We start from the raw sequence: 55325 nt of genomic DNA, 5'->3' as shown, positions 1-55325 counted from the left end.
GGTGTGGAATGAACCTACCTCTTCCATCCCTCATGAGGTATGATGTCCAAGAAAGCTCTGGTGTCCTTCCTGTAGCCTTTCTCTGGTGACCTTCACCAGGGTGACAAGAAATCCCGAGGATTTGGAATGTGCTTTTCCTGAAGACAAGGAGCAGCCGTTCCCAGAGGAGGCAAGTCCACCACAGGGAAGAGTTTAGAGATGTGATGAGAGTCTTTGGTTATCACAGTGACCCCAGGTGCTAGAGGCATGATGCTGTCCATCCAGGGCCACCAGGAAAGACTGGCATCCTGGTGAAAAGACACTGGAGGAGCTGGGGTGCCAGCCAGGGCAAATGGGCTCAGAGCTCTTTCATCGGGTCTGTGCTCACATGTGACCTGGCAGGGTCCGGTGCCTTCTGCCACCGACCAGCCTGCTCTGGGGCCAACTCTCCTGACTCTCTGATGCTGGCCAGAAATGCTGGCTGTCCTGGAAGCAAGGAGCAACCTTGGATAATGAAAAACCCTTGCCTGTCCCAAGAGGCTCAGATAGCCAGATGTGCCTCTCCAGCAGGTGAAAACCCCGTTTCTAATCACCTGGGTCCAGAACTCTGCTTTGTATGGAATCATCGAGCAATTTTTAGAAGTTCTACTATCCACTGAACATTATAGGGGAGATTGTGCCAAGAGACATCCACCATCTCAGGAAGCCATGCCCTGGGCACTGTGCCCTGCGTGGGGTTTGTGTCCCCAGATCAACCCACACAGGGCTTCACTCAGATGTGCACGGTTCTGACCACCCCATCACATCTCTACTGCGGTTGGACCCAAGCATGTGAATAGTGAGCAAACTGGCATCTTAATTTACCATCAAGGTATTAACATTTATTTTTTAGTTGTAGGTGGACACAATACCTTTATTTTATTTTTATATGGTGCTGAGGATCGAAGCAGTGCTTCATACATGCTAGGCCAGTGCTCTACCTCTGAGCCCCAGCCCCAGCCCCACCATCAAGGTACTTTAATTTATTATAAGTTACCTTTCATTTTCTTCCCCCCCTTATTAGGGTGGGATAATAGTTGATTGTGTGTGTGTTTTTTTTTTTTTTGTATGAACTAGTAAATTACACTCCATATGAACTTCATTTCAGAGTAGCAGAAGAGCCTTAGGTGATATGTACTGTGTAGAGAGACTACTTCAATACTTTATATGTGAGTTTCCCATCGCTATGGTAATAAATCAGGACAAAGTTAGTGACTTAAAAACATGAAGTTATCATCTTACAGTTCTGGAGGTCAGAAGCCAGACCTGGGGTTCGCCGGCTGAGATCAAGGTGTCACAGTGCTGCGCCGCCCTGGAGGAGCTGGAGGGAGGGCCTGCTCCGCTGCCTTTTCCAGAGTCCGCGGCTTCTCTGCCCGAGACTCCTTCCTCCATCTTTATGGTCAGCAGCACTGAATTTCCAGAGAGCTCTCGGACTCCGACCCTCTGGCGTCCATTGTGACGACTCCTCTGACCCTGACCCTCCTGCCTTGCTCTTATGGGGATCCCTGTGATCACATTGGTCCCACCCAGATAATCTAGGATAATCTTTGTGTCTCAAGATCCTTAATTCAATCACATTTGCAAAGTCCCCCTTGCCATGTGTCTCGATGCTACAACTGGATATCACAGACTGAGTCACTTATAAAGAAAGCGTGTTCCACTGGTGGTTCTGAAGGCTGGGAAATTCAAGACTGGGTGGCCGTATCTGGTGAGGGCCTGCCTGCTGGTGGGGATGCTTCGAAGACCCAAGCACCATAGATTGTCAATAGAGCATCCCCACATCCGTCTCTCCAGTGCCATTGGACCAGGGCCGCCCTCAGTCCTCCTTGGACCTTGATTGCCCTCTGCACTCCCATCTCCAGATGCCGTTGTTGGATCCATTAAGCTTCTGCCCTCTGATACCTCACGTGGGGATCACGTTCACCACTGTTTTCTTGTTGGTTTGTTTTTTTGTGGTACCTGGGATTGAACCCAGGGGCATTCTACCACTGAGCTACATCCCCAGCCCTTTTGAAAAATTTAGTTTTGAGACAGAGTCTTGCTACATTGCTGAGGCTGTCCTTGAACTTGCCATCCTCATGCCTCAGCCTCCAGTGCTGGGTTTACAGCATCACCACCTGCCTGTCTCGGCATGAGTGGTGGTGGAGACAGTCACTCCATGGACATCCTATGTCAGGTAGTGTTCAGACTCTGGGGATTTGAGCCTGGACATCCCTGGGGGCCTGATTCTGCCTTCAACAGTATTCCTGTCTTTGATCTGGTAAGGTTGCACCCAGGGATGTAACTTAAGCTCTGGTCTCGGGTGGGTCCACTTTGTCCTTGATGATGGCTTGTGCTGAACTTGTTCCAGTCCGTTGTCTACAGGAGAGCACAGGGCCCTGCCAGGCTGAGCTGCTGGCCTCTGAGGGAGGACCAGCTGTCACCAGGCAACGTGGGTGAGGGCACTTCTCTGGAAGCCGACTAGTCTCCTCCATAATATATATATTTTTTTCTCTTGGGAGTGTGTGATGTTTACTCTTTGAGGCACCAGCTTTCACCTTCTTAAGTTGTTGTGCTCTTTGGATCCATCTGAAGTCGCCGAGATACTGTCCAGCCCGTCGGGCTGCGGGAGAACTCCACACCAGGATGTGTGGTCTCAGAAGATTTGGGGTGTGCTATCCGGAGCCACAGGAGAGTGGGGAGAGGCAATTTGCCTGAAGGTCTATTAGAATTCCTGCACATCTTGGTAGTCTGGGGAGGACAATGGAACAGAATAAACAGAGTAGAAGAGCCTTCGCTGAATGATGTGACATGAAGTGCCAAGTGCCAGGCTCTGTCCTTCCATGTGACCTCACTTAATTCCCAAACAAGTCAGCGAGGTAGAGACGGTCACCTTGCTCTTAGGTTTTGTGTCAAGGTGACAGTAACAGACCCTTTACTGCTAAGCTACATTCCCAGCCTTTACCTTTTTTTTTTTTTTTTTTTGAGACAAGAGTCCCATTAGGTTGCCTAGGCTGGCCTTGAACTTGTGGTCCTCAAGCCTCAACCTCCTGAGTACCTCAGATTACAGGCGTGCACCCCTATGATGGGCTGAGACTGGATAATTTGTAACAGAAAACTTACTGACTCATGATACTGGAGCTTGTGAAGTCCAGGCTCCAGGGGCCATGTCTGGTGAGGGGCTTCTTGCTGCATTGCCACATGGTGGAAGGCATCAGAGGAAGAGAGAGAGGAAGGGAGAGAGAGGAGGACGGGAGGGAGTGAGGGAGGGAGAGAGAGCAAGAGGTGCGGGGGGTCGGGGGTGTGGACAACAGACAGAGGCCAAACTTTTATCAATCCTTTCATCAGGAACCCAAAATAATTAACCCATTCCCTTGACAATGGCCTTAATGTGCTCACAAGGGTGGAGACCCTGTGAACCACTCACCCCCTAACCCTAACCCTAACCTTAATGTGTTCACAAGGGTGGAGACCCTGGGAACCACCCACCTCCTAAAGGTCCTGCCTGTCAACACTGTTGCATTGCAAACTAGGTGTCCAGCACGAGGACTCTGGGGACACATTCAAACCATGGCAGGAGGTATCCAGAAACCAGATATACTACAGGGAGGATAAGCCACATCTCCAGACCTGGGCTTTTCTTCGGCTTCCGTGAGATGTGCCTGATGGCTAGGGAGAGTGGCATTTAGTTCAGTGAGGATCTCAGAACTGTCCCTCCACGGCCCTGGCACCAGGCGAGGAGGACAGAGCACGCTGGTGTTCTCCTGGCAATAGATGGTGTTTAAGGGGAGGTTGATGGGTGGATGGAGACAGGGGCCGGTGTTTGTGAAGCTGGCCTTCCCTGTGCCCAGCCTGCCTCTGACACAGCTGCATGGCCAGTGATATTAAGGACAAGACACCCTCGGACCTCCATGCCACCTGGGGGGGCATGCCCAGGACCTCCATGACACCTGGGGGGTATGCCCAGGATCTCCATGCCACCTCAGTGGGCACCCTGGTAATCTCCATGCCACCTGGGGGGGCATGCCTGGGACCTCCATGCCACCTGGGGGGGCACACCTGGGAGCCCCAGGTGGTGCTGGAGAGGAGCAATGCCCCTTGGAACCTGTGCAGTTCTGTTAAGCAGCGTTCCACTAGGCAGAGAGACTGGGGTGGGAGGAGCGTCCGGCTTGGGAAATGCGAGCCTGACAGCTGAAGGGTCCCAGAGCAGCAGGCCACCTTTCCTCTTCCCTTGGGCCACTCTGGAGGTCTGCTCTTGATTGATAGAGGCATCTGGCTGCTAAAAATACCCTCCTGCCCGGCTCCCTGTTCCAGCTCCAGCTGAGCCGACACACGCACACGCACACAGCTTCTTTTTGCAAAGAACCTTTCAGAACTGGTCAGGCCCCATCCCAGGGCTGCACTCGCCCACGGCATCTTCTACTTTCTCCGCTGTGCTGGGTGACAAGCGAGACCCTCGCCCTGCTGCTGTCCTCTCGCCTGCCTACTCCTGCCTCCAGGGACGAGGTAGAGGGGGAGGTGAGGGCCCAAGGCCAAGGGGGCAGGGAAGGGGAGGTGGCCTGTCCATTTATAGTCCTGCTCTTTGGGATGCCGAAGGTGCCGAAATAGCAGCAGTGACAAAGGGCTTGGCTCAGCGCTGACATCCCCCGTGTGCCCGCAGACTCTGAGATGACAATAGGGAGCATGGAGAATGTGGAGGTCTTCAACTCCGAGGGCAAAGGCCGGGGACTGAAGGCCACCAAGGAGTTCTGGGCAGCAGATGTCATCTTCGCCGAGCGGGCTTATGCCGCTGTGGTCTTTGACAGGTATGGGGCCCTTGCTTTAGCTTGTGCCAAACTTTAAAATAGGTGGCTCTCATGGTCACCAGGGAGGGGGTGGTGACCACCGGGTCCTCTTAGCGAAGCGGCACTGCTGCCAGGTAACTCCCTTCTGGAGGCCCCAGCATTGCCTGAGATGTGCTGTGGACTCAGGGTGGTGAAGGTGACCAGCAGCCCTGGCACGTCCTCCTGACATATGTGCCCATGGCCCAGCTGTGGGTGGGTGCTGGGGGGCAGAGGTGGGCGTGGTGCTGTGGCAGACACCTTCTGGCAGAAGAACCCTCCTGTAAATTTCCTTTGATATGTTAAATAAGCCAAAGACTTATAGACATATGTTCAAGAATCAAGGAATTGCTGAGACTTGAAGAAATCAACTGCAAATACACAGGTGACACAGGGACTCATGTGCCCTTCAAAAATCTTGTCCAGTCCTGGTTCCTTCTGCCTTTCCTGAGGTAACCTGTGTGATGATTTAAATGTATTTCTTTCCAGAATGTTCTTGTGTTATTACATACAGTCACTGGCACTTACCAAAGTGGCCTTTGGTTTCTTTTTATAGAGATGGCCTCTTCCTTTAGATGCCCTTTTAGAACCTCTCCTTTCCCCACACCACACACTCCTCTAGGCCATTCCTGGGGGACTGGAAAGCTCTAGACACTTCCTTTCAATCCTTGGGGACCTGCCTCCTTTAGGGATGCATAGCACTGTTCACATTGGTCCAGCTGCTCTGCGGACCCCGGGTTTGAGCTGCCCCATGAGTTCTGCCCCTCAGACTCATGACTCCTGGAGTTGGGGTGTGGCTCAGTGTAGGGCATGCGCTCAGCCTGTGAAGGCCCTGCTGATTCTCCAAGCCATCAAGCCTCGGCAGGGAGGCCTGCTGTGGCCATTGCTGGCTGGTGGCTGTTCTCTGGGTGTGTGGCTGGAAGAGCCACCCCCAGGCCATCAGAGTGCTGCCTTCAGTTTTAGTAGTGTCTGCCATGACCCTGTCCCCGCAGAACAGCCACTTTTAAATTAGCTCTTAAAATTGGTTTTCAAAAGCCCTGCCTGGTAATTAAACGAACATGATGCTTTCTGAGCCTGCAGTTGGTGTGACCTGCCTGATGTTTACGTGGCCGGTTGGTCCCTGTGATTGGCTGTGGCTCCGCCCGTCCTGGGCATGCGCGCTGCTTTCCAGAGACACCTTGCTGGGCATTCAGGGTGTCCTCTCTCTGCTGCAGGCCCTCTGGGGAAGTCAGAGAGCAGGCCCTGGGGGATGGAGCGAGGTCTCCCTCACCAGTCCGTGTGTGTGTGTGTGTGTGTGTGTGTGTGTGTATGTGGGTTTATGTGTGTATGTGTGTGTGTGTGTGTATGTGGGTTTATGTGTGTATGTGTGTGTGTGTGTGTGTGTGTGTGTACATACAAGGAGTCAGCTGGATTTGCAGTTAAAACACAAAATTCAGAAACACAGGGTCTGGGACTGCTGGTCCTGTTCTGGGGCCAGGCTGCCCCCTGACCTTAAAAGAGCACCCCCACTTAATGCCTCAGGTTCCCCGGAGCCCATCTGGGGCCCAGTCTTCTCCCAGGAGTGTCTGGAGCTGGGCGGGTTGTACTGTTTAGTTGTAGAGAAGCTTGAGAAGTGCGTTATGGCGGCATGTCTGCTCTCCACATGCTGTTGTCTCCTCTGCTGGTTATGCCCAGGTGTCAGCATCTGTCCACACAGCTGGGATCTGACCACATGGCTGTTGGGATTTTTTATTTAATGACTACCTATCTCTGGGCAACATACCGTCTTCACGGACACAGAGGTTAAGGACTGCGTGTTCTGCCACTTGCTGAGGATCAAAAATGTAGGTGGCTTCTGTATCTCTGTTACTATGAATAATGTGTTATTAAAATGAAGTAATAACTACAAAAACAGACTTAGAGCATGCTGCAGATAAAATGCTGTACAGTATTTCATATTGTCATTACAGTCGTCGTAGGGTGAAGGGGGTGAATGATCTCCAAAATGATTAAAAGGGGGCTTGGGGCATAGCTCAGTGGCAGGCACATGTTTAGCCTACAGGAGGCCCTAGGAAGGATCCCCAGCAACACACACACACACACACACACACACACACACACACACACTGATGGGGAAAATGTAATAGAGAGTGTTTGAAGTGATTCATCCAAATTCCTCACTGCACAGAGGAGGGAGCTGTTTCTATGGGCATCTCATGCCTGAGACAGCCTGGAAACGGTGAGAGGAAGGCTTTGCCCAACGAGGGCTCCTGCTGAAGCTCAGAGACTGTCCAAGAGAAACACAGCTGGGCAGGTAGGACGGGGTCACCCAGGAAGTCCCTTTGCAGACGTGACAGGCTCTAGTCCCCAGATCGGCAGGACAGGCCTTCTGCATGAGGCCTGTTTTTAGTTGAGTAGTGCATTAAATGAAAATCAGTTCCTTCAATTAATGGGTGGTGCCTACCGTATCCTGTAACACCCTAACTGTTGTGATGAAGCACAGTGTGAAATGGGCACTGGAGACCACCAGCTCCCCCTGGGGTGCTCCAGCCTGCTGCCCCTTCTCCTCCCTTCTGAGTCCTGTGTCCTGCCTGCCCGGAGACCAGGGGTACCCTAAGCTTTTTCTCATACACTCTACTGCTTTTCTCATACAATTTACTCACAGGGTGAATATTTCTAAACCATATGCAACTTGGTTTCTATTTCTTTTTTAATCAAAGGTACAACAATGCTTGTGGTTTTGTGCCAATTGCTTCCTTCACTCTCAAGTTCTTTCTCATCCATGTGGCTTTGCCTAATTAATAAATAAATGAGCTGTGTGTTGTGTGTGCCACACGCATCTTCCACCCCCTGATGGATGGTCAGAGGAGCCTTGTTGCCCTGTCTCTTGGAGGGCAGACACTCGAGGTGCGTGCCCTTGCTGGCTTGCAGGTCTCCGCTGCCTGTACGTTTTGCTTTTCCGCCCAGGGCTGGCGGGCAGGGGTGAGCTGGTCTAGCTCATGCTGCTGAGCCTGGCCCTCACAGCCGCCTGCCACGGTCCTCAGTGTGCTCAGGATGTCTTCCCCTTTGCTGGCTGGACACATGAGGCGTCTGCTTAGAGGTCAGGGAGACTCAGAGAGCAGATGTCAGAAAGCACACCAAGAGCTGGGAGGACTCTCTCAGGCCTCAGCAGTGTGCAGTGTGTCCCATGGTCCCTGGCAGGTGTGACCAATCCCTCAGGCACACCTGCCCCCCCCCCCCAACTTCAGCCTGGCCTCAGAATCCTCCCAGCAGGTACACTGGCGGCCACTGACCATCATCCCAGGAATGGGAACTGGCTTTGGGATGAAGTCCACTTGCCTCCCATGGGTGCCTCCATGGGACTGGGTGCCAGAAAGGAGGGAGAATGAGGTGGTGGGGGAGGGAAGCTTGCATGGAGCCTCTGTGAACACAGAGTTTTAAAGTGGAGAGACACTTGTTTGGGGATGAGCTGCCAGAGGCCCTTTAGCTGTCCCCTCTGAGGGTTCCCAGGTCCTGGGAAGACAGGGACAGGGAGCCCACAGGACCTTGGCCTCATGCCCTCGCTGTTCTGCAGTGGGGTGGATCTGGGAACTGATGATGCTGGATTGATTGTTGCTGTTTAGATTTTTTTTCTACTTCATTTTAGAAAATTTGTAAATTGTAGAAAAAACAAGGAGGGAAATTAAAATGATCTGAAATCCTACCATTTGGAGAAAACTACAATTAACATTCTAATGTATCTCTTTCTGTCTGTCTCATGAAAATATAATGCATATAAAATATTCTCTTGCTCTCCATGGGGTGTACGTGGGCTGAGGGTGCTGGGAGAAGTACTCCCTTGACTGTAAGGTAGTAAGTGCACCTGATTGTAAGGTGTTAAATTCCAGGTAGTAAAATATGGGGGAAGAAGTTTGCTTTAGAATGGAAGGAATATGGGGCACATATAGTATTTTTATCAATTCCAGGACATATATTTCATTTTAACATCTCCAAGTTCATCATGTAGGGCCGGGGGGGGGGTGTGTGGTATAGCTCAATGATAGAGCACGTGCTTAGCAGATGTGAGGCCCTGGGTTCAATCACTACAAGAGTGAATAAATGAATAAAAATAGGCAAATAACATCATAATGGATGCTACAATCTATGGTTCATTATAGTTTAATTGGCAGAATTTTTTGTTTCTTAGTGGTAAATACAAATGGTGTGTTTAATAATCATTTAATACTTCTAATAACTAAAGAATATTAAGTGGTGCACTTAGTTACTTTAGGTTCAATGTAGTGGAGTTATATATATATATTTTTTTTCTCAAGAGTTGAAATTATTTTGAAACCTGTTTCTTTCTTTTTAAAAATATCTTTAATTTTTTCTTTTTTAGTTGTAGATAGATAATACCTTTATTTATTTATCTTTATATGGTGCTGAGGCTTGATCCCAGTGCCTCGCACTGTACCACTGAGCCACAACCCCAGCTCCCCCGAAACCTATTTTCTTTACTTCACAGCATGTTGTGACATTCCAAACCATTAACATCCTTCCACACCTTTTACACACCCATGCAGTGCTTCTTTTGTTGACCCGTGTTTATTAATTTAACCAGATATCAAGGGTGGGTCCTACTCTTTCCTAGTAAGCCTTCCCATAGGTGTCTGATTATTTATTGAAGATAAACTCCTGGAAATAGATTTTTTTTTTTTTTACTTCAAAAGACATTTGTCAGGCTTTGGATGTAGATTTTCACATCACCTCCCCAAAGGGGCCACGCTGCCTTCTCTGACAGTGAGGGTCTACCTACCCGCCCCAGCCTTGATGAGCAGTTATTAGTTACTTTTTTATGTTTTCCAACTTAATCTGTAAAATCTTACTTTACTATTGTTATAATTTGAGTTTTCATTATTAGAGAAGTGAACTTTTAAACTGCTTATTAGTCATCAACATGTATTACTTTATGATTTGGTTTTCTTTGAATGTCCTCAGGTTTTAAGAAAAGAGGGTCCCCACTTAGGACAGTTCCCCACAGTCTTCACCTCTAGACCGTGTGAGGGTGACCGCACCCAGTGGGAGCTGCCCTGTGAAGTGGGCCTGTTGGTCTTCTCCTGGGCTGGTGGGTGGGCAGCCCAGTACTGTCAAGAGGCTGGGCAGTGGCAGCTGCTGCAGCCCCCAGTCACTCAGCTGTCACCAGGTGAGTGACGGACACTCCACAGTGTGCTGTGTTGAGCTAGGGTGTTGGTGGCCAGATGACCACAAGCATCTTTGCCTTTTCTTTGGCTGTGCTGGGAATGGAACCCAGCGCCTGGGGCACCCGGGAAGTGCTCTACCACTAAGCGGCACCCACAGCCCTGCATGCATTTTAACTCAGGATATTTCCAACTTAGGATGTGTTCACTGGCACCTGTCACTGTCACAAACTGAGGAGCATTTGCACTTTCGTGCTCAGATGTTTTACCCTCCTTTATGTGCAGGTCTTCACCACTGCCTGCGTTTCTTGAAATCCCTTCTGTTTTGATTTCAGCTCTTCTACAGTCTTCTATTAGTTTTGACTTTATTTTTGCAAGTCTTTCTTTGATCTTATTTGAAGACATTTTTAGAGGTGCATATTTTCCCTATGTGTGCCTTTTAAAGTGATGTCCAGCTTTGCTTCTTTCTTGTTCCTTCATTGCACTCTGATTCCTATTGTCACTGTGGTTTTCATCTTAGCTGACTCAGTTTGTTTTATGTCAAGTAGAAGGAGAGACAAAGGGCTCAGGAGTGACTCAGGCCTTCAGCAAATGGTCAGGTCCTGGCCTTTTCCATGGGTGGCCTGGGAACTCTTCCAGACACTCAAAGGAAAACCTCCATATTTTTAATTCCAAAATCTACTGGATAAGCCAGGTAACTTATTGTAATATGAATGAAATTCACCACCATTGCCACCATCATCACCATCACCATCATCACCATCACTACTACTACCATCACATCACCACCACCACCACGATCACCACCACCACCACCACTACCTACAACACTACCACCACCACCACCACCACCATCATTACTGTCACTACCATCACCACCATCACCATCACCACCACCACCACCACTACCATTACCACCACCACCATCATACCACCACCACCACCATTGCCATCACCACCACCACCAATGCCACCATCACCACAATCACCATCACCACCATTGCCACCATCACCATCACCACCACCACCACCACCATCACCACCACCACCATTGCCATCACCACCACCATTACCACCACCAACACCACATCACCATCACTATCATCACCACCATCACTATTACCATCACTATCACTATCACCATCACCATCACCACCACCACCACCACCATCATTATTATCACTACCATCATCACCATCACCACTATCACCATTACCATCATCATCATCACCATCACCACTATCACCATTATCATTAACATCACCATCACCATCATCATCATAACCATCATCACCATCATCATCATCCCTACCACCACCACCACCACCACCACCACCACCACCATCATCATTGCCATCACCACCACCATCACCATCATTACTTTCAAACAATGTACAGACCTAATAACTATGTGACCAAACTGGAATGAATTCAGAATTGGGCTGGTCAACAGAAGCATAATACACTTCAAATAATTTTCAAATAATTTTGGAGAACCTCTTGAAATAGCCAACTGAAAATAATGAATTGTCCTTTGAAAGAAAGAGTGTTCTGAACATTCTGTTTCTCTCTCTCTCCCTCTCTCTCTCTATACACACACACACACACACACACACACACACACACACACATATACATATTTTAATTGTCAATGGACCTTTATTTTATAAATTTATATGCGGTGCTGAGACTCGAACCCAGTGCTTCATACATAAGACATAGTCAGGCCACAGGCCTTTTTTTCTGGGGCATCTGAAAATTTCCAGTCCCTTGGCACCCAAAGCCTCTCCTGCCCTGGCCGGGGTGGGCCTGGAAGTGCTGTTACTCCTCTTGAGGTCCCCTGAACAGTCCCCCGTCTTGGATTTAGAGTCCATGTGGCCTGGGGGTTCCTAACTTGGATCCAGGGATCCTTCACCAGGGAAATACCTGAACCTGGAAAGTCCAGCTTTCTATGTGTGGGCATATCCGCTTCTGCCTCTGGGAGAAAGTCCACGGCTTCCATCAGGTATGAGTGGTTCCAGGCCCAGATGAATGCTGGGGCCATTGGCTTTTATGCAATCTTCTGTGGCAGATGAGGAAACTGAGGCTTAGAGAGGTAATGGTCCCCCAGGTCACACAGGGTGGGTCCTAGGGAAGGACTGAGTTGTCCAGGCCATTGGTTCTCATCAGCTGCACACCCACCCCCAAGAGGGCTTCATGGATCTGCTACCAAGCTTTCTTGTGCAGTGTTCAATGCAATTAATGGTATTTCGTTTTTGTTTTGTTTTGTGTACCAGAGATTGAACTCAGAGACACTCAACCACTGAGCCACATCCACAGCCCTATTTTATATTTTACTTAGAGACAGGGACTCACTGAGTTGCTTAGCACCTCACTTTTGCTGAGGCTGGCTTTGAGCTCGTGATTCTCCTGCCTCAGCCTCCTGAGCCACTGGGATTACAGGTGTGCACCACCATGCCCAGCCAGTATTTAATTTTAATAAAAGAAAAAGCATCCATCAATTTCAGAAGAATCAAAAGATGATTATAGCCAGGTGCCATTACGCCTGCAATCCCAACTCAGAAGGCTGAGGCAGGAGGATCCCAAGTTCAAGGACATCCTGGGCAATTTAGGGAGACCCTGTCTCAAAAATAAAATGATAAGGGCTGAGACTGAGAGCAGAGCACTTGCCTAGCATGTATGAGGCCCTGAGTTTGATCCCTAGCCCTGAAAAAGAAGGTCACCGGCTCCCAGGTTCCAGGAATTAGGACATGAACACCTTGGAAGGCTATTTTTGAACCTACCACAACCAGTAATATGAATTTTCTAGATCAAAGTTCATTATAAAGTATAGTGAGAAGAAGGAAGGAGCCAGGATAATTTTGGAGACTTTTCTTTTAATTTTTATGACTATTTTCTGTGCTAGAGATTGAACGTAGGGTCACATATATGCTAGATGAGGGCTCTGCCACTGAGCTATATCCCCAGAGCTTTTAAGTCCTTTAAATAAAACATGACCAAGTCCAGATGATTCTGGGTGGGAGTTAGGGTGGCCGAGACATTGTGCAGACACCTGTGTGCAGGGAAAGCACAAGGGGCAGCGAGGAGGAGCTGAGGACTTTTAAAGAAATGGTCCCAGCCAGGCTGCTTTTGAAAACTGAACCAGAGAGAGCTCCTTTAGACCCAGTGGGGACAGCTGGACCTTGGGCCTCTGGAGCACTGCGTGACCCATGGGAAAGCCAGGATTAGCCCTGCAGACGCAGGACACACATGTGGCCTTTAATCTGGGAGCAGCTGGTGAGTGGAGGGTGGAGGGCAGATGAGGCTATAAATAGAAACAACTTAATAACGGGATTAGAGAAATTCCTGGACAATTAGTTCAGAAAATGCAGGAATCAGTGTCTGTTAGGGTGATCAGGTGGCAGCCTCCCAGGTCTGCCCTTGCTGAGGGCGAATCTCCCCTTTAGTTTGGCATCTTGGCTGCAGAAAGCTGCAGGGCTGGAGTTCTCCACAGTCCTCAATGGCCGACTTAGGATGGGTTGCTTTTTAAAAATTTAGGGAAATCACCTCCGCAGAGATGTCATCGTCACTCATGTGCCTCTGAGGGCTGAGCAGAGTCTCAGGTTAGGGCATGGACATGGCTGGAGCAGGGCTAGCATCCAGGTATGGGGTGTGTGACCTCCTCACGGGAGGAGTGGCAGGGAAAACCTCAAGAGTCAGCCTTTTAATAAAATGTGGCCTGTAATCCCAGCAGCTCTAGAGGCTGAGACAAGATGATCGTGAGTTCAAAGCCAGCCTCAGCTACAGCGAGGCCCTAAGCAACTCAGTGAGACCCTATCTTAAATAAAATACAAATAAGGCTGGGGATGTGGCCCAGTGGTTGAGGGCCCCTGAGTTCAATCCCTGGTACCAAAAACAAACACACAGACAAACAAACAAGAAAGTGGTGTTAGAGATGGATAGGCCACCTCGGGGCCTCCTCCAGGGACGCCATGCCACCCAGTGTATGCCTCGGCACACAGGACGGTGAACAGCAGCACAGCAACGTCCCTCAGGGCCACTGGGCCTGAAACGCACAGTAGGGAGATGTCTGGAGAGAAACGGAGCAGCCATCTCTGCTCCTGTGGCTCCTCTCTCACAGGCCATCAGTGGAGCCCCTGGGCCTGCAGGATGAGGATGTGCACTGAGAGGTCAGTCCATGTCCCCCAAACCTGGTCACTTTCCCAACATCCCTTCCCAATACAGTGCCTCCTGTAATCTCCCCAAGAGCTGGCCACTCCTGTCTCCTAGAGCACCCTGCCCGCCGCTCACCCAGCTCCGACTCACGCAGGAGACCTGGGCCTCCGAGTGTGCACACAGCCCATCTGGGGGGGCCAGAACAATGCCTCCCCCGCCCCCCCCCCCCCCGGTGACAGCTCCACCTCAGTGAAGTAAGGGCTCCTCCCCAACCTCATGGTGTTGCCTTCATACATGTTTGTGTCCCAGCCCAGCCTGGGGGCTGCAGGAGGGCGAGATCAGCCTTCCCTGTGTTCAGGCCCTCCATTACCTACCTCAGTGTGCAGCACATAACAGATGCTCAGTAAAGACTTGTGAAAAGAAGGAGTCAGGGAGGAGTCGGGGGAAGGATGAAGAAAGGAAAGAAGGAGTGAGAAAAGGAATTTGAGACACTGGGTTGTCTGGGCGCTGGAAGGGATGCTCTTGAAGACCCCCTCCCCCAGCATCCAGGCAGCCTGCGGAGCCGGGGGCGCTCTCTGAGCCTTAGCTGGCCCACCCACAGCGTGCACACCTCGACTTTGCATTTGTCTTTGACTATTTCCATACAAGGAGCGGAGCAGCAGCTGCCTCTCTGTTCCTCTTGACGCTGACAGGTGACAGAGCACAGGGCACAGCTGCGGGGTGAGGAGCGAGTGGGGACCAGCGGCCAGGACAAGCCACACAGGCTGCAGGAGGGCAGTGGGCTCTGGAGTATCTGCCTTCGTGCTGGGAGTGGGTGCAGCAGCAGGCACTAGGGTGAGACCCCTGCGGGACAATGACCACCTGACCACTGGAGCTCCAAAGGCTGCGGTGAGGATTTAAAAAAGAAAAGGACTCCACACACCTCTGGAAACTCGGAGCTCTGTACAAAAGAGAGCTGCCACTTCCTGTGTGAAGGGCACCTGAGAGCCCAGGAGGCAGTCTTGCTGAGCCTGGTGGGACCACACTCTCCCAGAATCCAAGCAGTGGTTTGGGGGTTTGCATCTTTTGGACACTCTCCTGGGCTGGGGGAAGGGATGTGGGTATTTCCATCTGGGAGGGGCCCTGGTCCCACCAGGAGGGTCTCCATACCTGGCTGTACTCTCCTCCTCTCTGGCACCTTGGAGAGCAGGAGGAGCTGGAGGAGAGCAGGGGCTCAGAGGTCACCTGACCAACCTCCCTGGGTGAGGGGTGGGCCAGGCTGCCATCCAGGGAGCACCCACCCGGTGCCAGGCTATGCTGGCTACTTCACACCTATTATATCAAAATCATTAAATCCTGAAAAAAAAAATCACCCTGAGGGTAGAACTTCTTTGTAAATTTCTTCTTGCTTTAATTTAAAAGCAGTAATAATGTTTCTTTCAAAAGCAACAAATATTAGTCTAAAAGATATCAAGATGTAGGTGTTGCCATTCCCATCTTCACATAAGGAATCAGGGCTCAGAGAGGTTAGGGGACTTGCTAAGGTCACACAGCCAGCAGATATTGGAGTCAGGAGTTGAAACTCAGCTCTAACTGACTCCAGATTTGACCTTCCACATTATCCAAAAACTCTGGAGGTTTTCCCTGCCACTCCTCCCATGAGGAGGTCACACACACCACTGATGAGGAGAGGTGAGGACCAGAGGGCTTCTCCTTCTCCTTGTTTCTAAATAAGCTTCCCCTTCCTGTCTACCTGGTATTTCCCGGTGTGCTCTCTGGAAGGAGCAGGATCCAGGTTCCTCCCGTCTTTACTTTCTCGCTCCTGAAAGTTGAGGCATCAGTGTCCCCCCAGAACAGGAAGGGCACAACCCCGGGCCCCCCCCAGACCTGGCAGCAGAAGCTGGATTTAGCAGGACCTCTGAGGATGTGTGTGCAGTGAGCCAGGGCCGCGGTCCGCAAGTGCGGCTCAGGGCTAGGGCGGCAGGTAGCCGAGAGAGGGGCCGCCTGTCCCAAGGGCACCGGGATTTGGAGCTAACTTGCAATGCTTCCTGGGTTTCACGGGCCTTTGAAGCTGACTCCAGGCCCCCGGGGAACTGCAGGTTGGATCCCAAGCCTACTTCCTCCCTTGGCTCTGGAGGAAGCACTTGGCTCATACTCGGACCCACGCTAGTCAGGGTGAGAAAAGGCCATCCTGATGATCATGTTTACTATGTCAGATTTGTCCCACGGCACATTTAGTTTTTATGAGAGGAATGAAAGCGTCTTATGGGGAAGTGACAAGGTGGAAGGAGGTGGGACACTGCACTGATAGGCTTACTGATCCCAGGCAGGTGACAATCAGTGATTGGAAGGCTTCCTGTCACTCAGCCTGGAGTGAAGGGTGAAGGCCTCACAGGAGCAGCCAGGGCTCTGTCTCCAGCCTCCTCCCCAAAGTGTTGCTCGTGACCTTGAAGCCGCATGGTCCAACCCTCTGGAATTTATTCTTAGGAACATAATTTGGCTATAGTTCATTGCAAGTGGATTATTCTAAATTCAGGCCTTAGTAGAAGTGATTTAAATCAGCTCCTGGGAGCTGGGGACAAGTGCCAGGCCAGGAAAACACACCCTAGTGAACCTCGGGCCATGCAGACCCAGGACAGGCGGGATAGGGGTCCAGCCAGGGGCAGGCCATAGGGGGCATTGTCTGCACAGTTACAAATCAATGACAACCAAGTCCTACTCATCTGTGTCTACTGTCACCATGACCGGCAGCCTGCGACCATGTCAGACCGTGGGCTCCTGCCCGCCAAAATCCATGTTCTGAACAGTTGCTGTTGACTGACCTTCACATTGGCATATTTGAAAACATTGTCTTCTGCCCGGGGTTGGACTGGACAGACTCTCAGTGGCACTATTGTTCCCTGCCACAGTAGGCCGGGCTGCTGTGTTTGCTTTGAGAGCTGCTCTGGGGACGAGACTCCTTCAGCTTGTGCTGGCCACGTCTCCAATCCCCTGATACCACGTGGTTTAGGCCAAGCAGTGAGCGCAAATGTCAAACGTCTGTTATGCCAGGTGATTCCCTAGAGCTATTCACATTTAAGATTTATTTAATTTATTAATTTTTTTTTGTACCAGTCATTGAACCCAGGGGAACTTAACCACTGAGCCACGTCCTTAGCCCTTTTGAGTATTTTTATTTAGAGTCAGGGTCTTGCTGAATTGCTTAGGGCTTTGCAAAGTGGCTCAGGCTGGCTTTGAACTCTCCATCCTCCTGCCTCAGCCTCCTGAGCTGCTGGGATCACAGGTGTGCACTGCCATGCTTGGCTTAAGATTTATTTTTTATTAAAAAATATTTAAGAATTTGGGGGTTATTGGGGATTGAACACAAGGCCTTCCTCTTGCTACGCATGTGCTCCACCACTGAGCTATACCCCCAGCCCCCAGTATTTAACCTTTAAAACAGTGACCTGGGCACTGTGATATTTTTAATATTTCATAATTTTTGAAGTTTTTGCAAATTTCAATGTATCCATGAAATATGAATGTATATTATATTTATATATGTGACTAAAATATGAGGTATATTAGATGCTCTAAAAATACCAATTTGGGGGCTGGGGTTGTGGCTCAGTGGCAGAGTGCTTGCCTTGCACATGTGAGGCCCTGGGTTCGATCCTCAGCACCACATAAAAATAAACAAAATAAAGATTAAAAAAATGTATATTTAAAAAAACAAATACCAATTTGAGTGTAAGGCATTAGACAGTCCCAGTGTGGGGTGTTCTCTGATGGACGACCCTGGAGGGGACAGTCATGGAGTGCCAAGTGATAGCAGGCACCACTGTGTAGCTTCTAACAGTCCTGCCCCAGGTCTGGCTCGCCACCCTCTTTCCTGCCTGTGTTTCTGTGCCATCTGGTCCTGATGTCCCAGAGGTGGCATCTCCTGCTGCTCCTCCTTCCCCAACCTAGGAAAGGCTCTCAGGTGTGCCAAGGCCTGGAAGCTAACACATCAGCACAGAAGACGCTCTTGATGAAATGGAATGCCACACTACAAGCAGCCAGGAGGGGACAGTGGTGATGCCTCCATTTCCTGTGAGGCAGCTCAGGGCTAGGAGGGAACTTCCGACTCTGATGTGTGTGTGTGCGCCGTCTTGGTGATGGTCTGGTACACAGATGTGTACCATCTTGGTGACGGACTTGTGGACAGATGTGTGTGCCCTCTTGGTGATGGTCTGTGGACAGGTGTACCTGTTGGAACCTATCCAAGTGTACACACTCTCAGTGTGGCCTGAATGCACTTTGCTTGGGGAGAAGGACATGAGCTTTCAGGGGCTGGAGTAGGTTCCTATAGTTTGAAGTTTTTTTTTTTTTTTTTTTTTTTGGTACTAGAGATTGAACACAGGGACACTTTATCACTGAACTACATCCCCAGTCCTTCTTTGTTTTTTCTTTCGAGACAGGGTCTCACCAAGTTGTTGAGTGTGGCACAAAGTTGCTGATATTGGCCTCAAACTCTTGGTCCTCCTGCCTTAGCCTCCCAAGTTGCTGGGATTACAGGTGTTCACCACCATGCCTGGCTTATAGATTGAATTTTGAATGTCCCTCCAAAGCCCATGTGTCAAAGGCTATCACCAGCTGGCTGGACTGGCGACATAAACTGGGTTCAAAGGAACTGGCTGTATCAATAACTATGAAAACAGCGAAGAAACATGCAGCAAATGAACATAAGTTTCTAAGGCAGGACAGCTTGGTGACCCCAAGGGACAGCTCCAGTGCTGGAAGGAGCAAGACAGTGAGCATACCCTAAACCCCTGTTCTTATTTAGGGGAAAGACGTTTGAGAAAGTTCCACCCCAATAAGGCAAGGGATTGGATTTTGAAGGGTGGAGTCTTGCTTGTTGTGTCTTGGGGTCAGAGGATTGACTGGCGTCTTGGGAAGCCACACCCATCTCAGGTGCTGTGTGGGATCACAGGCAGAGCGAGAGGAAAGGCACACATAGGTCGCACAGCCCAATCAGGCAGCAACGTCGGGCCACTCTTCTCATGTGCTCAAATGCGCATGGCTCACACACACAGCCCATGGATGACTCCGACTAGAGGCTTGGTCCCCAACCTGTGGTGCTTTTGGATGACGGTGGAAACTTCAGGAGGCAGGGCTGCTGGAAGAGGTTAGACCACTGGGGTGCTCCCTTGAAGAGGCACCACCTCCTCCTCTTCCTCTCCTTGCTTCCTGGTTGCCATGAGGTGAGCAGCTTCCTCTGCCATGGGCTCCCACCAGGATGTGCCACATTGCCACAGGCCAAAAGCAATGGGCCAGCAGACTGAGGACTGAAACGTCCCAAGCCATGAGCTGAAATAAACCTTTCCTCTTCCTAAGTGGACTGTCTTAGCTAGCCTGGTGGGCACATCTGGAGTCCCAGTGACTTGGGAGAATTGCAAGTTTGAGATCAGCCTTGGCAACTTAATGAGACCCTGTCTCAAAATAAAACATAAAAAGGGCTCAGTGGTTAAGCACTCCAGGGTTCAATCCCCAGTATCAAAAATAATTTAGGCTGATTATCTCAAGTATTTTGTTATAGTAACAGAAAGATGGCTAGCACATACATTTGGGGGAGGGTGCTGAGGATTGAATCCAAGGCTTTGTACATGTAGACATGTGTTCTACCAATGAGCTACACCTGCAGCCCAGAAGAATATATTTTAAATATGTGTGGTTGATTGTGTATCTATTCTGTCCCTATAAAGAATATTTAGTGCCCTATGGATAGGCAGAGACTCTGATTGGGCTCGGGCCTTTGGGAGAGCTTGGGAGGGTCTGAAGACTATTTATAATTTGATTTTTACACTAACATATTTTTTTGTAAAAGAAACTAATGGAAGTGCAAAGTCAAGATCCAGGAAGTATAAGTGGGACCTCATTGTGATACTATTCTCTATCCTGGACACGGGGATTGTAAAGTGTCTTCACCTCTGAGTGGCCAGGAGATGACATATGGAGCCTTTTGAGGTCTATTCTCTTGTATTCTTCAGCAAGCCAGTCTCTGCTAAGGAACTTCAAACTCCTGCCAAAGAATGCAATTCTGATTTATGAGAGAGAGAGAGAGAGAGAGAGAGAGAGAGAGAGGTGGGACCTGCAGCTCTCCCTCTCTGGGGGGCTTGGGGACTGCACATGCTGGCCAGGCACCGTGGTTGCATGGTTGCTCGTGTGCCCGCTCTGTTGGGCATTCACGACAGCGGCCTTCTCCCTGGTGCACCCCTGTGGCTCCTGATGGGGGTTGTGGAATCTGTGCAATTCTAAGTATGCGGAGGAACTCCTCCTTCTGTGTCATAGGGAAGCTTGTGGGGATGCAGGTGGCAGAGCAAGGAGGATGTTACTGTGGGGATAATCTTGAATCTCCCTAACTTACAAATAAGCACTGACCTTCCACACCCTGGAACAAGCACTTCAGGGTCACTAACAAGTTGCCAGAATGCACCTCGGTGGGGACAGAGCAGGGTGCTGGGTCTGCCGGTGGGTGGCTGGGGGCTGCCTGGACTCTGGGAAGCCTGGGCCTGGCTTGGAACAGCAGCCCACGCAGTGTCCTCTGCTGGCTCTGCATGTGTCTCCCCTTCTTGATGCCACTGTGGGAACATGGGGCCTGGCCTTGGACTGTCCCCCGAGACTGACCCCTTGCACTGGCCTCTGGACCTGGCTTGATGGCATGGTTATGCCCACCTTCCTCTGACTGCAGGGAACATCAGAGGCCACCCAGGAGGAAGGACTCCAGGGGCCACACTGTTCCTGCTGAAGGAGCTGTGAGCCTCTCACTTGGAGCAGGGAACGAGGGGGAAGCAGGCAGGGGGTTCCCATTCTGGAAGACCGACCCCCTGGGGCAAGGGCCCAGTGCCCCCATGAGCGTGCAGGCGATGGCTTCTGTAGAGGCAGATTGAAGGCTGACTGACAAATAGACTGGCCACCAGTGCTGTCCTCCGAAGAGGTGCCAAGCTTTCCTCCCTGGGAATTAAGATTTGTGGTCAGGAAGGGACCCAGGGATCGAGGCACTTGGGGGGGCCTGTGGAGTTCCTTCAGGCTCAAGCTGCCCCTAAATGCCTGTTTTCTTATCCTTTTGAGATCCCTGTGTAGACTGCTGACTCTAGCCTGGGTGTCCACATCTGCTGCCCACCATGATGGGAGAAGAGGGTCTCAGGGAGTCCCACAGAGAGGAGGTCTCCACCCAGGAACAGCGGGGTCCTAGATGTACATGAGGGGAGAAGAGTCCAGCACATGTCAATAGCGGCTCAGGGATCTATTTAGGAAGGCCTGGAACACGCGTTCAAGAGACCCTGGGCCATCTCTAGAGTGAGGGGTGTGTTTGGGGGCTCCCCACCTCTCTGCTAAAGGAAGCTTGGTGACAGGTGGGTATGGGAAAATAGGTAGGGATGACATGAGCCTGTGATCTCAAGGTGACCTCCGGTGGCCAACCTCGGGATCCTTAGGCTGATATCCCCATTACAGGATCAGCAGATAACACCGGCAATGCCCTAAATTAAAAGTTTTTCAAGCTATCACGTCTCTCTTTGCTTAATCTATTTATTGGGGGCTTAATTTACAGTGCTCAAGGTAGTTGTATAAGTGAGTACTTTATGGTCAACTTCAAGATTTACAGATTTCCCCAAAATGTGGAGAGACAGACCTGGAGAGGCATGGCCTGTAGATCCAGAGGTCTGGAGAGGTGTGGGGGACCTCAGGTTAAAGGCACAAATGTGCAGCTGGGACCTGAGACGCTGGGCTTCAGTCCAGAGGCCACTTGCCTGGTGTCAGGCTACGTCTAAAACTATTTCCTGTGTGTCCTGTGTCCTTCTTTATTAATGGCGGGGCAACACGGGGCACGTGGCTCTCTGCAGGGAACACGGGAGGCCGGAAGCTGGGATAAGAAGACTGGCCCTCTAATGGGCGTGCATTTCCCACCCTCCCTCCCAGCCTTTTTCTGAGCTGGGAGAGTTTCTCAGGTGACATCGGTTGACCTATTCTTCCTGTAGCAAAACCCAGGACTGTGCGGGTGCAGAGTGGGCAGACCTGGCCACCCATGTCATGAATTTAAGAGTGGCTATGTGAAATGGGCCAGATGGTCCTGTTCCATCGTGAGTGTGTGTCATTGTGTATTGACAGCCCACTGTCATGTAATCACAGTGCACCAGGTGACAAAGGCACTGGCATGCAGAGGGCAGAGGTGTCTCCCACAGGGCCATGAGAAATGCCTGCTGCGGGATGGCCAGAACTAGAGGGGACCTTGGGAAGCTCGGGGACCTCGGGAAGCTCAGGCCCCTCGTCTGAAAGGCGGGAGTCTGGAGTTTGGAGTGATGAGGACCAGCCCACGGAGCTGGTTCCTGAGCCCAGGTCTCCCTACTGGGGTAGGTATGGTTCCAGTGCATATCAGGGCTTCCTGTGCCAGGTGTGGCCCTGCCCTACGGCAAGGCGTTGGAGGTGGAGATCCAGGACTATGGCCTGCAGTAGGCAGAGTAGGACTAGGTCTTCAGGTTGCGAGGCTCCAGTGCCCAAGATGAAGCTGTGGCTTCAAGGGACCAGGGAGCGCGCACACACCCACAGGGAACCCTCCCTGTGCCTCTTCCTGTGGCTCCCTAGGCTGCCTCCCCCTGGAGGCCACCACAGCCAGGTGGGCGTAGCCTGTAATTCTAGCAAGTTAGAAGATTGAGGCATGAGGACCCCAATTTTGAGGCCAACCTGTCTCAAAATAAAAAAGAAAAATAAATAAAAGTGTTTGGGCTGTGGCTCTGTGGTAGAGCTCCCTGAGTTCAACCCCCAGTGCCCCAAACCAAACCAACCACAACAAACCAAAAAGGCCACCCCAGAGGTGAGCCGGCACCCGACCTGAACTCTGAGGCCTGTAGGGGTGGAGTGCTGTCAGCTGGAACACTGAGACCCCTGACCTGATCTCTCTGCCCTGCCAGCCTGGTGACTGTTGTGTGCCACACCTGCTTCAAGAGGCAGGAGAAGCTGCACCGCTGCGGGCAGTGTAAGTTCGCCCACTACTGCGACCGCACCTGCCAGAAGGATGCCTGGCTGGACCACAAGAAGGAGTGCTCTGCCCTTAAGAGACACGGGAAGGCGCCCAACGAGAACATCAGGTCAGGCCCCGCAGACCAGGAGGGACGTCCAGGGCCCTGGGCGGCTCACTCCTGCCCTTCCCCCCACCCGGCTAAGAGGGAGGCCAGGGAGTCCACCACGCCCAGCAGGCAGACTCTGCAGGCTGTCCAGGGCCCAGTGTGTAACAGCTGACCTGCCAGGGTTGAGACATGAGGGTTTCCACATTCAGAAAAACTACGGTTTTGGCTTCTCTAGAAACAATGGCAGGAGCTGGGATCTGACAACGGGTGGGACAGAAGAGTACTGTCCACTTAGAGTGGTCTCCCAGTCACCCGGCTGCTCTCGGCCTGTGCGCTCTGGGCACCCTTGCCCCTGCACACGGGGCCTGGCGCGCATCGGCCGTGGCTGAATGAACGCAGCGCGACAGTGACCATGACTGGGAGCGCGGCCTGCCTAACGCTGCCCTCCCGCAGGTTGGCCGCACGCATCATGTGGCGGGTGGAGAGAGAGGGCAGCGGGCTCACCGAGGGCTGCTTGGTGTCGGTGGACGACCTGCAGAACCACGTGGAACACTTTGGGGAGGAGGAGCAGAAGGAGCTGCGGGTGGACGTGGACACGTTCCTGCAGTACTGGCCACCCCAGAGCCAAACTTTCAGCATGCAGTACATCTCCCACATCTTCGGAGTGGTACGGCGCCCTATCCGCCCTCCCCTCCCCTCCGCCCTCCCCTCCCCTCCGCCCTCCCCTCCCCTCCGCCCTCCCCTCCCCTCCGCCCTCCCCTCCCCTCCGCCCTCCCCTCCCCTCCGCCCTCCCCTCCCCTCCGCCCTCCCCTCCCCTCCGCCCTCCCCTCCCCTCCACGAGGCCCCCCCCTTCTCCTCCCTCCTTCCCTTCCGGCCTTTGGGTGGGTGGGCAACCATGCAGCAGGAGCATCTGCTGCTTCCGGTTCAGAGACCCCAGGGACAGGCCTCTGAATAGTCCCATTTGAAACTAGAGACCCTGGAGTATTATTCCTAATAAAGAGGGGAGACTGGGACAGAGGGGGTTGTCCAGCCAAGAAGCTTCCAGAAGGTGCTGGTGCAGAGTCAGGAGGGGACCAGTGGACGGAGGAGCACAGAGACTTTAGATGAGACCTGGCCCTGACCCTCCATGGCTTTGCTTGCTCTGGGATCTGTCCCACCCTGACTGAACCTGCCATCCCATCCACACACTATTTCTGCATCATTTCTGAATGACAACTTATCTTCCTGCTTATCAGCACTTGCTAAACTTTCTTCAGTCTGAAATGAAAACAAAGACCTGATCCCCATCCCTCCCTGCCCACCAGTCACCTTGGAAATAAAGCCCTTCCTCTCCCCAGGTCTGCAGGGCCGGACTGAGGGGGCGCTGGAGCACTGGGTCCTTGTGCAGCTAGGGAAATTGGGCTTGTGGAGGGGGGCAGCCCAGCCAGGGGAGCCACCAGGTCCAGGAGGTAGGGGTGGGGTCTGTGGATCAGGAGCTCCTTGGCCAGTGGGCCGCGCCTCTCCCATGGTCCTGGTGATGAGGATGAGGAGGGGGTCCGTGGAGTAGCAACAAGAAGGTCATACTCCCTGCCTCTCCAGGCCTGACCATGGAGAGAGGGGTGGGGACTTATTTTAAGGGACTGGCTCAGGCAACTCTGTCCAGGGGATGCTGGACACCCAGGGAAGAGCTGGGCTTGAGCCAAAGGCAGTCTGCCCCACCAGTCCCTCTTGCTCGGGGGAGATCAGTCTCTCCTGTGTCAAGGTCTCCTGCTGATTGGGACCCACCTGCAAAGCGGTGGCCACTCTGCTTTGCTCCAAGTTCACTGGTTTAAAAGTTAATCTCATCTAAAAAACAACTCTACAGAAACACACATACTAAGGTTTGACCAAATTAAGTACCTGGGCACCATGGTAGCTATCATGGCCTCTCCCCCCAGATTGTGTCACGAATCGTTACCACACGAGGTGAGGGCCTCGTTTATAGAACAGAGAACCCTGGCTCAGAGAGGTCGTGTGACCTCTGAAGGCCACACAGTTGCTGCTCAAGGAAGGTCTGGAAGCAGCCTGTCTGGTGCCAGGGCATCTGCATTAGCCCTGCAGCACGCTGCTGTGACAGACCCACACTGGGTGTCCCTAGGGGTCTAGGGATGACAGCCATGGTCCTATAAGTACCAGAGCCTGGAGCTGAGAGGATCCTTAGGGTTGATCTAGTCCATTTGACTCAACCTACAGATGGGACTCCAGAGCTCAGAGAGGAAAGAAGTGTGCCCGGTCCTCACAGGTGTACCCGTCTGAGGAGAGTTGTGGGAAGGTGGCCTTCTCCAGTACCAACCGCCAGGCCGGGGCACACGGGAGTGCTGTTTCCATCACCCAGAGGCAGTCACTGACACACTCCAGGTGTGCCTCTTACACACGTCTCGTGCTCTGAGAGCAAGTGTTTAGAACCTGTTTCTAGAAAGAACGACTTATTTTTAAGGAAAAGAAAATCATTTATCTGCTACATCTGTAGTAGCAACTTGATTTGCCTTGTGTTTCAGAGACACATTAAATATGGCCCTCTTCTGATTTTTCAAATTTGTGAACAGGAAATACAAACCGGGACTCAAGAGGCTGAGACAGGAGGATGGCAAGTTGGAGAAACCCTGTTTCACAGTTAATAAGGTCTGGGGCTGCAGCTCAGTGGTCGAACACCCCCGGTTCAATCCCAGTACTGGAAAAAACAAGAAATAACTATATGCCAGATTGAAAAATAGTCCAAGAGCGTTGTCAATTTTATGTCGTGGCAGCTACGGGAACTGTGAGAGGGCAGGCAAAGGAAGGAGGAGAGAGACAGGCAGGGGCATGGGCTGTGTGCCCCTACACGAGGGTACAGAGAGGAACCTTGGCGTGCCCAGGGGGACTCACGCGAGCCCAGCCAGGGACCTGGCATTTCCATCTTGAGCCCTTTTAGAACAGAACCTGGGCCAGCTTCAAGGTGCTGATGCACTTTTGCCAAGATGGGGCTCCAGGTTGCTCTCCCCTGTGGGTCATCTGGAGTGACGCAGAGCATGGGCATCCCCTAGGCTCCCTGGTTTCAGGTTCCCTCGCAACTGGGTGGCCTTTGCCTTGCGGGTGTCCCTGACGGCCCTTTGGTCTCTTTCTCTGGTAGATCAACTGCAACGGGTTCACTCTCAGTGATCAGAGAGGCCTGCAGGCTGTGGGCGTGGGCATCTTCCCCAACCTGGGCCTGGTCAACCACGACTGCTGGCCCAACTGCACTGTCATATTCAACAACGGCAGGTGAGTCCGGCTGACAGGGTATGCAGGGACAGGAGGCCTCCCGTGTCTGTTGACTTCACCTAACCAGAGTGGGCTTTCCACCTTGAGCTGCGGTGGAAGTCCCCTGTGCACCCAGCTGGAACCTCCCGCAGAGGAGCTGTGGCTGGGAAGGGTAGTGAGGAGAGAGCAGAGTGCCGTGGGTCACTTCCAAGGCCTGGCGTGTTTCTCGAGGCTGCCTGGCGTGTTAGATGAGCCTCTAGCGTCTATTTTAAAATGTGAAGCTGGAATCATCTCTCTGAGGTCATGCAGAACTCAGGCTGAGGGAGGCCGCAGGAACATACCCTAAAGCCTCTAACATTAAGCGCATTTTCCCAGTGATTCCCCAGAAGCCAGAAACAGTAGACTCTGGGTCCCGCTGAGAGCTAGGCCTTGCCATCAACATGGCAAGGACCCGATTTCCCTCTTCCTGCCCATTTCCGATGTCAGTTTCTAACGGAATTGAGAAAGACCTTAAGATGGGAAAGTTTATTTTGGATCCCGATGATACTATTTTCCCAGCATCTGTATTTGTCCTCCCAAGCCTCTTGGGGTCACTGCCTGGACCTCCTGCAATCTCCTGAGAGGGCCAGTTTTCCAGTCCAGCCTGGCTGGCTAGGAGATCACACTCAGCCATGTGCAGGGCTGACTTCTTAGGCCCTTCCCTAAGCTATGGCGACCTGGGACTCTGCCAGTCACTCTGCACAATGGCCAAGGAGCCTGGGAACCTTCCTCTGTCCTCTCGGCTTCTGCTCTGGCTTCCCTGTGTCTACTAATTCTGAGCAGCCATGTTTGTCTGGGCTGCTTGGCTTCTGTGTGAGAAGACGCCTTTGTGTTCACTGACTGGCCACCTGCCATCTGGAGAGACCCCTGGACCTGGCATTGGGTCCTGATTCCAGCTCTGACCAGTTTTACCTACTAGCTGCGTGAGTGGACCACATTTTAGCACTGGACTTCAAATGCATTCTCAGGACACCCCCTGCCAGGTGGCAGGTGAGACCCGGAGGCCCAGGGAAGGAAGCAAGCTATGCAGGGCCAAGAGCCTTCTACCCACAGACCTCCTCACTCCAAAACCAGGGCACTGTCCACCAGGCCAGCTGTGTCCTGCCCTGGGACCGGCTGGAAGGGCTAGGATGCAGGCTGCTGTGACAGACAGTGGCACCTTGCCGACTAGGCAGGCCAGCCAGTGGTATTGACTTCACCTGGTGCCTGTGACAGTGTGGGGCACCTTGCCCACTGGGCAGGTCGGCCAGTGGTATTGACTCCACCTGGTGTCTGTTTTGTCTTTCAGCCATGAGGCAGTGAAGTCCATGTTTCACACCCAGATGAGGTGGGTCAGCCCTTCCAAGACCCCTGCTCCTCTGACCCATCTGCCTCCTTTGCCTGGTGTGCGTCCGTCCGCGTATCCTCTGCACGCCAGCGCCCATCCTCCTTGCATGGCGTATTGTTAATGCTTTTGAACTGGGCATCTGCTGCTCACCCACCTCTTCCTCTCTGTCTGCTCTCTCTCTCTCCTGGCCACCAAGCATGAGTCCTTCTAGTTCACATCTTAGCCCAAACCTATGTCTTCCCCCTACACCCTGTTCGCCACAAGACGGGGGCTGTGGATCCACTGACCTGCTAAAGGACCCAGTTTGTTTATAACCCCAACTTCTCGCCCAGACTGGTTTCTGAAAATAGCATCCACAACTGTGAAAATTCTGATCAATAGCCATTCATAGTATTCTGTTTATAGTTTCTGGCCAACTCTGTGAATTCACAGTTTAGGTTAAATTTTGCTTTTGCTTTTTCTTAATGACGATCAAATAGCTCCAGAGGGGTCTTTGGGTCGGGCTGTGCTTGGGACCCTTGAAGTGGTCTTTGGGGATGAGGGCTAGGAGAGCTTGGGGCACCTGATTTGTTGCTGTGCCTCACATGAGACTCTGGATGCGCCACACCATCTCCTGGCTTTGGGTTCCACATCAGGGGAGCAAAGGTGAGGAGGACGGTGTCTCTGGGGACCTCTGGCTCTGGCTCTGTTCCTAAGCTCTGCAAAAAAATGCTTTAAATATGTGACTGCTTGTCGCTCAGCTAGCTGGGTGATAGATGGCAGAGTGCTGAAGTACAAGGGACCTGGGTCCCGCCAGGGCAGGGACAGGTCCAGGGCAGCGGCTGCAGGAAGGGCAGTGCCACACCCCTCACCTCCTGCTTCTTCGGCAGTGCTTACTTCAGTTCCCATTTGCCCCCAGCCACCAATTCCACGTACAGATGTCCCTCGCTTACAGTGGCTTGGCACAAAGATTTTTTTGACGTCCTGGTAGTGCAGAAGTTCGCCCATGTGGTCATCCTGTCACCCACTGGCAGCGCAGTAGTGGAGACATCAGGTGCACAGTGACATCAGTGGGAGATGACCTCGCCCACTGCAGGCGGTGCCCATGTTCTGGGCATATTGAAGGCAGCCAGGCCAGGCTATGGTGTGGGGCAGGTCAGGGGACTGCACACGTCTTTTGAGGGTTGGGACACCTTATTACTTTCACGCTCCCCAGCAGGGGCAAGCCCACCTGCGTTTTTGTCCTGTGATATTTTCAGTTACCCATGGGTTTACTGGGATGTGAGCCCTGGAAGTTAGGGCTCACCTGTAACATCAGACTGGGAGAAGATGATGTGTGTTTTTTGGTATTTAAGTGATACGAAATTAATTTGGTTTTGAAAACTCTTAAACACCATTAAGCCATCTGAGCCACAGATCACGGTTGGATTTCAATCTGTCACCATGGAGAGCTGCCTCTGGGAAAGGAACTGTGGGAGCAGAGTGGGTCCTCATCTCCCAGGACAGGACACCAGTGATCTACCCTACACCCTGGCCCTGGAGTGGCTCACCTGGGACAATTTGCCTGGTAGTGGAGTCCTAAAACCCAGGGCAGTGGGCCATCTCGTGTCCCAGGCAACTGTGCTGGTCGTGAGGCATCCTGGAAACCTCATGTGAGCAGCACCAGGGGCACCAAGGGCACCCGACTCTAATCTCTGCCACCCCTGTGTTCTGGGACCTGGGAGGAGGCCATTTGTTTTCTTGGTTTGTGTCCTCGTTTCAGAGACATGGGGCCCTGCAGCTCGGCATGTTAGGATTCTCAGCAGAGCTGTGAGCACAACCACCCACCTTCTGTCCCACCTGCATTTCATTGCCTCTGCTGAGAACTGGGCTGGGAAGAAAGGAAAGCAGGAATAGGGGGTGGCGTCCGGGGCTTTCCCAGGCTGCCTCAGCTGCTCTTACCCACATGAGTGCATTTTGGGGCGCGTTGGTGTAGTCCACTTTGGGGAGAGGTTTCCACCTTAAGTGGTGACCTCAGGTGCCAGGCGGGCTTGTCTCTGCCACTCACCTTGGAAGACATGGAAGGGGCTGCTTTGCCCGGAACCCCTCCAGGTGCTGGAGTCCCGCCCTGCCTTTCACACAGCGCCTAACAGCCTTTCTGGGTGGTAAAGCCATGCCCACCTCTGCAGTGCCTGTCCCCAGCCCTCTGCATCCTGCCCCTTGCTCTCTGGATGGTGGTTTTCCCCTGGGCCGTGAGGCCCTGGACTGGGCTTGGGACCTAGCTTGCCGGTCTCACACTTCTCTGTAACCATCTGACCTTGTGGTGCTGGGGGTGGGTGGTGGAGTGGGTGGGGCCCGAAGCCTGCCTGTCGGATCCACTGGGTGTCAGTTCTGCAGAGGGCTTTCACCTTGAGCACCTTTCATATTGTTGCTTAGCGGGTGGGTCATGCTGTGGGTACTGGAGGGTCAGGTCTGGGGAAAAGGAAATCTACCTACCGTTGCCAGTATGCCGCGTCTCCCAGGAAACGCTGAAGGCAGTGATGAGCAGGCTGCAGACCCAGCCTTTGTTTGTCTACCTCCAGTGACAGTGGTGGGCATGAGTCCCCCACAGGGGGGGCCTGAACATTGGACCAAAGCTGAAGGTCCTGAGGCTTAAAGTCAGACACAGAGTGTGCCAGGGTTGTGGGTAACGGAATGTATTTGTCTTTGAGAGTGTCTCCAAACTAACCAGAAATCGCTTCTAGGTCTTTTTTTGTGTGTGGGGGGGTTTGCCTCCTTGTTTCTCCCTTCCCTTGTCACAGATAACCAGTAACTAAGTGCACACAGGTGGCTGCAGAAATGGCGGCTGTGTATGGTTTTATGGCCCAGCCCAGCCCTCTACTGGGAGCCTATAGGAACCTATTCCAGGGCAATCAGCTGAATGGAGCAGATTTGACCATTATAATACTGAGCGACCCAGCAACTGTGTGTGGGGTCACGTTCCCCCTCCTGGGGGGAATGGGTGCTTTCTCGGGGTGCTAGTGGAGGTGCAGTCTCTGGGACTTGACCCTCGAGCCTAGGAGAGCACGATCCTCTGTGGGTGGCCTGGTTCTCCTGACTCCTGCCCCTCCGTCCTGCTCTAGGATTGAGCTGCGGGCCCTGGGCAAGATCTCGGAGGGAGAGGAGCTGACGGTGTCCTACATCGACTTCCTCAGTGTCAGCGAGGAGCGCAGGCAGCAGCTGAAGCAGCAGTACTACTTCGACTGCACCTGTGAGCACTGCCAGAAAGGGCTGAAGGACGACCTCTTCCTGGGAGTGAAGGAAGACCCCAAGGTACACGCAGCCCACCGCTGGGCCCAGGCCACTGCCCCTGGGGTCAGGCTCTCACAGCCAGTCGAGGTCCCCATGGCCCCGGGGAGGTGGCAAGGGGTGGTAGGGCCCAGCTGTCCCAACTAGGGGTCTGAGTTTGGGGGAGTCACTCAGTCTTCCCATCTGCGAAACAGGAATGAAGACCCTGCTGCAAGGGTCGTCTTGAGGATGAACCAAGATGCCGTAGGAAAGGGAGCAGAGGCACTCCGTGCATCTCCCACCCCCATGTGGGTGAAATACCCCTGGGCCTCTCAGACATGGAGGTCTGAGGGGCAAAGAGATTTGTTACTGGGTTATCCCAGAGGAATTCTTGGTCTCACGGATGACAACATGGAGAGGGGGCAGGCTTGCAGAGGGGCCTCCGGAGCTCAGCTGCACCAGGAGGGAGCCGAGTGGCCAGGTGTTGGAATAGCAGGGCAAAGCCACGCACCAAAAACAACAGTGACGTTGTCTGGATCTATGGTCAAGTGGGAAGGGCTGGGTCCTGAGTCCAGTGGGAAGAGTGTCTTCAAGGCCTGCTCTGCCTTCATAAGAGGTGTAGGGAAGGTCCCTGAAGGGGAGCTGGCCCAAGGTCTCAGAGACCTGGGAAGGAACAAAGATGTAGGTGGCAGCCCTGTTGGGAACACTGAATATTGAATAAAACCCAGATAACCACAGACAGAGAGTCAAAGGAGAAAATACCCTGATCCCACTAAGATGAATGAGCCAGATGTTTATGTGCAGATGTGGAATGAGCTGTGTTTGTTAAAGGGCAAGGGCAAGAATCAGGGGCCAAGCAATGCTGTGCAGGCTAGTTTGCTGGAGCTGCTTATAACAAAGTGCCCCGAACTAGCCCTGTTGATCCCAGGGGTGCTTTACCACTGAGCCACATCTCCCTTTTCTATATTTATTTAGAGAGTTGAGTTGCTAAGTGCCTTGCAAAGTTGCTGAGGCTGGCTTTGAAATCACCATCCTCCCCTCTCCCCTGGCCCCTCCCCTGGCTCCTTTGCTTATCTCGGGCTCCTCCCCTCTGATCCCGCCCCTCTCCCCTGGTCCCGCCCCTCTCACTTGGGGGGCGTTCCTTTCCTTCTCTCTGGCTCCTCCCCTCTACTTGACTCCTCTCCTTTTCCTTCCCCCTCCCCCTTCATTTAGTACCTTCTCTTCCTCCTTTGGACTTTGACAAATTCAGTGGGGTTTTTTCCTTCAAAATTATGGTGTCCTCATGTGATATGGCTTCTTGATCATGATACTTTCATGCCTCAAATACCAAAAACGTCTTTGGATAGGTTTTGGCGGGATTAATGCGGTAAGCCAAGTGGGTCTCCGTTTCAGATGTAGCTGGCAAAAATCCCTCCTGATGTCCTCTGGTCAGGATGCCAACCTTGGCCAGATGCTAAGACACTGGGAGGTTTGAATGCCAGAAGTGCAGGATCCCCCTTAACGACCCCTGGTGAACTGGAGTCCAATGCTGCAGACTCAGTCCTGCCCCAGGCTGCCTCCAGAGCGTATGGAGCTTTCCGGTGAAGGCTGCCTAGTGGATGAGTGGACAATGTTTTGGGTGATAGATCAGAATCCAAAATGCAGAGAACACCTGACAGGGACCAGCCAGGCTCTACTCTTGGCCACAGCCCACGGGGAGCCTGGACTAGGGACCACTAACTGGCAGAAAGCAAGGCAGAAAAGCCGCAGGAATCCTGACAGAGCTGCAGGACCCAGAGTTCAGAACCAGGAAGGCACTGATCTCGGTGGCCTCACCTACCTCCATTGGCAGCTGTCAACAGAGTGGGCTTTCCCTGGAGGGGGCCTCCAACTTCACGTCCCTCTTTTCCAGCCCTCTCAGGAAGCTGTGAAGGAGATGATACAATTCTCCAAGGACACATTGGAAAAAATACACAAGGCTCGCTCCGAGGGTCTGTACCATGAGGTGAGAGGCTACTGCTCTAGGGCTGGGCTGGGGAGGAGCGGGGAAGGGCTGCATCTGTGGATGTCCCTTGATTGAGACCAGGGCTTTTCTTGCTCCTAACCCTTTAGTACCTGCTAGAGGTGTGTTCTCAACGACCCTTCAGTTCATGGGAACTGGGTCTGAGCAGAGCAGGGGCAGCTTGACACATGTGTCTGGGGCTGTAGGACAGCTCAGGGCCATTGGAGGTGGGATGGTGATGACAGTTGGACTCATGGGAATGGCCTCTTGTTCTGAGTAATTGAGTGCTTGAATAGCCACAGTTTCTAGTCTCCGCCAACCAAAATTCAGTTGTGGCTCTGGAGGCACCGGGGGCTCTCACTAGAATCACCTTCAAAAAGTCCTGATGCCCAGACCCTGGCCCAGGACAATTTCAGCAGAATCTCTGGGAGTGAGACCCAGACAGTAAGATTTTCAAAGTTCTCCAGCGATTTCAACGTGCAGCTGAGGCCCACGGCCCAACACTGGGCTGCAGTGAAGTGGCTTTGAATTATCCTGGGCAGCTGAGTCTCACCCCCTGAGATGCCAGTCACCCAGTCTGCAGTAGAACAGAGACCAGGGTCAGGATGTTCTTCCGAGCTCATTAAGCCACCGGGGCGCGTGGGCAGGTTTGCGTGGCACTAGGGCGCGGTACCGTGGGGGTGGGTTCTCTTCCTTCTCCCTCCTCTCCTCCTTGGCCTCTGCTAACTCAGTCATTGCACATGCAGAGCCCTCCCTGGGGTGACCAACACGACAGTGTCCTTGCCTCCCTGGAATCCTGTCGGGTGGGGAGAGTTGATGCTCAGTGTTGCGCACAGCTTGGGAAGCCGCGTCAGGGCGTGAGCCGGGAGTGGGCAGCAGGCGGGTTCTCTTTCTCTGGATTCTCGCCTCTTCTTCATTTCTTCTTTGTCTTCATTCAAACTTGGCAGAGCCAACTGCGGGCTGCCCACTGCCCCTCGGATTGGAGAGGGTTTCCTGTAGGATGGCTGGTCGCAGCTCCCCGTTGCCACCCCACAACCATTTGCTCCCAGGTTCTGGGAAAGCCTCAGAGCTCGGCTAGTTTTGAAATGGAGAGAACTGGTGGCCCTTCCCCATGAGAGCAGCCAGGGAGGAGGAGGATAATGACAACCCAATAGAGAGATCCTTTGGGTTTGTGAGGTGCAGTCTCAGCTTGTGTCTATGCATGAGCTGTGGGAAAGCCTGCCCCCTCCAAGGCAGCGTCCTCCCAGCGGGTCTCCGGCCTCCCGGGAACCTCCTTCTCTGCCCATCATCTTGTACGTATCTATCAACTTGCTCAGCCTCACTGGGCAGAAGGACCCCCAGAGCCTCCCACAAACTGCGCATCCCACATTTCTCTCCCAGATATTTGGTATCAATTAGTCTGGGGTAGAGTCTTTTTTTTGGGGGGGGGCATCAGCATTTTAAAAAAGCTTTCCAGATATTCCAAAGTACAACCCATGTGGAGAATCACAAGAAGGGTCGCAAAGATGGAGCTCAACTGCTTGGTTCGAATCTTTGATCTCACTACCTGTATGACTTTGACAAAGTACTTACCCTCTCTGTGCTTCAGTTTTTTCCTCTAGTAAATTGGGAATACTGGTAGTACCCATGTCATTGCACTGCTGTGGGACAAATCTGTCATGGACCTGTCACCTATCTGTATTTGTACATGTGCACATATTTGCACGTGTATGTCTATGTATGCACATGTATACATGTATACACACACATATACGTACACAGCTTTCACAGCTCTCTGCTGCCCACAGATTTAAAAGCTGCCCACTCCCTCTGTCATTGGTGTGTCCTGTGGTTACACTCTCATCCCCACATCTTAGCCCAGTCACAAACTTGGCTGCCTCACTTCTGTCAGCAGCTTCCCCAACCTTAAAAGAGATCCGGGGTCCTCGGGAGGCTCCGGTTCCAGGGTATTGGTGACAGTGGCCCGTATCTCGCTCCAGGTGGTGAGGCTGTGCCGAGAGGCTCTGCAGAAGCAGGAGCCAGTGTTCGCTGATACCAACCTCTACACGCTGCGGCTGCTGAGTGTCGTCTCTGAGGTCCTCTCCTACCTCCAGGCCTTCGACGAGGCCTCCCACTACGCCAGGCGGATGGTGGACGGCTACATGTAGGTGACCATCCCTGACCCAGGAGGTCTCCTGAGATCTCCTCCAAATGGCACACAGGGTGCAGGTGCCGCGACTCCTCACCCACGGCCTCTGTCGGCCACCCACATCTCCTTCCCTCTAGCCTTTCTACATGGGCTCTGAGCAGTAGTGACTGCCCTTCACCTCCGTGTCCCCATGAGCTGGTGGGTTTGCATTTCTGGACAAACGAGGAAGTCCTCCAGAGGAGGCCACCTGTTAGACACGTGTCCCACTGCCCAGCGGGCAGGAGGGAGCCTCCCAGAGGAGCACAACCACCAGCTGTCCTGAGAAGGATGCTCTAGTTATTCCTGTCACTTTCCTAGGGCCCCAGCTCCCCCTGTTCCAGCTCAGAGTGCCATCCTGGCCCTTCTCATGGGGATGCGGCTCGGGGGCTCAGGCCAGAGTCCCAGCTCCCACAGCTCCCTGTGCCCCTTGGTCCCGCCCAGCTGGCCAGAGAGGCCTCACAGACTAGCAGGGGGGGCAGACGGGCCTGAGCACTGAAGGTTCTTTCTGAGCCACTAGGAGACGGGTGGGAGTGGGAGGGCTTGGGGTCATGTCTTGTTATCTTCTGTCCCCCTGCAGGAAGCTCTACCACCCCAATAATGCCCAACTGGGCATGGCCGTGATGCGGGCAGGCCTGACCAACTGGCACGCTGGTCACATCGAGGTGGGGCATGGGATGATCTGCAAAGCCTACGCCATCCTTCTGGTGACTCATGGGCCCTCCCACCCCATCACCAAGGACCTGGAGGCAAGTAGTGCCTGAGGGCTGGGCCTCAGCCTCTGAGCTCCCTGAGGGGTAAAGGCCTAGTTCAGGCGGACCTGGCCCTAGGGGAGTCCTGATATCTGGAGGGACCAGAAAGGGAGGGTGAGAAATGCTTTGTCACCCCCTTGTTTCATATCCAGGAACCCCGGGGCCCTGAAAGGGGCTCTGTCTGTAGTGACTGAGGGGTGATGGCAAGGCTGAGGCCTGAGTGCTGGGCCTGTGATGGCTGCGGCTGGACTGAGAAGCCGGACCGTGGTGTGTGCACAGCCATTTACACATGGAGCTTGGAACTCGCCTCTGGAGTCCGACTCTGGGGCAGAGTCCCAGCCTCTGCTCTCTCCAGCTGTGCTCCTCCACACAGTGATGGCAGTGACACCTGGTCGGCTCCACCTCTGTGTGGTAGGGACCAGGATGGTGTCGTGGTGTGGGTTCAGCAAGTCAGTGCTTAAAGGCACAAGGGACGAGGGGCGCAGTTTTACTATCTGCTGCTTCCCTGCCTGCTTTGAAGCGCTGGTTTATTTGAGTGACAGGACTGTTCTCAGGTGACTTCGTCCAGGGGAAGCAGGTACACTTCATGTCTTCACACTGTGACCTCAAGTGTTGCAGAGTGGCCCTGACACTAGGACTAGTGTGACTTCAGGTGGGGTGTCCCTGACTTCTCAGACCCCCAGATCCTCATCTATAAGAGAGAGGATATGCTAGCTCTGAAAATAGATTCAGGGACCAAGCGACAGGGGGGGGCGGAGGTGACTAGCTGTCTGTCCAGACACTAAGTTTGTCCAGGCAGAGTCTCCGTTAGTCTTAGTTTCCAGTGAAACCACAGATGTCCTGACACGTGGAGGGACAGGGCTTTCTCGTGTGCCATACTCCATGATCTTCCAAACCCACTATAAGGCACAAGGGGATCTCATCTGTGTTCTGGACAAGACTGAGGGGTGAAGTGGTTGTGTCACTTGCCTGAGGTCTCACAGCATAAGTGAGGGACCCAAGTCTGGGTCCCTACTTGACAGGTCCTGAGGGCAAGCTTTCTCTGGTGGAAACAGTCCCTCCGACTACTCACTCGGGGCCACTGCCTCCCGCACTAACTGCCCACTGCTGAGGTGGAAGGCAGAGCTCCCTCAAGTGTCCTGAGCTGTCCCCACCGTTCACTGTGGATGTATCCCCCAGGCCATGCGGGTGCAGACGGAGATGGAGCTGCGCATGTTCCGCCAGAACGAGTTCATGTACCACAAGATGCGAGAAGCAGCTCTGAACAACCAGCCCATGCAGGTCATGGCCGAGCCCAGCGCGGAGCCAGCCCCGGCTCTGTTCCACAAGAAGGCCTGAGGACCTGGGGTGGGGGCAACCCGCGGGGAGGGGCTCTGGAGGCAGCAGGTCTCTGCAGAGACCCTTGGTGAGCAAGTTCAGCCTTGTGGGGACATCCTGCCCTTTGTTCACCTTGTCATTCGGGCTCAGTTCAGCTTGTCCAGTGAGTTTGACGCTATCTCCCAGTCCAACACCTGTAGGTATGCGCTGGTGCTGGGCCCTAGGGTCTGGTAATGGAGCCCCCAGTGTAGGAGGGAGACAAATGTAAGTGATGGATTAAAGCCTAGTGTCATCCTGAACGTAGTGGTGAATCACGTGGAGAGGAGTGCAGGGGAGGGATGTGTCTGGTGTGTGTGCACCTGGTGTGTGTGTGGGGGGCCATGGGGCCATGGTGCCAGGCTGAGGGTGGCAGGTACCTGGAGTCTCCTGGCTGCTCACCTATTTGTGCAAGTGTCTCTGGGGCTGCTGATTTCCCCCGGGGCTGGAATCGTCAGCGTTTGGCAACTCGGGTGAGTGCTGTCCGGCTTTCTCAGGCCGGTGGGATTATGAGGAATGGCTGTTAGGCCCTTTAGGACCCACTCAGAGACCTGAAGCCCATTCAGAAGGGGACACATGCAAAAAGAGGCAGGGCCTTGCCCAAGCCACCTCAGATCTCAATTCTGGGTCTGGGTTCCAAGTGTAATTTTAGAAATAATTCTAGATACACAGAGGGAATATCTCCCCACCTTAGCACCCGGCCTGGTGCCTCCTTGTGATGTGAGAGCTGCGGGGACAATACCTGGATTTTTCTCGCCATTGACCTAGTAGGACTGAAGAAGCCTTCCCAGGGTGCACCTGGGAGAGAAGGGAGGAGACATGCACCCGATGGCCCTGGGTCCAGCAGAGGTGTACCTGGGGGTTTGGCTCCGTTTGCCTGGGTGGTCTTTCTCAGCTCAGACTACTTCATTGTCCCAAGAGGCTCCGTCAGAGGGCTGAGTAATTACTTCCCTTGCTGAATTTCTTTTTCTGTCCGTGCCCTGGGGTTCTTGATCTTCTCACCAGAAGGAACACCTGTGCACCTCTTCAGAGGTGTGACCAGTGTGTCATGATTTCCTGGGAGACTCTTGTTATTTCCATCAAAAAGTGTAGGTCTTGAGAATTGTCCTATTCCAACAAGAATGGCCTATTATCTTCTGAGACTTCAAATTTCTCACCAATGTTTTCTGAGACCCCGGAACAAACTCCGGGGTCTTAGGGATGTCCACAGACTTCTATGCAACCTTGGGCTACTACCACTGACCCCAGAACTCCACCCAGCCTCATGGAGTCAAGTGAGCTCCACAAGCTCCGGGTTTTCCTCCACCCCTGCTCCAGCCTCAGGACAACCCACTGCCTCCCTCTGAACCTCGTCTAGTGGCTGAAAACTCTGCAAAAGGCCACTCTTTGCAGAATATTAGTCCGTGACATTTGGCTCTTCTTCAAGGACACTCTCTTCTCTGGAAGGTTCTATAGGAAGACTGGCAGTTCTTCCGATCCCCATTCCGCAGACCAGGAGGCCACGCTCCACTGGCACATTCGAATGACACCCTCTTCTTCCTGGATGGAAACCTCCCCAGCCCTCTTCCTTTCTGGGCCATGTTTTCTACCCACCCACTGGTTGTCTCCCATGTCCAGGGTCATTTTTTTCCTCCCCGTCTTCCTGAAGCTGTTGTCTTGGTGAATTCTGTGTGTCTGTGATCTTCCTTCCCTCTCTCCTCCAGAGAGCTAGACTGCTCCTGTGCCCTGGAGCCCTGGTCTTCCTGTGACCCTGGGACCTGCTCCATGCTGGTTCCCTCCCTCCAGGGTCCTGCCACTCCTCACCACTGCCCATCTTCAGATCAGGACTCTTGGACCTCCAAGACCCTTGGTCTCCATGGCGAGGGTTCTTTTAGTTGTAGTCTATCTGCTTTTCCTCCCTCTGCATTTCTGTGGAGCCCACTGCAACCTGGCCCCACCTTGCCCTCCACGTGACTGTTCCTTGGGAGGAGCCTCTGACATTGTTTCTCCACCTGCCCGACGTGTGGCATCGCAGGAGGTGGTTCAGCCCTCTATCCACCCTCTTCTCTCCACACACACTCCCTGCCTGTGCTCCAGCAGGTCCTCTGCTGAAGGGCTGCCTGGAGGATGATGCTCTGTTGCCTGACTTTGAGCTCCAGCTCCACTGCCCTCCCCTCCCCCCAGAACATCACCCCCGGGCATTGCCTGCCCTCTGATTATGAACTCCTGGAGGGTGGGGCTGTTCTCGCCCCAGAACCTGGCCTAGGTCCTGGAGCAGGACAGGTGCCTGGGAAATGTGTATGATGGATGGATGAATTTGCTAATTACCGAGCAGTGTGCACTTTGAGTTTTTGTGTTACAGCAATCGACAAAGCCCTTTAAGCCCTTTATGTTTCCAAGCAAACAGGTGTGGCTTCTAAGGACCTCGGAGCAGTGATGATGGATAATTTTTGCCACCCCAAACAGTCATCACTAGCGACTCCTGACTGCTGAGCACTTGAGTCTGACTCAGAAGGAATCTTTTATTTTATTTAATTTCTGTTTATATTGGAATAGTCAAAGCAATCAGTGGCTGCTGTGCTAGATTGTGCAATTTTAGAGGAGTAATTAAGGATAGGTTTCCCCCCAACCCGCTGCTCTCAGTACTAGGGATTTAACCCAGGGGTGCTTTCCCACTGAGCCACATCACCAACCCTTTTTTAAAAATTTTATTTTGAGACAGGGTTTCACTAAGTTGCTTAGGGCCTTGCTAAACTACTGAGGCTGGCCTTGAACTTTTGATCCTCCTGTCTCAGGTCCCAAGCCATGGAATTACAAGGGTGGGCCACCACGCCTGGCTCAGAGTAGTTTTTAAAGCCAGACTTCCTTCTCCTCCCCACCCCATGAATCATTTCCTCTAACCCAATCCGTGTTTTGAAAAGGGGAAGCACTCTTCTGGGTGGATGTAGACTGCTGCAGGTGTAGACCGCATCGCACCTGCAGACACCTGGCACGGCACCTGCGGCAAGCGCCCCCTGTCGGCGGGAGGACCGCAGCGCAGGTAAGGGGCCCGAGAGGTTGGGGCAAAAACAGCCCACCTTACCCACAGCTGTTGAGCCAATTTGTGTAAAGCAGATTTCCAGCCCAGGGTCTTCTGGGCATCTGTAAAAACCAAAATTCGCTTCTAAAATTAAATCTCCTTTTCAGTCCAAGCCATAATAGCGATCTTCCCCCAAATGAGTTCCCAGGGAGGAGCCTCGGTAGGAGCCGGGGAATTTTGTGTAGTCCTGGAGGTTTGCTCAGAGTACTTGGCTACTCTCTCTTCCTGCGGCTGGAGATCCAGAACCTCAGTGCCACCGCCCCTTGGGGCTGTGGATGAACCTCTTCTCTCAGCCTCTGCATCTGCTCTCAGAGGTTAATTCCTGTGGCTGCACAGTTGCTGCTAATGCTCTTACCAAACCCAGCGACATTCCCCGAGGAATCCAGTGGCAACAGTGACGTGCTTTACTCTGATGGCTTTTGGTGTGCACCAATTCATGGGCTTCTTGCAAAAGCTTTAGAGGTCTTCTGCTGCCCATTTCACAGTGAGAATACCGAGGTCCAAAGCCATGGAGCAATTAGCTACAGTTACATCTTCAAGCCCACAATTTTTTCTTAAGGCATATGCTTGTTAAGTTCATTACCCTCTAAAAAATGGTTCCACAAAATCATTTACTTGCAAAAGATTCAAGAATGTAAATCAGGCAAAAAGGTTTTGACTTTCAAATTTGTTCCACCCTAGAGGTCATGGCTTTTATCCAGGGTTGCAACCAACTAGAGGTTTCCCATGTTCACCTATAGCTTTATTTCATGTTTTAGCAAAATTTACAGGAATGATATTGTTAACATTGTTACAAAACTAGCTTTTTAAACAATGTGCTTTATCTTAAGGGACATTTCTATGCTGTACATGTAGACCTACCTTGTGCATTTAATGGATTGTGGGTTATTTCAGGGCATGCCTGGACCACAGTTCTGTTCTTATTTAGCAGTGAGCATTTATTTACAGCTTTAGGTTTCTGCATCTGTGTGTCTCTTCATGCCTGTGTATAGCACGTGTGTAGGAAGCCCTAGGACAGTGGCCTTGCTGGGTGTTAGGGATCACATTGTTTTCAATGTGATCAGGGATACTGTCAAGTGGCTCTGTATGGGCCTCACAGTGTTCACCTGCCATCGAAGGCAGGGCCTGTGCCCATGTGCTTACATAGCTTGGGTGTTTCTTTTTACTATTGACTTTTATTTGGGTACCTCCTCCATAGTTACTATGGAAACAGACATATTTCTTGTGTGAGCAGCCTATTCACATCCTCAACCCACCTCCCCATTGACTTGCAGGTCTGGTTGATCTCATGAGTAGAGCTGTCCTGTGTCTGCCCAGTGCTCCTGCCCCTATCCCTTCAGGGAGCCACCCTCAGGACAAGCCCACTGCACACCCTCTTTCTCCAGCTCCTTGCCCATGGGGCTGGCTGGGGAGGGCTGTGCCAGGACCACCCTACAGATGTGGCACACCTGGAGTTCCTGTCAGGGACACTGGAGAGGGCAGGCTGAGGTCTACAGTGCAGGGTGAGACCTGCCCTCTGGTCCTGAGCTGGTGGGGTGGAACCTGGGGATCATGATCGTAGGTGGCTCATAGGTGGCTCATGGGTGACCAGGAGTCATCCAGACCATCAAGAAGAAAAATCATTTTTAAAACAAACTTCACTTTATTACATTAATTTTACACAGTAAAAGAATATAAAATGCAGACTTGTCTAGATTCTCTTGCTGATTCTCTTGAAGACAATGTCACCCACAGTCATGGTCTGAAAGCCAGAAAAGAAAACATGAATTGTTCACCTGATGTTAAATTGTAACAAAACAAAACAAAAACCAAGTTCCCAAAATAGCCTAGGATATTCTGACATGTGAAACAAACAACTCAAAGATCCCGCTGTTTTCTGTGGGACTGGAGGAAGCACTGGCAGTTTGTCCTAAAACCCTGTGCCAGCCTTCATCACTTCCCTTTTGGTGTGGAGATCTGTCCTGCCATTTACTGAATTATCTTGTACATCGATGGCTGTTATAGCAAGACCACCCAAACCAGCCTAATCCAATCCAATTTCCCAAGGTTTCATTGAGTACCTATTATGCACCAAACACATGCTCTGAGTGTCAAGGACACATGTACACAGACACATGGAGCAACTGGCCAGGAGCACGGTGGCCCTCACCACTTTCCGCCCAGGGCTGAGTGGGGCAGTGACAGTGAGTCTGTGTTATGAAAGGACGTGCCCTCCGCCCTGTGGGCACTCTGGAACGTGACAGCGGTGGTGACCTAGCAGGTGATGAAAGGAGCTCCTGAACTTGGGCAGCAGGGAGGGGCTGCCGCTGAATGAATGGGAGCCCTGGGGCAGGATGGCCCTGGACAGGTTAGCCTGACTAGTGAGTCCCTTGTCCTGCCTCCCCTCAGGAGACCCGAGGATGAGGCCAGACAGAGGTTATGTAAGGCTGCTGGCCGGGGCTCAGTCCTGGCGGCTCAGCTCCACTGCCCTGCTCTGCCCTGCAAGTCCTGCTTGAAGGCTGTGGCTCTTGGGTGGGGACAGCCTCCTGGGCAGCCTCCTTCTGCAGCTCCTTGAGCCTCGTGCTGGGGGCAACCCTGCAGAGTGACAGGCAGATGCAGCCTGTGCTGGGGAGGCTGGCCAACGCCAGGTACTGGGGTGCCTCACCCCTGAGGGCACTGCCCATCAGCTGCATCATCTCGCCCCCAGGGCTTGTGGGTTAGTGCTGGCAGGAGGCAGGGCTGCGGCTCTGAACCTCTGAGAGGCCATAAAACAGGAAAGGCAATGAAGAAGCCTAACTCTGCCACAGCCTCGTGGTGTGTGGCTGCTGTTTCCTTGGGAAGGGTGGCTCCAGGAGCCCAGAGGCCCACAGAGGGACACCCACAGACTGGCTGCATTTCCTCCCAGCTGGGACAGGAGGAGGTGAGCTGTGCCGGTGGCTGCTCATCCCTGTGCCTCTGTCCCCAGCTCCTCCCTCACGCCAAAGGTTTGGGTGTTCAGGCACCAGTTCAGCGACCACTGCCCCTAGCTCCATGCTGCTGCAGCTCCCCATCTAGAAACGCTGCTGTTGAGCCTGTGCATGAACCACCCATGCGTAAGGGCTCCTCCAGGAGTGGAAGGTGACACTGACAGCAGCAGCACACTTGGAGACTTGGGGCGGGGCCGGCGGGGTGGGGGACGCTGAGCAGATCCTCACCCCCACCTCTCCTCTCCCAGCACTGGGAGCCGAAGCCCCGAGCACCAACTCACACTGGTGATAATGTCACCGTTGAGTTCAGTCACAGACTTGATGTTTTTGATAGTTGTCACCAGCTTGTTGTCACCTTCCATGTTGACCACTGTCTGCAGGAGACAGAGAGGGGCTGTGAGGAGGGGTCTGGGAGTGGGCAAGACCCTCGCCATGAGCCTGGCTCCCCTGCACAGGGTCAGCTTCCAAACACCCAAACTCCCGACCCTGTGCTCCCAGTGGCCTCTCGGGCTCCAAGGAGCGAGGTGCACTTCAGAAGGAGAGAGGAGCCAGCACCGTGCGGCTGGAAGTGCATTCTGTGGCATTGACCCAGAAAGACCCCAGGACCTAAGTGTTCCCAAACACAAATGCTAGGATAGAATCAACTAAGGTCCGCGATTCTCCAAGCTGGTGGAGGGAGGCCAAATTCACAGTGCTGGCCAGCTGAGAGAACACGTGGCTTGCTTTGGCATGTACCCATCCTTCCAGAACATTCCTCTTTTCTCCTGCAGCCCTCCTTCTGAGCCTTAGGCATGCTGAAAGAGGTAACACAGAAACCCAGCCAGGAGCAGAAGATGCTGGCTAAGGTGAAGCTCTGGCCTCAAAGCGTTCCAATGGAAAGGCCTGTGGGGACCCTGTGGGCCTGCAGCTCCGGAGTCCCCTCCTGGCTCACACATCACGTCTGCAGGGCAGAGGTGGAGGCAGCCGGGAGAGGCACAGGGACACCTGGGAGCAGAGGAGACAGGCTCGGTGGCTCTGGCTCCATGGTCCTGTGGGGCACCTCAGAGGCCCATGGAGATGGCGCCATAGGACAGGCACCACGGCATGCACACGGCCCTGCCCAGCTCCTGTCGCACCCCAGGTTGGCAGCCTGTGTCATGTGGGAGCCAAGGTCGGGCAAAGCCGGGCCTGCGCTCCTGCCGAGGCTTGTGGTCCTGTGCTACCAGCACCTCTGGAGACCTTCCCCACACCCTCTGCTCTGGGTTCATCAAGGGCCTCACTGACACCTGCTGGGCGCCTCCGAGGCTCTCCAGAGCCAGAGGTGTTGGGCCCTGAGAACGAGAGCCTCAGAGTCATGCTCTGAGTGGGCTTCCCATGTGGCCGAGCACCTGGGATGGGCCAGGGAATATGAAATGGGCTTCCCCAGGGCCATCTGCTGCCCTTCCCTCATGGGGTGCCCGCAGTGGGAACCGGGAGGCTCAGGCAGAAAGCCTCGGAGGCAGAGGTGGCTGCAGTGGTGCCTCTTACCTTGATCTTCTCCCCGGTCATGGTCTCCAGCTCGCACTCCTCCCCCAGGGTGAACTCATTCTGGATCACCTTGGAGCCGGTGGTGATGGTGAGCTTGAAGTGCTTCCCGTTCTGCACCACCTCCGACACCCCCTTGAGGTCCTTCCCCTTCTGGATGAGGTCATCGGGCAGACCTGGGGAACCAGGAGGCTTAGAGACGGCAGGGTGGCGTGCAAAGCTGGGCAGAGAGAGACTGACATCGGGGCAGGACAGCGCTGACCCCCGAGGCCTGAGAGCATGGCGATTTGGCCTCCAAAGGGAAGGTGGATGGTGCCGGGCCTGCCGCCATCTTGCCAGTTCATTCATAGAGGATGCTCCTGTGCCTGGAACCTTCCCTCTGCGGCTCCCTGCCTCCCATTCATGGCCACTCCCCCTTCACTTGGCTCTTGGAGTGTATGCAGCCCGTCCTCCACACCCCGAGGCACCAGAGCCTCTGTTCTCCAGACCAAGTTGCTCCTGAGGTGGTGGGGGCTATGGACACCCAGGCCAGACCAGGCACGGTTGGGCAGTGCGGGCAAAGCTGTTCCTTATAGAGTTGGGTGCGGGGCACCTCCTGCATCAGGGTGGCACTCCTGGTATGGGTGGGCATTTGGACACACAGGTGTGGGACCTGCTGCAGATGGGGGTTCTGGGGGTTCCTGGAGGCCTCCTTTCCTGTCCCTCCCCCAGCACCCTCCCCCTTCCTGCTGCACCCTCCTCTCCAGGCTACCCCCGCCAAGCAGGCGCCCTCCCCAGCCCCTGGTGGCACCTACTCATCTTCCAAGGCTCAGCCTCCCTTCACACCCTCCTGGACCTGGGGAGGCCAAGGGGTTAATGCAGGCCTCTGGGCCCAGAACCTACTTCCATTCCCACCCAAACCCTTCCCACCATGTGACCCTGGCCACAACTACCCAGCCTTTCTCAGCCTCAGTTGCCTCCACTGTGAAATGGGGAACTCACTGTGCCTATCTCAGCAGTTTGTGAGATTGGTGGGGCATTGAGGATCCTGGCTAGGCATGGTGCCCTACATAGCAGGGGGCACCTGCTCACATTCATCTCTGCTCTCTAAACTGTGCCCTGGAAATGTGGCTCATTGTCATCTGTCTCCTTGGTTATCTGTCCAGCACAGAGCTTGATATATGGCTGGCCTGGAACCAAGGCTGGCATGAAGGGATGGCTGGGTGGGTAGATGGGTGGATGAGTAGGTGGATGGGTGAATGAGTAGATGGATGGATGAGTGGGTGAATGGGTGGGTGGGTGGATGAATGGGTGGGTGGGTGGATGAGTAGGTGGATGGGTAGATGGGTAGATGGATGGGTGGATAGATGATGGATGGACAGGCTCACACAGTGAAGTTCCAGAGAACATGAGCTGTAGTCCAGATCAGCTCTCTTTTCACTGGCCATGGGTGGCCTTGTCCAGGGAGTCACAGTGCAAGTGGCAAAAGACCGCAAAAGCCCACTGACTGACCCTAGTCCAGTGTGCCTCAGCCTCTCCTCCATCTCAGCCTCAGGCCCTGGAGCCACCCCAGCAGGGCCAGACTTGCCGCCCGTCCAGCACTCACCAATTGCCTTCATGAAGGGCTCGAAGTTCTCCTGGCTCTGCAGCTGGTACTTGCCGGAGAAGTTCATGATGGCGGCAAAGCTCCCTGTGCCCACTGACACTGCTGGCTGGGCTGCTGAAGCTTTATAGGGGCTTCTTCCCTTTCAAATATCGGCCATAGGTCAGTAGCTGTCGATTTCTTTATGGCCAGGTTCAAACATTAACTTCCGAGAGCAATGGTCAACGATAAAATCCAGGATGGGCACATCAGAGGTTTTCCCTACTCAGCAAACAGCGATGATGCCAATCGGGGCAAGCCCGAGGGCCCTGCAGCCTCTCAGTTGAGTGCCCACCCCTCATGGAATGTGCATGCGTGCACACTTTGTACAGGTGTGTGCACATGTTATACACACACGGGGTGAGTGCGCATCTGTACGTGTGCACTTTCATATGTGTACTGCACATGTACAAACACACCCAGTTTGGGCTCAGAACCTTCCTTACTTACACAGCCTTAGGGTTGGTCCCCACTGCTGTCATTGTCACAGACTTGATGTTCACAGAACTGTCATTGCCTGTCACATCTCCACAGTCCAAAGCTCTCCTGAGTGAAGTGCTGAAGTGGCCCTGGCTGCGTGTGGGGCAAGCCACTCACACCCAGTATGTGCAAATGGGGAAGCATTTCTTTGGCAGGACATGGTCAGGGAAAGGAAGAAGGAGGGCTCTGCTGACTCACCCCAACAAGGGACAAGCGACGAGTGACGTGTGCGAACTTGACCCTGCACTTGCAGAGACCTGAGGCTGCTCTAGCCTATCTCGAGGTGCAGTGGATCTGTATCCCCCACTTCCACACCTGAGGGGCTCTGGATGAGCATTGCCCACTTCTCTCGCTCCCGCGTCTGGATCAGGTGCCAGCCTCTGCATCAGCAGCAGCCCGTCCCTGTCCACCAGGCCTGTCCACTCTTGGCTGCATAAGTCATCCTGACGTGCAGCCTGAGCACGTACTCCTGTTTCAGCCTTCAGGGCTGCGCGTCACTCAGAGGCCACAGGCTCTGGGCGTCTGGAGGGTGCTGGTGTCCTGTGTCCCAGCCAGATGACCCTCCAGCAGCGCTGTCCTTTGCCAGAATGAGCTCTGGTTTCTACCTGGGAAGTGATTGCCCTGCTCCACTTCTAGCAGGGTTCCCAGCCCCAAGTCACCTTGCTGCCCTTTCCCCTCTTTCTCTGCAGGCCACAGTCACAGGCAGGCTCTCACATGGGGCGACTGTGCCTCTGTCTGCACTCACGGGGCTCCTCTGCCCTCCTCCGCCTGTCAACCGCGTGGCTCCTCTGTGAGCCCCCAGGACTGCAGCTCTGCCAACCTCTGTGTCCTGAGGCCTTCAGGACACCTTCCTGTGCCTTCTTTCCTGAGGGTTTTCCTTGCTTTCCCTAATACTCGGCACAAATTAGGACCGCATCAGAGACGGATCAGCAAATAAGAACCATCGAAGCTCCCGAGGCCACGCTCTCCTGGTTGAGGGAAAGAGAGATGGTCAGCAATCCTCCGTCCTGCCAGCCAGGAGACGGGGGGTTGGTTTATCATGATTAGTCTGAATGGGCTGCAGCTTGGTGGAGAGTCAGTGGGACGGGTGTGGGCAGGGCTGCCAAGGTGTACCTCCAGCCTGAACCTCCCAGTCCTGCATGGCTTTTCTCCTCCCCTGCCACCCGGCTCTGCCACTCTGGCCTGTGCTGAGCAGGTGACTTCAGAGCCCAGGCTCTGAGCTCTTGAACGGCTCTGTCCCCTCCCCAGGGACCTCACCTGTCCCTACTTGCAGCACAATAACCCCTGAGGTCTAAACGCTCACTGCCCAGCTGCTGTCCCCTGCTCTGCCCTCAGTAGCTGGCTGGGTGGTGGGCTGTCTGCTCTGGTAGCCAGGCAGCCCCAGTCTCTGGTCAGGCAGGAGATGGGAAATGTGGGTAGATAAGAACTCACACAGGGGCTCGGTGCCCTAGGAGGCACCCAGGGAGCTCAGGCCAATGCAGCCGCACAAGGCACAGCTGTGGCTCTGTCCCCTGCGTCCCCCACCCCAACCTCTGTGCCTCCAGGGTTTACATCTGCTGTTCTGAAAATGCTCTCTGCACCCGCATCCCTGCTGGGTGGGGTCAACATGTACCCTGCCATCTGCCAACAGCGTTGGGCACACTGGAGCACGCGGCCCCCTGAGAACTCTGGCCATTCCTAGGCACCACAGTCACCTGGGCACAGGGATGGGGATGGGCAGGGTCCTCAAAGGATGATGGGCACAGGCATGGCCCTGTCATCTTGCTCTACCTTGACTTCATGTCTTTTGATGTGACTCACTGTCCTGAGGGCTCATTTGGACTCCAGTCTCCAAGTGGGACCCTGCTCTTCCATTTTTCTCTAAGTGAGAAAGTAAAAAATCCATTATCTCAGGAAGTGGCCTGAGAATTCCTCTTGGAGAGGGTGTGTGTATGTGTGTGTGTCTCTGTGTGTGTGTGTGTGTGTGTGCACGTGCGCGTGCGTGCACACGTGCAGGATAAGCTGCTCGGGAGAGAGGGTGGGGAGCCCCCAGACCTGTGTGTCCTTAAGAGGCGGGTGGGAGAAGACACAGGCTGTCCCGATGTGCAGGGGACCACTGAGGACCCAGGGAGAGGGGAGAGGAGAGGGGCCCTCGGGAGGGCTTGGGATGGGGTCACTTGCAGTTCCCAGTGGCCACAGGCCAAGGTCCTAGGATGCTGCCTGTCTGCGGCAGAGTGAGTGCCTGTCTGTCTGTCTCTAAGTCCCTCTGGTGTGACTGCGAAGGCTGTGGTGAGACACACTAAGTGAATCACAAGTCATTGTTAGGAGCGAGAGCATGACCTCGGCGGCCCTGTGACAGCTCAGGCAGCTAACCTGGAAAGCAGTGTGGCAGGAAGCTGAGGGTCCACAGGGATGCCCCAGAGGGGTCCCCAGAAATCCAAGGAACTTAAGCTTACTTCATATAGACTCTGGAGTCCTGTGTGCCCCAGGTGGCATCTGGGTCATGTACGTTGCCTAAACCTGGGGTGACAGCCGCCCTGTTGTCTGTCTGAGGAGCAGTGGTTGAGCTCAAGGCTAAATCCAAGATGTCCCAAGACCTCCTCCACCAGCCTCCCTTACCACCCAAGGACCGTTGCCAACACCTGTGGAGGAGTGGATGGGAAAGGGCTTGGGGTGGCAGAGTAACCAGAAGTAGAGAGCAGGCCTGGCAGGCACGAGGCCCCGAGTTTGAGTCCCAGCATGGCAGAGAGAGAGAGAGAGAGAGAGAGTGTTTAGAGCTTTACAACTTTAAGCCAATGAAACAAAAAACCCCTGTGAACAAGAGCAATGGTCATCGCCGCCCCACCCATCGAGTGCACAGGGGCGGGATCCGGGCAGCCCTCACCCTAGACACTCTCTTGCACCCTGTAATCTCCACACAGAGCCCCTTCCCTTGACCACAGGCTTCAGAGGGCTGGGCCAGTGCAGCCCTGAGTCTAGGGTGGGGAGTGAGGGAGGGACAGGTTCCCCACAGGGAAGGTCAGCCTCCATCCCAGGACCCCTGGGGAAGGCCCAGTCTGTGTGACTTTCTAAGAGCAGGATCCATGGCCATCTCCCCGTGGACGCCCTGCCTGGCCCCGCACTTCCAACTCTGAACAGGCAACTCCTGCAGACGAGGAACAGCACTGGGGATGTGACCCAGGCTGGTCAAGAGCTGGCACAGCTGGTGAGGAAGTGACCGCTCCCCAGAAGGGTCAACGCCCAACAGGCAGAGAACAGGGGAACCAGGATGATGGGTGGGAGGCCAAGAAGCGTCCCCCACCCAGCTCCAGATGGAGCCATTAACAGTCAACCAGGGTCCCTCGCCCCCGGGTCTGGAGCATTGTAGCCATTTCAAAACCTAACACTCATGAGTAGTTTTCCATAAAATTAGGAGAGGGTAATGACATCTTCCACCCACTGGCTGAGCAAACATAGGAGATAAGCTGAATTACAATGACAAAGTTCAAGTGGCTTTCAGAGAAAAAAGGCTCCAACTCCCTGGGCACAGCCCTGTGTCTGTCAACCCAGAGATGGCGCAGCCCCACCAGGTCCGCTAGGCTTCCCCCTCCTCATGCTGCCTACTCAGATGGGAGTGTGTGCACTTGGTGGTGGCCAGGAGGTGATCAGCATTCATTTTAGAACAGGCACCTCTGCAGGTGTGTCTGACCCTGGGTGCCTGCCTGCTGCGCCAGCTTGCCCGTTTCCTGGGCATTTTGGAGGCAGTGCCCCGGGAGCCCAGGGCTGCAGAGCAGAAGGGCAGGGCCAGCTCTGCTTCACCCACCGCGTGGTGGTTCTGGAACCTCCTGCCTCCGCCTCCCCGTCTGTTAGATGGTCACGGGGTTCTTGCTCTTGTGAAAGATCCATGTAAACTGCCAAGTCCTCGGGAACACGGAGCTCACACCACAGGGGACCAGGGCCCCTTGCATTTGTCTCTCAGGGTCCTAGGGGCACCCTGGCCCAGGACCCATCTTTCAGTTAATCCCCTGGCTTGGCGGCAAGCTTCCTCCCATCTCCCGGCCAGTCACTCAGGTGGGTCACCCAGGTCGCAGGCCTGAGGCTCCACTTGGCTCCTGCAGGCTGTGGACTCGAGCGCCTGGTCACCTGGGCTTAATTCCAGGTCTGCCAACCACTTGGGGGCCCAGCCTCTACCTGGGGCTTCCTGCTCTGCCTTCCTACCTGCTGTCCTGGCACCTGGGAGTCTCACTTGTTTATTTTTCTCCTGTGACTTTGGCCACTCTAGGCCACGCTTCAGCCGCAGCGGCAGCCATGCTGGGGGCTTCATTGGCTCAGTTGCTCACTCCGTTGTTGCGGGAGGACCTGTGCTTGTACACACTGTTTTAAGACCTTCCTGTAGGACCCCTGGATGAACATACATTAACAAAAACAGTTTTAAAGACATTGTTAGGCGTCATTGCACGTGTGCCTGTTTTGTTCTTCAGTCCTGGTAAGTTCCTTAAAGAACTCACCTGTCACAACTGTACCCACCTAGGAGGGGACCTGCCTTAGGGGATCTGCAATAGCTGTGGCATGTTTTAGAAACCCACCCACTTGAAGAACCCACCAGGACTCAGGGGTAAAAACATGCCCAAGAGAAACGCAGGTGGTGGCTTGCGCTGTGAAAGGGGTCACACAACAGAGCACCCAGAGTGAGCGGGCAACCAACACCCTTCCCCGACATGGTGACATTTTAGGAATGTCCTTGTTAAAGTGAAGCCTTCCTGTGACTCACTCTGGGGTCCCCAGAGAGCTCTTCACATGGCAGGTGGAAGAGCCCATGGAGAACACAGCAGGAGGTGGGGGACAAGCAGGCTGGCGGAGTCCAGAAAGAACTCAACGCTTATCCACAGCCAGCACATAGGCCCCTATTTTGACTGTAAAAGCTGATACTGTTTATTTTTCCTGTGTCCTTTGTCCCCTTGGGGTTATAAGCTAGCCTAGCTGGCTTCTGAGTTAGCCTGACACTTGAAAGCAAACCTCTACCAACTCGCCACCCCTGCCTGGCAGCCCAAGATCCTTGGGTCAGCAGCCAAACCCTGGCATCCAGGAAGGCTCAGCGCCACACTACTCCCAGGAAGCCTCCTGAGGCCTCTGCCCTCTCTGCAGCCAGGACCAACCTCCCTGCAGCATTTCCATTATATCAACAGTGATAACATAAGGGCTTCCAGGAGCCAAGTGCTTTTTCTCATTGACTTCTCAAAACAACTTAAAAGGTCCGCATTATGTCCCCATTTTCAGATGAGGAAACTAAGCTACCTGATTTCTACTCCATGAACAAAATATGTCCTACAGTGTGGATTTTGTGTTGGGATTCAATTTTAAATTCACAGAGGACCTCACTGCCTAGCAGGGGACATGAGGGAATTAGAACTGCCATCTGGATAGGGGAAAGTTTGAAGAAGACTTGGAAATGCAGAGAATGTTTGATTAAGAGTAAGAAGGCTGGGCACAGTGGCACACACTGTAACTCTAGCCACCCCGGAGGCTGAAGCTGGAGGATGGCAAGTTCAAGGTCAGCCTCAGTGACTCAACTACACCCCGTCTCAAAATACGAAACACAAAGGGCTGGAGATGGAGCTCAGCCATAGAGAGCACCTGGGTTCGAAAACCAGTCCAGCAAAGACAAATAATAATAAATGAATAAGAGAGTAAGAAGGCATTTTCTGGTTGGTTAAGGAGCTAAGATTCTCTCAGGAAGAGAGGAGAAGTCATGGAGCCTGGTTGCTGCAGAAAGACCCGCGATGCAGGGTGGAAGGACAGGATGACAGCAAGGGTGGGCGGGGGCACTGGGGCTGGGAGCAGGAGAATCAGCCACACAGGGTCGGGGAGGAGGGTGACCGCGTCCCCCACAGTGGGACATGCAGCAGGGCTGTGATGTGTGCAGGGCACACTACAGATGATCATGCATTTTGTCTACTATGTTCTAGAGAAATACAGACCAGTTTATGATCTTGTGGACATTATTGCTTAGGAGAAGGTCAAGGTTCTTTTTTTTTTTCCCCCCTTCAAGGAGTAGCTTAGAGAAAAATATCCCGTGACACGGGACAGGATTATAGCAGTTGGAGTCTGATGTGGTAAACTGGCAATAACCTAGGCATTTTCCATGAGTGATTCATCCTCGGGACTGGTTTCCAAGGTGTCGGAAGAGCTGGAAGAGACCAGGAGGGAGGACTCTAAGCTGGTGCTCGTGCCCGGGTGGAGCCCAGGGTTCCCACCGGCTCCCACAGGGCAGGAGGCAGCCGGTGCCTTTGGTTCTGGGTCCAATAAAATGATGCCCCCTCGACCAGAACTTGATCCACTGAAGAGGACGAGATAGTGAGGGGCTGGGAGAAGAGGCAACAAGCTGACACAAGGACCTCAAAGGAGTGAAGCCGACACATCGGTGTCAAATTTTGGATTCACCATTCTGAGTGGTGGAGAGTCAAGGCAAGCTCTTGGCAGAGTAGTGAGATCAGATGTGTGGCTTTGGGAGACTGCTCCCAGGGGGCAGGAGGGATGGGACGACAGCGGGGACGTGGAGGCCGAAGTCCTGGCAGAAGAGGTGGAAGCCTGAACTTGGGAGCAGGCAGGGTGGCGCCAGGGAGCACTGTAGGTGGGCACGGGATGGGAGGAGTTGAAGATGCCGAGGTTACCCGGTCACCACGGGGTGCATGCATCCGCTGAGCCCTTCTCTCTGCCTACTGTCCCATGTGGGAGTGTCTTTTCCTCACTCTGAATCCTCTGTGGAGATTTGTTGTTCCGACACTCATCACTCAGTCTCACCTGCTTCAGTCTCACCTCCTTCAATCTCACCTCCTTCAGTCTCTCAGTCTCACCTCCTTCAGTCTCACCTCTTCAGTCTTACCTCCTTCAGTCTCTCAGTCTCACCTCCTTCAATCTCTCAGTCTCACCTCCTTCAGTCTCACCTCCTTCAGTCTCACCTCCTTCAGTCTCACCTCCTTCAATCTCACCTCCTCAGTCTCACCTCCTTCAGTCTCACCTCCTTCAGTCTTGCTTCCTTTAGTCTCGCCTCCTTCAATCTCACTTCCTTCAGTCTCACCTCCTTTAATTTCACCTCCTTCAGTCTCACCTCCGTTCATATCTTCCTTTCCTTTTCCCCCAGCCATGGCAAGGTGCTTGATTATAGGGTGCAAGGACTTGTTTGTGTCCTTACTAGACTTTCATGTTCCTGGTGTAGAGACAGGCTCAGAACCCATGACAATGATGATTCTGGGAGGGCCACACCTGTGACCACCTGCAAAGCCTCCTCTCCCCATGTCCTTTGTCACAGGTCTCTGGCATCCTTACAGTCCCATGGCTGCTCCCTGTGCCAGGCCCCCCTCTGATGGGACTCCTGGCTTCTGAATTTCGACTGAATGGTTTAAATATTTTAAATATTGGGACTATTTGGTTAAGAAATAAAGTTCTTGCAAATCACGAAAGGTAAACTCTCTATTCCTTGCTTTCCACTTGTTGAATTATGATTGGAAGATTTAAATTTTAGGAGATGATATTCATTAAGTTGAGGGTCCAGTGATAAAATTGGACACCAGGGTTTTGTGATGACTTTTCTCTTTCTGTTTCCTTTTGTTTATTGTGTGTGACATTGGGAGGGCAGATGGCATGAAGGTGCTGGGAAGTTACGGGATGTGCTCATACAAGTGCCCCCAGCTTCACCTGCAGGGCCTCCTGGCAGGAGCTTGGCTGCATACGGGAAACCGCCTCCCCCAGAGCGGAGTCGAGAGAGCACAGAGGTCTGTGGGTGAAGGCTGGAGTTGGTGTCAACATCCTGACAGCATTTTCATGGTGACCCTACAGTCGGATGGGCGCGGCCCCAGAGAAGCAGCTGCAGGCTCCAGGTTCCATGCTGCACACAAGCTTCGGGAGGGCAAGTCCTGGTGACAGTGGTGAGGTGGACAGCCCAGCGGCTGATAGATGTGCGTGTGGGGTGCTGAGAACATGGACGGCTCTGCCCACTCCTCCTGTGACCAAGGCTTTGACAGTTCAGTTAAACTTCAACTAACTATTATTTGACTAAACTATCCCCTGGTTCCTGAGGGGCTGGAGGTGTCGTCCCTCTTTGTCTTTGCTGACAGGAGCTCTGATGGGGCTTGTTTTCCAAAACCAGAGCAAAGTGAAGCACCAGCGTCTTGAGCAATACCAGGGTCAGCAGAGACCAGAGGGGTTCAACCCTGTGTCACCAAGATGTGCGTGGCCCAGGGGAAGAGCAGGAGTCTCAAACCACTTGCTTCCTTCTTCTCCAACAGGCCCCAGTGGACAAACTCTCTACCCTGCTTGTCTCAGACGAGACTCTAGGTTCCGAAGACCAGACCACAGCCATGAGTTTCCTTCTGCGTAGCTCGAGACTGGCGGGCTCTCAGCCTCCTTGGCAGGGGCACCTGCAATTCCCACTCACCACCCCATCACCACTGGAGCCTTCTCGGCTCCTAGAGGGCAAGTGTCCTGCCTGAGGC

At 53.5% G+C, this 55325-nt stretch overlaps 2 protein-coding genes across 5 annotated transcripts; one reads left to right on the top strand and one right to left on the bottom strand.

Annotated features, from left to right (window-relative positions):
• Positions 1-4305: 4305 nt before the first annotated feature.
• On the top strand, positions 4306-37531 carry Smyd1 (SET and MYND domain containing 1). 4 transcript variants are annotated; one of them, XM_076832872.2, is made up of 11 exons: positions 4306-4503; positions 4658-4802; positions 23035-23211; positions 23644-23857; positions 26318-26448; positions 27755-27793; positions 30874-31063; positions 32910-33002; positions 34979-35142; positions 35744-35912; positions 37095-37531. In XM_076832872.2, exons 2-11 carry the CDS (start codon positions 4666-4668, stop codon positions 37251-37253), a joined length of 1473 nt encoding a protein of 490 aa, XP_076688987.1. In that variant the 5' UTR covers positions 4306-4503; positions 4658-4665; the 3' UTR covers positions 37254-37531. The 4 variants fall into 4 exon arrangements, with proteins under 4 accessions (XP_076688987.1, XP_076688985.1, XP_076961296.1 ...); XM_076832870.2 differs by having other exon boundaries at positions 4594-4802; XM_077105181.1 differs by having other exon boundaries at positions 4306-4515.
• A 4485-nt stretch (positions 37532-42016) lies between these two features.
• Positions 42017-46426, bottom strand: Fabp1 (fatty acid binding protein 1). Its single transcript, XM_076832874.1, has 4 exons — positions 46360-46426; positions 44778-44950; positions 43553-43645; positions 42017-42067 (listed from the first exon to the last, which is right to left on the bottom strand). The coding sequence occupies exons 1-4, from the start codon at positions 46424-46426 to the stop codon at positions 42017-42019; spliced, it is 384 nt and encodes a 127-aa protein (XP_076688989.1).
• Between the last annotated feature and the right edge of the window lie 8899 nt (positions 46427-55325).

Source organism: Callospermophilus lateralis, chromosome 14 (genome assembly GCF_048772815.1).
Source record: "Callospermophilus lateralis isolate mCalLat2 chromosome 14, mCalLat2.hap1, whole genome shotgun sequence".
NCBI classification, from domain to species: Eukaryota; Metazoa; Chordata; class Mammalia; order Rodentia; family Sciuridae; genus Callospermophilus; species Callospermophilus lateralis.
Note: the sequence above shows the minus strand (reverse complement) of the source record. Positions and strands in the feature narration are given on the sequence as shown.

What these genes read in the sequence shown, in the direction of transcription:
- Smyd1 (XM_076832872.2), top strand. Translation starts at nt 4,666, where the DNA reads ATGACAATAGGGAGCATGGAGAATGTGGAGGTCTTCAACTCCGAGGGC. An exon ending in GAGTGAAGGAAGACCCCAAG is followed by an intron (nt 31,064 to 32,909) that starts GTACACGCAGCC and finishes CCTCTTTTCCAG; the next exon opens with CCCTCTCAGGAAGCTGTGAA. An exon ending in CGGATGGTGGACGGCTACAT is followed by an intron (nt 35,143 to 35,743) that starts GTAGGTGACCAT and finishes GTCCCCCTGCAG; the next exon opens with GAAGCTCTACCACCCCAATA.
- Fabp1 (XM_076832874.1), bottom strand. Translation starts at nt 46,426, where the DNA reads ATGAACTTCTCCGGCAAGTACCAGCTGCAGAGCCAGGAGAACTTCGAG. An exon ending in GCCCTTCATGAAGGCAATTG is followed by an intron (nt 44,951 to 46,359) that starts GTGAGTGCTGGA and finishes CTGGTTCCCCAG; the next exon opens with GTCTGCCCGATGACCTCATC. An exon ending in ACGGTGACATTATCACCAGT is followed by an intron (nt 42,068 to 43,552) that starts GTGAGTTGGTGC and finishes TCTGGCTTTCAG; the next exon opens with ACCATGACTGTGGGTGACAT.